The following is a 72089-nucleotide window of genomic DNA, read 5'->3' on the forward strand; positions in this document are numbered from 1 at the left end:
CCCCCTTGGTAGCTTGGCACGAGCAGACAGGCTGATCCCAGAGGCAGTGTGTAAAGCATTTGTGAACACATACAGGAATCAAATGACAACACTACAAATGGACACCACACAGGTTTTATATAAAAAATAAGTATTCTTTATATAGATTTATCACAAGACCATTAAATGACAAAAATCCACAATACTGTTACTTTAGATGGTAGAATTTAGCTTAGTTCTCTTAAGTTCTTAAATGCGACACTTTAAGTCAATGTACCTTTTGGATGCGACATGCAGGGCAACAAAAGTGTTGCAACGATGTTGATGCGATGAAGTTTTTGGTGCAAAGAAATAAAGACGTGAAGATCTTCCAGATGTAGTAAGCTTCTCCGATGTTGCGAGAAGACTCGAGTCGATGCTTCAGCTGCAGGGGCGACACCCTTTACGCAATACGATGACAGCTGCCTTGGCAGCGGCACTCTTCTCCGACGTTTGCGAGACGCTTCCACTCAATGCGATGTTGCAGCGGTGACACCCCTTTACGCGATGCGACGACAGCAGCTCCGACGGCGGCACGCTTCTCCGTGGATGCGAGGCGCTTTTTTTGATGCTGGGCAATGCGACAACTACGATGGCTGCGATGGCGATACGCTTCTTCCTCGATTCGAGACTCTTCTCTTGATGCAGTGCAATGCGTCAGCTATGATGGCTGCGATGGAGACACGCTTCTTCAGCGCTGCGAGACACTTCCTGGATGATGCGAGACGCTTCCGCTCGATGCGATGCTGCAGCGGCGACACACTTTACGAGATGCGATGACAACAGCTCCGACGGCGGCACGCTTCTCCTTCTTGAGTCGCGCTTCCAGCTCCTTGCGACACGCAGTCCCTCAGAAGGCCCAACAACAGCAGCAGGCACTTCCAAAGAACTCTGGGGAGCTGGGGGTGAAGTCTGTTGTTCCTGAGACTTCAGAAGAAGGCAAGCTCTTTTCCAAGCCCTTGGAGATCCTTCACAAGTTGAGCAAAAGTACACAAAAAGTTCCTTTCTCCTCTCTTTGGCAATAAGGCAACCACAGCAGGCCAATGCCCCAGGTTCAGGAATAGTTTCCTCCTCAGCTTCTTCTGGTTCCTCCCTCAGCAGAGGTTCTTCTCGTTTTCCCAGAGTGATCTAAATTCGTGGGATCAGGGTCCCAATACTTATACCCCAAAATCCTTTGTCCTCTGAGGGCAGAGGTTCCTTTGCCCAGTCCAAACCAGTTCCTGAGCACTCTGTTTACCAGACTTTTCCTTTCCTTTCACAGTGTAAGGCAGAAACATTAGACGCCCCACAGGAGGTGGAGCCAGCATTGTGGAAGGCAAGTACAGCCCTGGAGCACTTAGTTGACAGGATTCCTTCCCTTCACTCACTGTGCAGGGCAGAGACAGCAGCCGCTCCACCACTGGGCTGACTCATCCTGTCTCTTGGAATTCCCCAGCCCTGTCACTCAAACTCCAGACAAAGGAATACACAGCCTAGCAGAGGCAGGTTTGAATGGTTAGACAAGAAAATGCCTACTTTCTAAAAGTGGCATTTTCAAACACAGAATGTTAAAACCAACTTCACTAAAAGATGTATTTTACCATCCTGAGTTCAGGCATACTAAATTCGAATTTCTACCATGTTCTCTGAGTCAGTTAAGATTATAAGATGTAATAACCAAACTGCCCATTCTGGCCTATGGAGAACAGGTAGCCTTGCAATCGTGAAAAACAAAAATGGTTGTAATTCACTATTAGAACATGCTACACACACCAGGGCATGTCCTACCTTATCCTTACAATGCACCCTGCCCTTGGGCCTACCATATGGGTGTCTGATATGAAGAAAAGGGAAGGTTTAGGGACTGGCAAATGGGTGCACTTGCCCAGTCAGCATTGCAGTACCAGACTGCACGCAGGCTCTGCAATGGCAGACCTTAGACACATGTTTACAGGCTGCTTCTGTGGGTGGCACAACCAGTGCTGCAAGCTCACCAGCAGTATTTGGATTACAAGCCCTGGGCACTCCTGATGCACTGTACTAGGGTCTGACAGCTAAACCAAACCAACCAATCACGGAATCACAAATCATACATCAATTTACCATAGGGAGCACTTGCACTGTGGCACTGGACAGCAGTGGCACAGTGCCTTGAGCAACTAACACCAGCAGAAAATGCATGAGGCAACAGCTAAAAATGGAAGGGAGACCCACGCCAAGGTGCCAGGTCTAACACTTGTCCCCTCCAGCTGAAATGTGAGGAGAACTACCCTACGTCCTGGGAGTTCTCATCACTAAGGCGGAAAAATCTGGACAGACCATCAGCATTGGCGTGTTCTGTACCGGGTCGATGCTCCACCGTGAAATCCATCCCCTGTAGCGAAATGGACCACCTTAACAGCTTTGGATTCTCACCCCTCACCTGCATCAACCATCTGAGGGGGCCTGTGGTCTGTCTGAACCCGGAAGTGATTCCCAAACAGGTAGGGTCTCAGCTTCTTCAGTGCCCAGACCACAGCATAAGCCTCACGCTCAATAGCACTCCACCTCTGTTCCCGTGGAAGTAACCTGATGAAGGCTACAGGTTGATCTAGGCCCTTCTCCTTCATCTGTGATAGAACAGCCCCCACACCATGCTCTGAAACGTCTGTTTGCACTATGAACTCCTTGGACAAGTTGGGTGCCAAGAGTACGGGCGCTGTGCACATAGCAGTTTTTAAGGCCTCAAAAGCTTCCAGACAGGTGTCAGTCCAAATCACTTTCTTTGGCTGCTTCCTGGAAGTCAACACTGTCATGGGTGCAACAATGTTGCCATATCCCTTGACAAACTTCCTGTAGTAACCCGTGAGTCCTAAGAAGGCTCTCACCTCTGTCTGGGATTTGGGGGGCTCCCAAGCCAGGATGGTTTCAATCTTGGGCTGTAGGGGCACCACCTGGCCGCTCCCTACCTGGTGTCCCAAGTACACCACGGAACCCTGTCCGATCTGGCACTTACTCATCTTGATAGTGAGGCCTGCCCTCCACAGCGCCATCAACACTTCCCAGAGGTGGCGCAGATGTTCTTTCCAACTGGTGTGGAACACTGCGATATCATCAGGTAGGCAGCACTGAACGAGTCCAGTCCAGCCAACACCTGAAAACACAATGTGACAGGGTTAGATAGGGATAAAGGAAGATGGCGCTCAAGCGTGTGCACTATGAGTTTTCACTGGCAAAAAATTAAACACGGTGCTGCAGGTCAGGGGTACTAACCCAGAGAAAACCCAGAGAAAAGCCCCTGCGGACAAGCGGGTCAGACCCTCTCAACAAAAAAGAAAAAGAAGTCCTGCGCACACGTTTCTGGATAATAATTTCATTAGAAAATGATAGAGGAATGAAAAAGGCTCAAAGTCTGTAGGAAATCCTACAGACTTTCAGCCAACACCTGGTTGACCAACCTCTGAAAGGTGGCAGGGGCATTCTTCATCCCAAAGGGCATCAACCGGAACTGGTAGTGCCCATCTGGTGTGGAGAATGCTGACCTCTCCTTTGCCCCATTGGTCAAGGCGATCTGCCAGTTCCCATACGTTAAATCAAACGTGCTGAGGTGCCGTGCAGCCCCTAGCCGATCTATGAGCTCATCAGCTCTGGGGATGGGGTGTGCATCAGTCCTGGTGACTGCATTGAGCCCTCGGTAGTCCACACAGAACCGGAGTTCGGGTGTGGCACACGGCGCGGCAGCCTTTGGGACCAAGACCACTGGGCTGGCCCAAGGACTGCTAGAGGACTCAATTACACCTAGTGCAAGTATCTTGGAGACCTCCTCCTTGATGCCTCACAGGTGTACTGTCCCCAGTGTCCACCTCATGGACGCACCAATCAGTGACACCAGGAACCAGGGAGAACAGATCAGAAAACTGTCCCAGCAACTGGTGACAGTCATTCTGTTGCTCAGGGGTCAGGGTGGAAGAGAGGTTGACACCATCCACTGACCCATCTTACTCTCTGGCTGATAGGAGGTCAGGAAGAGGCTCGGCCTCCTCCTCCATCCTAGCATCTGTTGCCAAGAGCATACCCACTTGAGACCTCTCCAAGTGGGGCTTCAGGCGGTTGACATGCAGGACCCTCAAGGGGCTCCTGGGAGACCGCAAGTCCACCAAGTAGGTAACTGGACTCTTGCACTCCACAACCTCAAAGGGGCCGGTCCACTTATCCTGGAGCGCACAGGGCTCCACGGGGGCCATGACCCACACCTTCTGTCCAGGCTGAAGCTCTACCAGAGTGGCATTCTGGTCGTACCACCGCTTCATCTCCTCCTGGCTGGCTTACAGATTCACCTCAGCGAGTTGTCTGAAACGCCTAGTCTGGTTCCTAAAGGCCAGCATGTAGCTATATACCTCCTGGGGAGGTTTCCTGGGAGATTGCTCCCAGCCTTCTATGACCAGACTTAGAGGTCCTCTCACTGGGTGTCCATAGAGAAGCTCAAAGGGACTGAACCCTAGAGATTTCTGTGGCACCTCACGGTAAGCAAAGAGCAGGCATGGTAAGAGGACGTCCCACTTACACCTCTTAGGTTCCTCAAGACCCATTATCATGCCTTTAAGGGTTTGGTTGAATCTCTCAACCAACCCGTTTCCTTGGGGTTGATAAGGAGTGGTGAACTTATAGGTTACACCACACTCCTGCCACAGGGACTTCATATACTTGGAAATGAAGTTTGTTCCCCGGTCGGATACTACCTCGCGAGGGAATCCCACTCTGGAGAAAATTCCCATCAGTGCTCTTCCCACCATAGGGGCCGTCACTGTCCTCAGAGGTAATGCTTCAGGGTGCCGGGTGGCATGGTCCACCAGGACCAGGATGAACCTGTTGCCCATGGCTGTCTTGGGGTCCAGTGGCCCCACAATGTCAATACCAACCCGTTCAAAGGGGGTGCTGACTACATGGAATGGCTGGAGCGGAGCCTTGCGCTTCCTCCCACTCTTTCCACTTGCCTGGCAAGTCTGACATGTCCTGCAGTGAGTGTCTGGACTCCTGCGCATTTGGGGCCAATAAAAATGGGTGACAAGCCTTTCAAAGGTCTTGTCCTGCCCCAAATGTCCTGCCAATGGAACATCATGAGCCAGCTCCAGTAGGAATGCTCTGAAGCGCAGGGGTACCACCAGCACACGGGCTGACCCAGACTCAGCAACCTTAGGCTCTGTATACAGGAGATTATTCTCCCAGTAGATCCAATGTGATCCAGACTGATCACCTGCTGCCTGGTCTGCAGCCTGTTGCCGCAGACCCACAAGAGAAGGGCATTCTTTCTGCTCCTTGCAGAATTCCTCCCTGGAGGGCCCTCCTTCTTGCTGCCAATGGGTCAGCTCAGGCAGGTCCCCCAGTTTGAATACCTGTTCCCCTGTATACTCCAGGGCATCCCCCTCAGGGTCTGCTCCCTCCTGGACCGTGGGAACTTCGGGGGCCGGTTTCCCGCACCCCCTGCCTCTACTCTTGACGGCAGGTACCTGGGCCTCCCTTTCAGGCTCCAGGTCCTCTTGAGCACCTTTACTCGCTGCCATGGACCGGGTGGTCACACACGCCCAGTCAGGCATACCCAACATTTCTAAATGTGCATTCCGCTCCACCTTCGCTCAAGGTGAGCTATCCAAGTCGTTCCCTAACAAACAGTCAACAGGCATGGCGGGCCTCACAGCTACCTGAAGAGTACCAGAGACCCCCGCCACTCAAAGGGAACCTGAGCCACCTTGCAGTGACTCTCTGTGTTGTCAGCGGCAACAACTGGGTAGAATGCTACAGGGACAACCTGCTCTTGAGACACCAGGTGACACTTGACAGCTGTCACACTGGCCCCTGTGTCTCTCAGAGCCTCAACTCTATGGCCATTGATGGTCACCCACTGCCTGTATGTTTCAGTGTTATCAGGCAGCTGGGTCCTGGGGACCACCTCACAGTCTCCTAATGAGACAAGGGACATCTCTGCAGGACCCCACCCACCTTGGGCACCCATCTCCTCACCCAGGGCTACACTAGCCATCTGCCAGGGGGCTGCACCAGTGGGTGCTGGTTTTCCAAACAGGTGACACTTGGGTTCATTGGCAAAATGACCCAGTTCTCCACATTTGTAGCATCTCGGGAGCCCTCTTTGAACAGGTGGACCTGTCGGGGCCCCTGACGGTTTCTGGGGAGGAGGCTGAGAAACTTTCCCTTGGTTCCCCTGGGGATTACTTTGGGGCCTCTCATGGAACCCTCTCTGTTTAACCTTGTCCCCCCCACTCTTCTGCTGGGGACCCTGCCCACTCTTGGCTGAGTCTCACACATGACCCTTGTGGACCCTGGTACTGACCCAGTGGTCCGCCTCCTCAGCAAGCTTCCTAGGATTAGTCAGCCTACTATCAATCAGGTGCTGGCGTAGCTCAGGAAAACAGTTACTTGACAAGTGCTCCCATGCAATCAAATCAAGCAGTCGCTGAAAATCATTGACTTTGCTACCCTTCACCCAACCATCCAATGCTCTGCAGAAAAAAGTGACATATTCAACATAGGTACTGTTTGCTATCTTTGTGCAACCCCCGAACCTCTGTCTGTACATCTCAGGGGTCAAACCATATCTAGACATCAATGCATCTTTCATGTGGGGATAAGAATTATAGACATCAGAAGGCAAGTCTAGCAGTGCGTCCCGCCCCTCACTAAGGAACCACCCCCACAACCCCACTCCCCTATCCTTCTCAGGGACCCGGTGGGAAGACATGGCTACCTCATAGGCCTTGAACCACTGCCCAATATCATCATTTTTTTAAAATTCCTTCAACACATGTTTAGGGATATATACTCTAGATTCTACTGGTATTGATGGTGTGCTGCCACCAGAGGGAGTACTTCCTAAGCTCTGGGCTTTAACTCCAACTCCTGAAAAATCTGTTCATGTTCAAACTGTAGCTTCTTTTATTCTAGGGCTAACTTTCTATTTGGCATTTCTAATTCTAACTGCCCACTTAACTTGAGCTTGGTCAGCTCCAACTCGTGCATCCTACACTCTTTTCTATCTGCCAACTCCTCTGGAGATAGACTTTTACCAGAAACACTGCTACCGGCAGGGGAAGGGGTTCTCCTTCCTCTTGGACCCACTGGCCCATCCAGCTGCTCCTCTGCATTATCATCATCTGTGGCATTCCTTGCTTCTACCCAGGCCCTCAGCGCCTTGTAGAACTCTGCCTTATTTTTGCATCCAGTAGTGCATACATTAAGTTTTTTGCAAAAGAATTTCAGCTGTTGTACTTTGTAGCTTTCCAGTTTCTCTTCTTCCCATTCCCATTCATTATCAACAGAGACTATGGATGCTGCTTTTTACACCATGGTTAATCTTGGCAGTACTCAAAAATAGAAAGTCCCAAAAAGAAATCTGCCAACAAGTATTGATTGCGTTATGGTCTGCACTCACTAAGTAGTGTTCACCAATCACTGTACATGAGTCACAAATGCAAGTCCAGAATCCTCACTGCTGCCCACCAATGTTAGACCTGGGGGTCTCTAGTTGGCACAGGTATGCACTTGTGGCAAATAGGGACCATCGCCTCTAGTCAGGGTAAGGGGGTGCCTCCTAAAATAACCCCTGCTCACCCCCTTGGTAGCTTAGCACGAGCAGACAGTCTTATCTCAGAGGCAGCGTGTAAAGCATTAGTGAACACATACAGTAATCAAATGACAACACTACAAATGGACACCACACAGGTTTTATATAAAAAATAAGTATTCTTTATATAGATTTATCACAAGACCATTAAATGACAAAAATCCACAATACTGTTACTTTAGATGGTAAAATTTAGCTTAGTTCTCTTAAGTTCTTAAATGCGACACCTTAAGTCAATGTACCTCTTGGATGCGACACGCAGGGCAACGAAAGTGTTGCAACGATGTTGATGCGATGAAGTTTTTGGTGCAAAGAAATAAAGACGTGAAGATCTTCCAGATGCGGTAAGCTTTTCCGATGTTGCAAGAAGACTCGAGTTGATGCTTTAGCTGCAGCGGCGACACCCTTTATGCGATGCGACTGCAGCGGCCTTGGCAGCGGCACTCTTCTCCGACGTTTGCGAGACGCTTCCACTCGATGCGATGTTGCAGCGGTGACACCCCTTTACGCGATGCGACAACAGCAGCTCTGACGGTGGCGCGCATCTCCGTGGATGCCAGGCGCTTTTCTTGAAACGGTGCAATGTGACAACTACAATGGCTGTGATGGCGACACGCTTCTTCCTCGATGCGAGACTCTTCTCTTGATGCTGTACAATGCGTCAGCCACAATGGCTGCCATGGCGACACGCTTCTTCGGCGTTGCGAGACACTTCCTGGATGATGCGAGATGCTTCCGCTCGATGCGATGCTGCAGCGGGGACACACTTTATGAGATGCGACGACAACAGCTCCGACGGTGGCACGCTTCTCCTTCTTGAGTCGCGCTTCCAGCTCCTTGCGACACGCAGTCCCTCAGAAGGCCCAACAACAGCAGCAGGCACTTCCAAAGAACTCTGGGGAGCTGGAGGGTGAAGTCTGTTGTTCCTGAGACTTCAGCAGGAGGCAAGCTCTTTTCCAAGCCCTTGGAGATCCTTCACAAGTTGAGCAAAAGTACACACAAAGTTCCATTCTCCTCTATTTGGCAGTAAGGCAACCACTGCAGGCCAATCCCCCAGGTTCAGGGATAGTTTCCTCCTCAGCTTCTTCTGGTTCCTCCCTCAGCAGAGGTTCTTCTTGTTTTCCCAAAGTGATCTAAATTCTTGGGATCAGGGTCCCAATACTTATACCCCAAAATCCTTTGTCCTCTGAGGGCAGAGGGGCCTTTGCCCAGTCCAAACCTGTTCCTGAGCACTCTGTTTACCAGACTTCTCCTTTTCTTTCACAGTGTAGGGCATAAACATTAGCTGCTCCCCAGGAGGTGGAGCCAGCATTGTGGAAGGCAGGCACAGTCCTATTCAGGTCCCAGGTGCAACTCCTCCCACCCATCTAGATGCAGATCTACCATGTTCTCTGAGTCAGTTAAGATTATAAGATGTAATAACCAAACTGCCCATTCTGGCCTAGGTAGCCTTGCAATAGTGAAAAACAAAAATGGTTGTAATTCACTATTAGAACATGCCACACACACCAGGGATTTCCTACCTTATCCTTACAATGCACCCTGCCCTTGGGCCTACCATAGGGGTGTCTGATATGAAGAAAAGGGAAGGTTTAGGGACTGGCAATTGGGTGCACTTGCCCAGTCAGCATGACAGTACCAGACTGCACGCAGGCTCTGCAATGGCAGACCTTAGACACATGTTTACAGGCTGCTTCTGTGGGTGGCACAACCAGTGCTGCAAGCCCACCAGCAGTATTTGGATTACAAGCCCTGGGCACTCCTGGTGCACTGTACGAGGGTCTGACAGGTAAACAAAACCAACCAATCACGGAATCACAAAGCATACATCAATTTACCAAGGGAGCACTTGCACTGTGGCACTGGACAGCAGTGGCACAGTACCCTGAGCAACTAACACCAACAAAAAATACATGAGGCAACAACGAAAAATGGAAGGGAGACCCACGCCAAGGTGCCAGGTCTAACACCTATTCAATGGTAAATTTAGATTTTGAGTCACAGTTATGGTGACCAACTGGCATAGGTGCAAATTCAGGACAGTGAGTGTACAAATTCAGGGCAAAGGGTCACAATTCAGGACAGAAGTTCAAAGTCAGGACAAAAGTTTGGGACAAAAGGTACATTTAACAGACACAGCAGAGGAGGTCACACAATAGTACATAAGTAAGTAAATAGACATCAAAATAAGTTTATATTAGGTTGAGACAATCGTGCACTTCACTTTCTGTCGCCGCTTTTGGCTAGTTTAGCCCCCTCCCTACAGCTGCATCACAGAGATTATTCTGATGTGTTTATTTGTTATTCTGTTTTATGCTGACCTGAGAGCCACAGATCAAAGTCAGAAAGGGCCAAGAACCCCTTTTATCTGACCCCTTGACACCACCACTTAAGCATTGTGATTCTTTATGTGATAATTATCCACAGTCAGAATGACAATGGGCCTGTCCACAGACTGAGCGAATTCGGGGAGAGGCTGCTGCAGCCTCTGGAGTTCAAACAGAAGTGCGAGCTGGCTCCGATTGTCACAGGGGAACAGCACAGCATTCTGCCATCTCCTAAATTACGGACAAAAGGCATCCGTGAAAGAAGTGTCAGTGAAAGAAACGCTCACGGACAAGAGGCCCAAATAACGGTTTGTCTGTGAAATTTACGGACGGTTGGTCACCCTAGTCACAGTTGTGAAAATTTCAAAGTATGAATTTTCTTGTGCCAACCAGATATGCCTTCTCCCAGTGACCTGGGTCACATGAGTAAAAATGGCTCTGATGTTCAGACTTGTATATTGCTTCCAGACAGTGATACAAAAGGGGATTAGGTGTGGACAGGATGAGGCATCCTGCAGGATTGCTGTGGAGGGGCTGTACCCAGACCCATTTATACTTCAAAGGGCTTTGCCTACAGCACACACAAAGAAACAGGACTCCAGGCCGCTCTGCCATTTCCCACCCCACATAGTTTGGAGCTTTGACCAGGGAGGGGGAAAGAACTTTCCATAATCAGTGTTGGAGGTAGGACAGGAAGTCCCCCGACACAAATCCTGGACCAAGTGTAACTAGTGGGCCTCCAGAACCACTCATCAGCACATTCCTGGACCTGTTGAAGATTCAAAAGAAGGGCTGTCCTGCTCCCAGAGGACTGCCCTGCTGCTTGAACGACTGTCTTGCCGTCTGAAGAAGGAAGACTGGACCTGCTTGCCTTTCTCCCAGGCTACCCAGAGTGACTCAGAGGGGTCAGTTGGTTGTCCTACTGTGTGAGTTAAAGGGACACAAAAAGCTTTAAAGACCTACACTGCAACTGTAGTTGCTCCTAGCCTCTGCCAGAGTGGGCAGTGATCCCCAAGAGGTGCCGACAAGATCCTGGACCCTTGGCTGGTATCAGAGAGCACTCCTCCCTGCCTAACTGAAGGTTTAATCAGGTTCAACAACACAGGGCCCTGCAAAGCTGCACAGCTCTGAACCGATGGCTTCACTGGTGTGCAAAGCCTTGCAGTGCAATGCAGCATAGATACTATCTGAACACTGCACTGGTTCCAAAACAGAGCAATGTGAAGCCCCACACAGCCATGTCACTCAGCTGACAACTTCATCAGAACTGATGCGTGTGACGTGAAGCCCCACAAAATGTTGCCAGCCAGCTGACAGCTTTATTAGAACCATGGCTGAGCAACACAAAGCCAATTAAAGCCTCGCCACACAGCTGAAAGGTTCATCAGAGCCGACGCCAAGTGATGTGGAGCCCCACAAAGCATCGTCAACAGCTGAAAGGTTAATCAGAACTGACATCGAGCAATGGCAAGCTCCGCATAGCAACTCATGCAGAACTTGCCTTAAGAACATAAGGTATAACTGCCAAAGGACCAAACTTGGTTGGCCTGAACTTGTGACTTTGTCCAGGTCCAGCCCAACCAGATGCCCCCAGTTAGTGCTTTATGGATTTTTGACATACTAGCATACTTTTATTTATTAACATTTAGTCTATTTTTCTAAATTGGTTTGAGATTTTTCTTGTGTGGTGTTTTCACTTTATTTCTGTTTAAGTGCTGCATAAATACTTTACACATTGCCTCTAAGTTAAGCATGAATTCTTTGGTGCCAATCTACGAAAGAGTTAAGCACAGGTTAATTTAATGACTTTTGTGGTTCGCCGTGACAAGGACTGTGGTTGCTGCTAGAGTGAAGCTTCCAGGCTTCTCAAACAATACCCAAAAATCTTACCCGTTAGAGCCTGGTTACAAGTGTGCTGTTATATTCTGACCCATGCTTAAATCCCTGTTTACGCTTCGGTCGGAATTATGAGTTGGTAGGTATTTAGCGCAACCGATAACTATCAATTGCATTAAATACCTCCACCTTCTTTAAATTTCACCATGCCGAAATTTAATGGAGGAAAAGCATGCAGTATTTACAGAATCATGCAGATTTTGGTGAGTTAAACACCAAAATACGCATGTTATTCCCCGCCATCTCACAGTAGGTGCTATTTCTCGCACCTGATAAATAACGTACTCCTTGATATCATTATTTATCAATAAATAGCACCTCAACTCGTAATCAGGGCCACTGTGTTTGATCTCACTATCAAGGTCGTTGGTTTTCGAGCTCCATTACACAGGTTCTGGTGTTTGAAGTTCGTATTTAGAAGACTTTTGTTTTTTTCTGACAAAAGCATGGGTAGGTGGATAATAGAGGGTAAGTTCCACCTGCAGGCGTAGGAAAAGTCATGATGTTAAATGATTTGAGGGCTTCTGGGCCTTCGTGTTCTGTGGATCTCCCATCTCACCTAGAGGCACCCACTCTAATATTTAGGAAAACTGGAGTGTTTTGAGTCAGAGTTTAAGGTATTTTGCAACTGCTTTTAGACCCAGGCATTGTGGGACTTCATTTGCATTTTTTGTAGAGCACAATGTGGGAGAGCCTCTTGAACATCGTTAACTGACTGTGGTTGGCTACTTCACCAATCACTGAAGTCAATCACCGACTTGAAGAAGGCTTTCTCTGGAATGCAACAGCTCTGATTTCCCCTTTGTTCCTATCTCGGGGCAAGGAATCAAAAAGATGCATATGTTACAGTAGGAAGCTTGACTCTTTTGGCTACCCTTCTGGTCTAGATAAATATGTGGGCAGTGCTCTGGCCATTTGATAAGATTGTTTTTTCATCAGACAACTTTCCTATGGCAAACAGAAACTACAGGCAGCCTGTGGCTTATTGGGAATATTTCTGCATTAATCATTTTTGTACTCCGAACCCATGGCACTTGAGTTCCTCTCCTTGTGACCTTTGAATTCTCATGAGTGCAGCTTGCTGGGGACTGTGGGGCATATTATCAAGAAACGACGTTAGAATTATCGCCGATTTAGCGGCAGAAAACTGCCGCTAAAGCGGCGATAGTGGGCTTGATAATATGCCCTTGTGAATTCCCATAGAAGCCCATGTTCTGGTGTTGAAGTACTGGGTTTTTCAGAACCTACCCAGCGGTGCCAGGGGACACACCCGAAGACTTCGAGTTCTTCCTGTTTTGGACCACAGAAACACAGAGTCTTCTAGGTGAAGTCAAAGATCATATTTATTGGCTGCAGACCAATCACAGATATCCGAGAAGTACAACACGATGTATGTTCTCAGGAGACTGCCCCGAACCAAAAACCAGTCTTTTCTTATATATAGAATATTACGCTCTGGGCGACACCGCCCCTCTTTTACAAGTGGTCGTTCACATGGTTTCGCTTCAAAGAAAGAGCACAGTCATGATGATAATCCCACATTTCAGCTTGGTCAGCACGTAATTATTTACCCAGCGAGGCTCAGAACCCTCATCAGATATCAGCAGACCCCAATAAAATGGACACCTCTTCCTCATAAAACAAGCCATAAAGTAGGAAACAGAGTCGGGTGTGAAAGGGATTAGTCAGAAGTCGCGTGGGATACACGACTTTATGATGTGTCGGGCCCTGATGCTAATCCCATAAGGCCGCAGTAAAAGGAACCGGCCGGACAGGATTGACCTCGGCCAGCGGAGTCAGTTTGCATAGGTCACAAAGAAGTCAAAGAAAGATTGCGTGTCCTTTAGGCCTAGGCATGGCCTCAAAGCGTAGCCTATGTGAGGGCAACCACAAAATGGTTACCCTTTTAAAATGGAACCCGAGGGTTCGACATGTTGTATCGTATACACGGTGAATTCATCGGTGACATATGATGAAAACACTCATACATACCGCATTAGTCATTTGCGGTTCGCTGATACCAAAATCGGCAGGGTAGGACCATGCTACCAACATGATTTCCGAAATTTACAGTACCACAGACCCTCCTTTTGCCCTTACATAGGCAATAACTATACTCATACTAATCTGAGTCCAGGTCTATATTCATAAAGTCATGAAGATGTTGCTGTAGCATCATCCTATTGCTTAGTTCGTCCCTTGATACAGGTCTCCTTACACATGATGTAACACAGAGGCTACACATTACAGGAGCACACTGTACACATAGACAGAACAGGAAAAGAATGGCTAAGATCGTCCCAGTGACTATTAGAATCTTCCATCCCCAAGCTGATATCAGTCCCCAGAACCACCCCGTCATCGACCAATCTCCTTTATCCACATGGATGGATTCGGAAATCTTATGCAGTTTGGAGATGGCTTGATAGACTGTCGGAGCGGTATCTGGTATGAAAATACAACAGCTTGATTGGATAACCTTACATACCCCACCACGGTCTGCAAGTATGACATCTAGAACCATACGGTTCTGCAACATCATGAGGCGATCCGCTTGGAGCTCAGCTGTCAAGTTGCCAAGGGCACCAGCCGTTACATTAACAGTGGTTTCAACTACACGAGTCAGTTGTCTCAGGTTCCTACTATTGACCATTGGTCCCCAAAACGGCAGTAAACCCAGGAAAAAGTCTCCCGCTTCCTGACCGGTAGTATCCTCCTTACTAACAACGCCTCTGACAACTCTGGTCTTGTGATAATCAGAGGCGGCAGTAAATGTCGGCGGTAGCAAATTTGCAACATAACACGTGCCCAAGAAATCAGGGGGCAACCATGTATATGCTCGATCATTACAAACAAAGTATGTACCCTTGGCAGCCAAAAACGCAGGGGAAAACTGTGATGGGAAAATGTACGTTTCAGCACAGTCACTCTTCCCTAATTGAGCTCTTGGATTCTGACCATTACCTTGTAAACAGAACCGACCCATGTGGGGTACGACCCAAATCGGGGATGAACTTTTACGCTGTTTCTCGCCCAGACTAATGCTATACCCCGTCGCGTTCCAACCCACATAAGCTCGCAACTCATCCTTGGGAATAGATGAATATGCATCGATATCTCTACTCATATCAGCAACTCCTCTCATCAAGGCTTTATTGTTCGTGCTAGGTCCAGTGGAACGCGGTGGTCGTGGGGAATAGGTCTTAAGTGCAAAAAGAAACATAGTCTGGAATGCCCATGATGACCCATTGTAGCTAAACTGCAGCACTAGATACGGGATACCCTTATCAATGGTATGCGGCATCAAACCACACACCCAGCAATTTGTTGTGTTCATAACTAGTTGGTGTTGGTGCAGGAGTTGAATAAACGAATTGTTTACGAATTCAGAACGTCTAGCTTGTTCGTGTTCAGGCAGAGGGTGGAAAGAGTGTGAGGAAACAGTAGGAGGAGGTATGGGCTGTATAGTGGGTGCAAACGGCACTTGAAAAGACAATAATACATAACCTACAGAAAACATCATCATGCTAAATAGGACAAACAGACATAATATTACAAAACGTTTGCTATTCATTGCTTTACATATTCTGTTCTTAAAATTTATTTCCTCAGCGGGTCTCTTCATCTCGAAAAACTCCATCCTCTAACCGTGCTGTTTGCTGCGGATGAGTGTCTTCTGCTAAGGAGTACACCTGTCAGTCCAGGGAACGCCCTTAGACCAACCAGACCGTTGACCTAACGTCTCCGGCTTGTACCCCAAAGTCTTGGCACCGCGACCCTGCAGCTGAACCCGGATGGCGGTTCGAAAAAGCAAAAATAAGAACGTTTTTCAGGGATGTATGACGTTACAACGCATACTTTTACAACGCATGCACTTACAACGCATGCACTTACAACGCAACATCCACTACAACGCATTCCATTACATCGCATGACACTACAACGCATTTTTAAAAACTACCTTTACAACGCATTCCATTACATCGCATACTACCTTTACAGCGCATACAATTACAACGCATAATATTACATTGCATTTAAGGTAAGTTTTGGATAGTATAGGGGTAAAAATTACTATTCTAACTCCAGGGGGTGCAACAGTAGGGTAAGTGTTGGATAGTATAGGGGTAAAAATTACTATTCTAACTCCAGGGGGTGCAACAGTAGGGTAAGTGTTGGATAGTATAGGGGTAAAAATTACTATTCTAACTCCAGGGGGTGCAACAGTAGGGTAAGTGTTGGATAGTATAGGGGTAAAAATTACTATTCTAACTCCAGGGGGTGCAACAGTAGGGTAAGTGTTGGATAGAATAGGGGTAAAAATTACTATTCTTACTCCAGGGGGTGCAACAGTAGGGTAAGTGTTGGATAGTATAGGGGTAAAAATTACTATTCTAACTCCAGGGGGTGCAACAGTAGGGTAAGTGTTGGATAGTATAGGGGTAAAAATTACTATTCTAACTCCAGGGGGTGCAACAGTAGGGTAAGTGTTGGATAGTATAGGGGTAAAAATTACTATTCTAACTCCAGGGGGTGCAACAGTAGGGTAAGTGTTGGATAGTATAGGGGTAAAAATTACTATTCTAACTCCAGGGGGTGCAACAGTAGGGTAAGTGTTGGATAGTATAGGGGTAAAAATTACTATTCTAACTCCAGGGGGTGCAACAGTAGGGTAAGTGTTGGATAGTATAGGGGTAAAAATTACTATTCTAACTCCAGGGGGTGCAACAGTAGGGTAAGTGTTGGATAGTATAGGGGTAAACATTACTATTCTTACTCCAGGGGGTGCAACAGTAGGGTAAGTGTTGGATAGTGTAGTGTAATATTATGCGTTGTAATGGTATGCGTTGTTAAGGTAGTATGCGATGTAATGGAATGCGTTGTAAAGGTAGTTTTTAAAAATGCGTTGTAGTGTCATGCGATGTAATGGAATGCGTTGTAGTGGATGTTGCGTTGTAAAAATTGCGTTGTAAGTGTAGTGCGTTGTAAAAGTTGCATTGTAAAGGTTGTTCCCCGTTTTTCAGATGGAAGAGAAAGCTGCACTTCTCAAAAAAAAATATCAAAGAAAAAGAATTTTTATTTGTCCATAGTTCTCGGCCTCAGATTGTAGCGACTTCTTGTAGGTACTGTTTGGTCTTGAAACAAGAGTTCAGGCTCTGTAGTGTCCAATCGAATTGACGGTGGCACAGTTTCTTGCAAGATGTCATCGCTTTCCTTCTGAGAAAGTGTTCCTTTTACTCGTGCATCGCTAAACGGCAGACAACGAGGCACAGTCTCAGTCTCTGATTCAGCGATCCCTTTCTGGACTCACTGGTCGTAAGGCAAAGGCAAAGGGACCCTCTTAAAGTGAACGCCGTGTATCCAGTTCTTTTCCCTTTTACTCTAACAGCTGATCTCGTGGAAAGAAGGACGAGATGGGGGCCGGTCCAACGGGGCTCGTCATTCTTTGTCCTTTTGAAGTTTTTGACCAGCACCCATGATCCAGGATTGATAGGATGTCCTGGGGCTTCAGAGACCTGAGGCAGAGTATCATGCACCTGTTGGTGTAAAACACGCAATTTAGCCGTCAATTCATACAAATAATCAAGCAGTACGGGGTGTTCAATCTCACTGAATTTTGTAGGTCTTGGCACTCCCCATATATTGGCCGGGCGGCCAAACACGATTTCGTAGGGACTAAGTCCCACTCGTGAATGCACAGTCATTCTTGTTGATAGGAGTGCTAAGGGCAGAGCGTCAGGCCATTTAAGGCCAGAACTCGCTTGAATCTTGCCCAATTTTAATTTTAATGTGCCATTATAGCACTCTACTAATCCAGCTGATTGGGGGTGATTTGCAGCGTGAAACTTCTGCTTTATGCCTAGTCCCTCACATACATTCTTCATCACTCGTCCCACAAATTCGCTCCCATTATCACTCCATACCATTCTTGGCATTCCAAACCTAGGGAAGAATTCTTTGACAAGGGCTTTAGCTGTGGATAAGGCAGTGTTGTCTTTTAGGGGATATGCTTCTATCCACCTTGAAAAAGCGCAGACAACAGCAAGTACATATTTCAAATTGTTGTACCTTTCCATGTGGATGAAATCTAGCTGCAAAACCTCAAACGGATACGTTGGAGGCGCAAAATGACCAGCTGGAGTTGGGGTTCCCCTACCAAGATTGTATTTCAAACATACCATGCAATTTTTGACCACATTCTCTGCACACTTGGGAATTCCAGCATTCTGCCATACTGGAGCCAACAACTTACAAATCCCTTTCACACTGATATGCGCCATTCCATGTGCCATCGTGACCACTGGAAGCACATATGCCTCAGGTAACAACCATCGCCGGTGTTCTGACAAATCAATCCAACAACCATTTTCATCCAATTTACCCTTACTTTCTTTCCACATGCTCAATTCTTTCTCTGTGGCTTCTGCTTGAAGGGACTTCACACTCTCTATCGTGCCTTCACACATTCCAACATCACCAACCCATCTTGCAGGACCTGCAACATACATTCGATTCGTCACATCTCTTGCTGTTTCTTTCGCGATTTTGTCAGCAAACGCATTACCACGACCAACATCATCAATAACCTTCTTGTGTGCACTGCATTTCACAATCGCAACTTGTAATGGCAAGGTCAACGACTCAAGGAGTACATTCACCAACTGACCATTCTGAATCTTAGTTCCATGCGAAGTCAGGAACCCACGTTCTTTCCACAAGTGCCCAAAACTATGGGCCACGCCAAAGGCATACTGGCTGTCAGTATATATGTTCACTTTCATTCCTTTCGACAACACGCATGCTCTTGTAAGTGCAATTAATTCGGCTGCTTGAGCTGAATTATGTGGTATACGTGCAGTTTTAACAATCGTGTGCAAAGTCGTGACAGCATATGCTGCAGTCGTATCACCATTCGGAAGCTTGAAGCACGAACCATCCACCCATAAGGTACCATCACACTCAACCAGGGGAGTATCTTTAAGATCCACTCTCCCTTTTGTTTCTTCTTCTGTTCTGAACAGACAATCATGCTGTTCAATCTCATCTGTGCCTGTTGAAATCGGTAATAAAGTAGCTGGATTCAACGTATTGCACCTCTTTATGTGCACATGACTCGCTAGCAGTGTCAACTCGTACCCTGACAATCGAGCACTAGTTAAGTGCTGTGTCTTGGTCCTGTTTAATAACGTGTCCACTGCGTGTGGCACCATCACAATCAACGTGTTGTTCATTACTAACCCAGCAGACTGTCGAATAGAAACAGCTGCTGCTGCCGTGGCTCTCAAACAACTTGGCAATGCCTTGGCTACCGGATCCAAAGTCGGCGAAAAATACGCGCATGGACGCTGTCTGTCTCCAAAAGATTGTGTCAGCACTGACAACGCAAAACCTTCTTTCTCGTGAACATACAATGTAAAAGGTTTACTGTAGTCGGGGGTACCCAATACAGGAGCCGAACATAATGCCTTACGTAATTCCGAAAAACTTTTCTGACACTCTTCAGACCATGGGACGGGATTCGGTGTATCTTTGCATGTTAATGCTATCAAAGGTTTTGCCAGCAAAGAAAAACTCGGGATCCACTGCCTACAGTATGAAGTAATACCCAAGAAAGCACGTACTTCTCTCTGCGTTCTTGGCACGCTCAATTGTGCAATGGCCTGAATTCTTTCTGGGGTCAGTTTCCTTCCCTCCTTCGACAAGAGATGACCTAAGTAGGTCACTTCTTGTCGACAATATTGCAGTTTTGAGAGAGATACTTTGTGATGAAAGGCAGACAAATGACGCAACAATGACAATGTAGCTTCTTTACAAATCTCCTCAGTATCCGCGGCGATTAGTAAATCGTCAACATACTGAATAAGGGTAGCACCACTAGGTAAGACAATTGTATCAAGCTGCGCCTTTAAAGCCTGACTGTATATTGATGGACTTTCACAGTAGCCCTGCGGAGCGCGTTTAAAGCGGAAGCTGCGACCTCCTAAACTAAAACCACAAATATCCCTGCTTTCCTCTGCAATCGGAATGCTAAAGAAATCATTCTTTAAATCAATCACTGAGAACCAAGCAGCGGAAGCTGGGATCATAGTTAACAAGGCAGTTATATCAGGGACAACCGGAAACTGTGGCACAACTATCTTATTGACCTCTCTAAGATCGATCACAAATCTGTAAACAGGTGGCTGAGAAGGGTCAGTACGTTTTAAAACAGGCAGAACCGGACTATTGCAAACGTTGCCTCTTGTCTCTTCAATTACATCCTTTTCAATCAGATCATAGATGATCGCTAACAACGCTTTCTCACCTTCATTAGAGATCTTGTACTGGGGAATGCGTGGCAATTTAACATTGGCTTTCAAAGTGACCACATATGGCGATATTTCCAAGAGACCCACATCATTAGGACCAGTAGCCCAAAGGACATCCGGAAGAGACGACAATTCGGCTGGCAGTTTATTCTTCGACAAATATATTGGAGAAATCACTTCCCTACCCAGTGTAAGTTGTACTCCCGAGGGGGAACAATATAATGTTGCATGTAATCTCTTTAACAAATCTAATCCTAACAGGTTTTCACCACAACCTGTCGTTAGGATAAGGGGTGTTTTCAGCTCACAAGGTCCAACAGAAAGGGGCATAGGACTAGAGATCGGGTTCCTAACCAGGGCGCCAGAAAAACCTACTGAAACATTCATTTCGCCAGACAAAGGCGCGCCAGGGAGTTTTGAGTGCATAATTGAACTCTTTGCAGCACCAGTATCCAATAGAAAAGGCTCTGTCACACCCGCTGTAGTCACCTTAACATACGGTCCACTCTGATCCACTGGCACTGTAACAACTCCCTCTCTTTGTCTACGGCTGTCCTAGTAATCATTACCTTCCGCATTTCCATCTTCTGCATAATAGTCGTTATTATAGTACTGAGCTGTCCCACTAGTTACATTGGCCTGCTGATCAAAACTGTTCATCGTATTTTGAGGCGGAAGAGGACGCGCGTTCTGGGGAACATTCCCACGTCCTCTACCTCTAGGAGCTTGCTGACCACCTCTACCTCTCGCGCCATAAGCATTATTCGTGCGCTGCAACATTATAGGACAACTATACTTAAAATGACCCTCTTGTTTGCAATACGAACACTGATTGGGACCCACAGGAACACGCGGTTGGGAATACCCAAACCTTTGCGAGTTACTCTGAAACTGTTGGGGTTGTTGATAGTTACTCTGACCTTGCTTATAGTTATTCTGATCTCCACGTGGCGGGTAAGCCTGCTGTAAAAGAACCTTCGTCTTTAATTCTTTTGTTTTCTTGTCTGCTCATCTTTATCCCTGTGTAATACTGTACAGTAGCCAGTATTTGCGCCGATGAGGAAACAGCCCAAGAACTCTCTGAATCTTTTAATTTCTTACCCAACTCGGGAAGCAAGTTATGCACAAATTTATCAACAAATAACCGTTGACCACCTTCCGTACTCATGTCTTGACCACTGTGGTCAACAAATGTTTCTTCAAACCTGGTGAAGAAATCAGACACTGTTTCGTCTTTCTTTTGTTTGCATGCGGATAATTTATCCCAATTCACACGCATCGCTGGCAATAAGGTCTTCATGTAGGTAATAATTCTACCAGGGAGTTCTGCTACTAGGGGCTCAGGTTTCGCACCACCAACTTGTCTAGTGTCTGTAGCAGTGATATTAGCCCATGTGTCACCTAATTCTGCAGCATGATCTGCATTACTAATCAACCCCCACAGAGGCTGCGGAACGACATTCCCGAACAACATATCTATGTCAGCTAGGTTCATGACACACGATTCTGCAGTCTGTGATAACTCCTTATAATATCCTGCGGGGTTTTTGAGGGGGTCAGGCAATGTCTGCTTAAGGGCTAAAACTTCTGATCGCTTGCAAGGAACATGTACCCAAACACGCTGGAAATGAGCTGGCATAGCAGCAATACCGTTGACGGCGTCAGCCGCAACCGCGTCCTTCCATACCGGAGGGACTTCTCTCATAGGGTATTGTCTAACCCTCCTATCAGAGGAGTCACGTTTAAACAGTGACTGAGAAGGATCCTTGATCCTGAAAGACAATAATGTCGCCACTGCTTTCCCAACATCGGGACCCACAATCGTACCTTTTCCAAATGCAAACCGTACATGACACAATTCCTGCGGGCTCAAGTCCAAACCATGATCTTCCAATTCCTCACAGAGGAATTCACACATTTTCTCAAAAACGTATCTCTGTTTTGGTGCTTCCCACTGATGAAAAACATTTACAACAGACTCTACATCATATCTTGAAGGAAAAACAATCCATTTATATGCCATGCGGTCTAATACTTCTTTCTCTTCAGAACCTGGCAGCTGACTACGCAACTGCGTACGTTGTGAACCAGGGGTCGTACTAGATGACCCAAAGAGAGGCGATATAAAACTAGTGACCGCACTAGCTATTCGTTGTCGTGTAGAAGGAGAGGTTGAGGCAAGAACAGGGGGAAAGACAGAGGGAAGAAAAACGGGTGCAGATATAGGTACAGGGGTCGTATCAGAGAGAGCATCGAGGGAGGCAGCTGATGTACTAGGTAAAGTCGCAGGAAGCGCAGAAGAGATAGGCAGCGAAACCGGCGGCCCTTGAGAGGGCTGCGCCGTAGGCATAGGAGCCGGCTGAGGAGGAGCTGGCGGCTGCGGGAAAGCTTGCGGCAAGTTAACTATAGGCTGTACATTTAAAGGCTGCGGGGGCGCTGTAGCACTCTGCGCATACGGGGGTGGCGAACTCAGCAAATGTGACATTAGGGGATCTTTCTCCTTTTCTTCTGACGCACCTTGCTGAAGGGGGGGCAACACTGGGTAGCATTTATCAATCACTAATTTACTTTGCCTGTGCAGCTGCTCATTCATCTGTTCTTCTTCATTATCTTTGAACTGCAAGGCTGCTTGCATTATCGACATACCTTTCTCTCTTTTATTTTTCTTGGCTAATTTAATTTCTTTTTGCTTGGCTTCCTTTCGCCATAGGCGGAAAGAATCAAACATCGCCGGCCGGGTTTTCTTTTTAAATAATGTAACCTCTAAGTTATCTAGGATTTCTGTGTCTAAACTACCATTTTGGGGCCATTTTAAAACACCATCCTTCCTGGTGTATCGGATCCATACTTCATTATACGCAATGGGGCCCACGCCATGTTTCACATAAAGCTCATACGTTGGAGTTCCAATTGGAGGAACCGGACACGAATCCTCTAATCGGGAGTCCCTATTACAACCCAAACAAAGCAGATTTCCAAATATACTAGAACCAGGCATCGTCGCTCACTAGTCTAGTTTCAAACTTCAAAGGATTATCGAATATGATAGTCTCGTGAATACACGAGTCCTTCGGCTTTGGCACTTGCAAGTTCCAAATCAAAGCGATCCCGAAGGGATACCAAACCAAACTAAGGACTGGGAGACGCTCCACTTATACTTAACGGAGGTATCGCTGAGGTATCGATGACGTCACCAGAAGACTCGTTAAATCGTTTCGCTCTACCAAATCATCAAGGGTCCAAGACAGGGCGATAGTCAGGGCAGCAGTCCATTGTAGCCGTCGGGACACGGAGAACCTCGCAGCAAAGACTTTTGGACCACGTCGACATGCAGGGGTCGATGAAGTGGCGGCCTTCCTCCAGAATTTTCACACGAAGCTCCTCACGAACCTCTGGCTTGGACCGGTACCGCTGAAATCGCCCTACATTGGGCGCCAACTGAAGTACTGGGTTTTTCAGAACCTACCCAGCGGTGCCAGGGGACACACCAGAAGACTTCGAGTTCTTCCTGTTTTGGACCACAGAAACACAGAGTCTTCTAGGTGAAGTCAAAGATCGTATTTATTGGCTGCAGACCAATCACAGGTATCCAAGAAGTACAACATGATGTATGCTCTCAGGAGACTGCCCCGAACCAAAAAACAGTCTTTTCTTATATACAGAATATTACGCTCTGGGCGACACCGCCCCTCTTTTACAAGTGGTCGTTCACATGGTTTCGCTTCAAAGAAAGAGCACAGTCATGATGATAATCCCACATTTCAGCTCGGTCAGCACGTAATTATTTACCCAGCGAGGCTCAGAACCCTCATCAGATATCAGCAGACCCCAATACAACGGACACCTCTTCCTCATAAAACAAGCCATAAAGTAGGAAACAGAGTCGGTGTGAAAGGGATTAGTCAGAAGTCGCGTGGGATACACGACTTTATGATGTGTGGGGCCCTGATGCTAATCCCATAAGGCCACAGTAAAAGGAACCGGCCGGACAGGATTGACCTCGGGCAGCGGAGTCAGTTTGCATAGGTCACAAAGAAGTCAAAGAAAGATTGCGTGTCCTTTAGGCCTAGGCATGGCCTCAAAGCGTAGCCTATGTGAGGGCAACCATAAAATGGTTACCCTTTTAAAATGGAACCAGAGGGTTCGACATGTTGTATCGTATACACGGTGAATTCATCGGTGACATACGACGAAAACACTCATACATACTGCATTAGTCATTTGCGGTTCGCTGATACCAAAATCGGCAGGGTAGGACCATGCTACCAACATGATTTCCGAAATTTACAGTACCACAGTGTCAACATGGGCTTCTATTGGAATTCTCTGCGGCATATTATCAAGCCCATTATCGCCGCTTTAGCTGCAGTTTTCTGCTGCTAAAGCGGCGATAATTTTAACGCCGTGCTTGATAATATGCCCCTTTGTTCTTGGGGGCTGCATTTTTGGCAGCACTAGGCTCATTTTCTTCAGTCTGACTCCTGGACTACCTCATCAATTTCCTTGAAAGGCAAAGCATTGTCCTTTTAAGAGAAACTATTCCTCCATCCTAAAACCAACCCCCTTCTCTTGGTTCACCTTACCACTTATCTTCTTCTCCAACTCTTGTGTTTGATAAGAACTCTGCAGCGTGCCTGGGGGCATATTATCAAGAAACGGCGTTAAGTTTATCGCCCTGGAGAATTCCCATAGAAGCCCATGTTCTGGTGTGAACATGGGCTTCTATTGGAATTCTCTGCGGCATATTATCAAGCCCATTATCGCCGCTTTAGCGGCAGTTTTCTGCCGCTTAAGCTGCGATAATTTTAACGCCCTCCTTGATAATATGCCCCCAGGTGAGGCCAAAGAAATCCAAGAGGTGGTGACTGGGTTCAGGAGGACTGTGATGAGAAGCCGAAGAATCAGAGTAATGAAGAATAAGTGTAAGTAACCAGGCAATTTCCATCATATTTCAGTGTTGCATTACTCTAGCAGTGAAGAGTTAATTGACTCATGAACATATATAAACTGTCAACCCCGCATAGGTTCACAGACAGCCCTCCCACAAAAAGGAAACAGGAGAAAAAAAGGTGTCAAATATGTAAACTCTGCAGAGACATTTGTGCAAGAGGAGCTAGACATTACATTTATAAACGCACTGTTTATAACAGAGTTCTTTCCAAATTGTGTGCCATATGTGATGCATAACCAGGTCACAAGAAAAAGAACGAGTAACTCAGATGCGCTTTTGAGAACAGTTATTTCTAATGTACTGTATTTCACAGGTATTACATCTGAGCGGGTTAAAGTGAATTAGACGACAGCTCACAGCAATTTTTGACTGAGAGGAAAGTATAGGAGAAAATGGAATAAGCTTAGATTCCATATTCAGGCGCTGTACACAAGAGAATAGTCCTCAAAGGACACCATGTTCTGTGTTCAGTCTGATTTTTTTTTAACAATAAAATGTTCCCCCTTAAATATAACTTTGCAGCAGCATTAAAGTAAAGTGCCAGCTCACTTGAACATTTACAGATGATATTATATCCTGATAATTCCGAAAGTTTGCTTGAAGCGAACTTTTTCTTTGTGAGCTGGGAGGTATCACTGGACTCTAAACCACAATGTCACTGGACCCTTGATCCACACGAGAATTAGCAACATCCTATTCTGGAAGTAGGAATCAGCAGCTTCTGAGAGAGCAGCGTGTCTTTTTTTTCTTCAAAACTAAGGAAGGCTGTAAATGAATCAATAAATAATAAATTGTTTTCCGCAGCAAGACTTTTGTGTAATGTTCCTTCCGGAACAATGCAGGCCTCTTTTAGGGCTGGAGGAGAGAGCCTTTCCTCCTCTGACAGCATCAGAGTCTTCCCTAATCCATACTAATGTGCAAATGAACATTTTTTCTGACGCCTCCTTTATTTAAAAGGTTAAGAATAGGAACATCTGAAGTCCTTCTAACAAAAAGAAGAAACAGGGCCAACTCGCAGATTGTATCAAAGCTCCATGCATAAATCCCACTCAGTGCCATCTTACTTCAGGTAGCAATTCCCCTTAGAAAATGCCGAGCAGCAAGAATTTCTTTTTTATTATTACCTGGCATTATGCACTTTTGAATAAGCAGAAAATAAATGCATAAGTGACTCCAAGCTACGTCTTGCCCGGGCCCCAAAACATCCCTAAGGAAACCCTGAAACTTAAAGATTCACTTATTGCAAAAGCGCAAATAATACATCTACATTTATTTCACTGGAAATACAGGCACATATAGTTGGTGATTTTATGGTCTAAAACGAAGGCCCTGCCAGCACCGTCTTCAAAGCTTACATGTAAACTATTTTTAAAGTAAAAGCACTTTGTGGGAGGATTTTGGTTTTCAGTCTTGTATTTCTTCAGTTCATTCAGACAGTCATTTCATTCTAGAAATTTGCACACATATTTATAGGAATTTATAGAAAGTTTATCCTGAATGTATGCCAAATGTAGCATATGTAGAGTAGAGCAAGTGGTATCAGAGCTTCCAGCCCCCTCAGAGGCACGCACGACCACCGTAAGCTAGGCAACCAATCCGCTTCCACTTTGGTGAAGCACGCTTGGCTGCGGGAGCGTGGGGGCCTTGCTATTTCTCAGTAATGACATAATTGACAAACACATGCAATGCATCGCTGCCTCATGGAGTGATGGAGAGTGGGACTGACCTTGCGATGACAAAAATAAATATACCTGTCCAAATAAATGTTGGGGCAAAGGGAATTCACGAGCAGTATAGAAGGTAAAGGTTTTATCCGATTCGAATGCTCATCAACTTTAAGACAGTTAATCAAAGTAAAAATATGGCCCCGTAAGACTGCCAAGGTCAGTATGACCAGCCACGTTTGACCGGTAGAGCTCAGAACAATCATTACAGAATAAAAAATTGGGACGTACAAAGATTAGTTATTTTGCAGTAGAGGAAGAAAACAGGAATCCCAAATGGAGACATGCATCCCAAATGAATCAAAAGTTTTCAAGTGAGGTTCGTGTTTTTCCATCACTGTCACAGGCAAGGCTGCCATTTCATATCCAATAAAGTAAAAAAAAAAAGAGAATTGGTCAACCGTAGGTTGAGCGGCAAATGGTGATACTCCAATTTGCTTTATTTGGTAGATTTTGCGAAGATTGAGCGAAGCACAGCCAACTAATTATCAGCAATACTGATGCACAGTGAACTGGGGATGTTAAAACGAGTCAGAATTAAAACGATGGGGAATGCCATGCCCCAAAGTCAGTATGACGGGATATTACCTGCTCTTCGAAGTTTGAAGGCTCCTCGGACATTAAAAACCTGTTTGCACCACAGTACGTCTACAGAAAAGTAAAATATGACACATCGTATGTATATAGACGTGTTAGTGAAAGTACCAAATATGACAAAACGTGTGCAAACAGAGGTGGTAGGGGTAGTGCTCAGCTTCGAACTGCATCCAAAATATTTGAAGTCTCAGTGCTCAGGAAACAACTAAGGGCTAGATTTTCAATAAGAGGCAGCAACGCAGCACTGTCCCCAAAGAGGCTGCGCTGCGTTGCGTGACAGGGAGGGAGCAGGAGAGTGCCATATCTACAGAGACATGGGGGCATATTATCAAGCACTGTGTTAAAATTATCGCTGCCTTAGCGGCAGAAAACTGCCGCTAAAGCGGCGATAATGGGCTTGATAATATGCCGCAGAGAATTCCCATAGAAGCCCATGTTGACACCAGAATGGTAAGCGACTCGCTATTGGGAAGGGGCGTGCCAAGGGCGGCCCTTCTGAATAGCGAGTCCATAATCATGTATGATTGTTTTGCGACCGCGATTGCGGTAGCAGAACACTCGCAGTTTACCACCCTTTTTAGAAAGGTGGTAGGCCACTCGCAAACGTGAAGGGGTCCCCAGGGGACCACTTCTCCTTTGTGAATGAGTGCACAAATATTTTTCAAGCGCAGGCAGTGGTCTCAGGGACCACTGTCTACCCTTAAAAAATGAAACTGCAAAGTTTCATTTTTCTTTTTTAAATGCAGCCCGTTTTCCTTTAACAAAAACAGGCTGCATTAAAAAAAAAAACTGCTGTATTTAAAAATTAGTCACAGATGTGATGGTCTGCAGACCCCAGCAGGCCACCATCCGTCTGAGTGCGAGCCATTACCAATGGAGTTGCAAATTGCGACAGCCTCATTAATATTCATGAGGCATGCAATTTGCGACCCCATTGGGAATCGCAAGCCATGTCTGAGACACTGTTGTACATTGAAATTTGCGACTCACAAATTGCTAGCCGCAATTTGTCGCAATTTAAGACTTGCAAAATTCAATGGTCGTAGATCTGGCCCTAAGTGCTTATGCAGTCCTAGAGGTGGGGTTCAATTTCTTTGTTCCCTAAAAAAAGATTTTATCTTTCAAACCCATTTTTCCTGAATTGCTATCATGGGTGGGAAGGGAGGTGCCCTGGATTACACTAACACAAAGAATCTCACTAGCACATATAGGGGGAACAGAAGCAACACCCATGTTACCAGTTCTATGACACCACAAGTTCTAAGTCCATGAGGAATTCATCATGGTATGGGATTGGGTATTGCAACTGCACAACAAACACAGAGAACTGTGGTGAAATGTGTGAGAAATGCCTTGTGTCTACTTCCCCAGATTGTGCTGCATTAGTTAACTCATATCTGTAGCGGAGACAGTGGCAACCCATTTGCAACATGGCCTAGAGGTAACCATAGCACATTATCAGTTGGAAATAAACTGCAACATTGCTACAAAAGGGAGAGCAGGAACATACATACTTCTTGCAGAATATCAGGGAACACTGATGGCTCAGTGGGAAAGCTTGGTCAGGTTCCCCTATATAAACTACTCCTAGCTCCAGAGCTGCCAGTTGCCAACTGACCATTACAGGAGCAAACTGTCAGCTCCCAATTATCAACAGAACACCGACTCCTCAGCCTAACAGAGCTTTGCCCTCTCTGACCTCCTTTAGGAAGGAGCTAAAAAATTGGCTTTTTAGTAATTAAGGGTCTCTTTCCAGTCATGCTCGAGTGAGTTCAGCACCAGGACACCTTAGGGTATATGAGCGTTCAATAAATCTTTTGAACATAACATGACATAACTCCATAAGAGAAATGGCAGATTCCGATGGAAAAAAGGCGTGATACTATTCTGCCCATGTTATGAGTGACAGTATTCCACCCAGAACAATAACTACAATTACAAGTATCTCCAGGTCCAGAATTAATAGACTTGCAAACTCTAGACCTGAAAATTCTAGGCCTGGGGACACCGGACCGGTCGTAGCTGGTGTAGGGGAGCAACACAACCCAGACTCTGCCTGACACTGCAGCAGCATGAGGGGGCAGACAATGCTCCCTAGTGAAAGACAAAAGTCTACTCAAACCTCCAGCCCCTCACAAGCTCCCTAAATCTTTGACAGGCCTTCCTGCTAACACATCCCATCTGCAAACAACAGTCAGAAAATGTCAACTGTTTCTTCCGAAAATCAGAAAAGGATCCCATTTTAAAGGGAGAATATTCATGATCACCAGAATTTGGTGTGGCAATACCGACCAGAATCAGAGATGGTAGATCTATGGCATCATCTCATCAAACCTCAGCATACTCATAATGGGGGCTTTAGAGGGTGAGCTTTGAGTGAAATGCTTGAGAGCAAGCCTAAAGTATGAAACTTTGACAGCAAGGCTGAAAGTATAACTTGAGGCACCATCCAAGTGAAACTTCACGAGCAAGATCATAAGCTGTTGAGTCAAGACACAGTTCATCTGGGACACCAAGACTGAGGCACTGATCAACAGATATATTCCAGCCCATTTTCTTTGAATAAAGCACAGATATATATGATTCTGAAAGAAACAAGCAGGCAAAGCAGTCTGGTGCCTACATTTCTTATTACATTGTTGGCTAGTTTCTTGTAGTTGCACTGCAAATTTATGTAAGGAAAAACTCGTCAGTATATCAACAATGATGCACGGCTTTTATATATATTATGTGAAAAAACACAACCCCTGAGACTATATTATAGGCTGGGAAGATGAAAGAACCATGGGATCAATGCAGATCATTGTAGGGATCCTCTAGATGTTTCCAGATACTAGTGAGAAATTAAGGAGTGAAATTGATAACCTGTTGAAGCGAGACCAATTACAGGATACATAGTCATAGATGCCATTTAATCGGGGACTAACTCCAGCGAGTCACTGTTAAGCAGTCAACAGAGCTCATCATCATGTTCTTCCTTCCTCCCTGATGCAATGCGAGCATGCCAGTAGTGGCTTTACAAGAAGAAGAATCAGAGTCACTCTTGCTGTTGTGTCACCAGGCTTTGTATTTGCCCAGTCCCTTTTCCACTTGGATACTGTGTTTGGATCCCTGTTACATCAAAGGACTTTGAAGGTGTGAACATCTTCTGGCCCCATGGTGTCCCTGCAGTGGAATATGAGGTACAGAAGCTGACAAGTGGAGAAGTGTGGTTCAATGGTTAGAGCGGCAGACCCTGATTAAGAGGTCTGGCCCGGGACCAGGGTTCAATTCCCCGCCTCGGCGGGTCTTGGGCTCAAAATTCCACGGACCTGACAATTCTCGCCTCAATTCTTCTAATCATGGAGTCCCACTCTGCAACTCTGGGCAATAGCTTGCTTAATCTCCACAACGGCCCCCACAACACTAAGGATGCCTGGCCTCCACCTTGGGGGTGCCCAGGAGTGGACACCTCACAGGGAAAGCCAGGATGGGTTCCACAGCGGTATTCGTACAAGCGCCTTGAGACCCTTGCGGGTGAGTAGTGCGCTATACAAGTATCAATTTACAATTTACAATTTTTACAATCCCTGAAAAGATGCCTAAGCTGGAAGATAGATTCTTTTGCCCAACTTCCAGTTCTTCATTTTCAGAAAATTTAGAACTCTTGATTTTTTACCTTTGCTAAATGGATTAGGATGTTTGTGTTATTTCTCACTCTTTATCCCCTTTGCAGTTTCCTATTCACTATTTCTCAGCTCATCTTTGACACATCGATAGAGGGAGTTTCACCACTTTTGCAACTGCATAATCTGTAAAAAATTGCCAATTTTTCATTCAGCATGGCAATCTGGGCCAAAGATCAACTTTCTCCACTCTGCAACTCCACAAAAATGAAGAGCTTTCTCTGACATACGTCATCGCTGCCCAACGTGTGGCAAAAAATGGATACTTAAAAAGGCATGCTTTAACCCCACAAATCTTACACCAGTGGAGCTTGACTGGCCTTCAGTAAGGTAATTGTAGCTACTGCAGACCCAGTTCACAAAAGGCCTTTTTGATAAAAAATCCTCAATTTACACCAGCAATATATTCATAAAAGGAAAGGTGTGCAATTGTGCACCATGAAGCATACAGTTATGCATGACTAACTCCCACATAAGAGGTGAAAGCTGTGTCTTACAAGGTATGGTAGTCGTGTGAGTTTCTGAACAACCATAAGCACCCCTGTTTGTGAGCATTCATGACCGATCTCTGACTCTTCCTCATTCTGTAAATGATTGGAGCAGCCGCGGTCGGTAGTAGGAGTACCTGCAGGGCGGTGACGTGGGGAGGGGGAGGGGGAGGGGGAGGGGCAGGGTGGGGGGTAGGAAACTATGGATTACGGAAGTTTACAGGTAAGTTAACATATAAATTAATAAAACGAATTTCGTTGCGTGTTTGAGGGTCTGTCTACCTAGACATACCCAGTCCACATACCAAAGGCAGGCTTGTGGTTGTGCTCTGCAAATACAGATACAGTATCTCACATTATAATTAGACACTTTAAGACCTACAATAGTGGAATATGATAAAATGAACATTAAATATTAATTCTAAGCACAGTATTAGCATGTGGGGTAAATGGCGTAGCATAGGCTGAAGACTACTTTTCTGCCTGCATCTGAAGCTTAAGGGTTCAAGCTCTATCAGTCTCTGGGATGGACGACCTGGGAGCTGTAATGTCCTGCCAGCCCCTGTACTCGCCAGTAACCGCACCACACACGGAGAGTAGTTCTACATGTCGTTCTTACATCACAGGCCTATGGTGGGCACCAAAAGAGTTGCAGCGTTCATTTATTTACAGGGCATTACATCTCCTGCTCGGTTAAATTAAAAGTTACAACTTTTTCAAAATAGATAAATAAGTAAATCATTAAATAAATACACAAAATAAATACATGAATAAATACACAGATAATCAGATATAGAGGCAATTACAAGTCTTCAATTAAGTGCTTTGGTGAATGAATCACACTTCCTGATTGAGTCACTGGAAACGGGGAACTGGTAGTTGAAATGTCAGTGATCTGCACAGATCAAGTGGAATTATTAGCAGACATAAAGTCATCAGCAGGCTTTTGGGACCCAGTCTCTACATTGACATTAATGTTTGGTGAGTGAGGGCCACATGTTGAGAATCTCCCATAAGGGACTTCCCAGGATGCTGGGCAGTCACGATGTGTTCTTTGGTGTTAGTGATAGTAAAGGTTTCAGCCTCAAAAGGAGCATCTCACTTTCTTTTTCTTTATTGTCTGACAAGCACTCAATCTCCTCTTGTAAAGATGACATCATTTACATGACGTCGTCTGCCAGCATACATTTTCAACTTCTGTTTGAGACCAAAGTCCATAGCATGAATGTCTTTCTCATTCTTGGATCTGATGTAGGTCATTTGTGACAGCTTCGCCGTCATGGCACTTCCAAAACATTAGAGTTGTTGGGCTTCCCCCTGTCATTGTGTGAGGGTTCAAACAGTAAGCGCAAAGAGTTGTGTTCAACATTTTTTGAGTTTGAGCTTCTCCAATGCAGCACACTGAACAGCTTTCTTTAGAATACTCATGAACCATTCTACAGACCATTGGCTTGGGTCCAAAGAGGAGTGCTTTTTTGATGCTTTATATTAAGGTTATATAGAAAGACTTGAAATTCTTGACTATTAAAAGGTGGGTCATTGTCAGATTTTAAGATTGTTGGTATAACCGATGTCGCAAAGATGCCATTTAACTTTTGAATAACCTTTTCATGTGTAGTGGATGAAAGGTCTTCTACCAATGTAAACCGGGACTATTCAACAACAATAACTAGAAGATGATTTCCATTCTCAAGAGGACCAAAGAAATCAATAGCAATGTTTTCCCATGCACGATGTGGCACATCTAACATGTTCAAAGGGTTCTGAATAACCTGAGATGAAAGATAGTTGCAACTCTTCTTCGACGCTTTCATTGAGATAAGGAAACCAAACTCGATCACGGAGAGTTCTCTCAGTGGCAACTTTTCTTCGATGTCCCTCGTGGGCAACATTGATCCCTTTTTGTCAGTGACTCTCAGGAATAACAATTCATGCACCTCGCAGAATGAGGCCTTCTTGAGTCACTGAAAGTTCAACTCTTACATTTTTTTAACTTCAAATACTCACTGTCATTATTAAGAGGACTAGAGTGCTTGTTCTACCACTGATGAGCAATAATGTCTTTTAACTTTAACATTTCCCTATCTTGGCTCGTGGTGGTGACAATTTGTTCTAAAGACATGGCAGCTGGTGTGCTCAATTTCACAATAAAATTTCTGTAGCCTCCACTGTGTTAGATGGGGTACCAGGGCATTGTAAGGACACTCTTGACATATAATCAACAAGATTCTGATCTTTCCCTGGATGATGAAGAATTGTGTAGTTGTATTTTTGTAACCTCAAATCCCAACATTCATTTCTAGAAGGCATGTTGGCTTTGGGATTACTGAATATCATCAACAGTGCTTGATGATAAGTCACTGCTTTGAAAGGCTTTCCGTATAGAAACACGTGGAAATATTAGCAAGCCCAAACCACTGACAAACTTTCTTTTTCAGATTGTAAGTAAGCATGTTCAATTAGTGACAGGCTTTTACAGGCATATGTTGCAATATGTCTCTAGGCATTTGGCTGTCCGTTGTTCTGTGCTAGGATTGCACCGAACCCGACAGGGCTAGCATCAGCTACAACCTCTGTAAGAAGTTTGGGTTCAAAGTAGGCCATTTCAGTGCCACTCTCACCAGCTTGCTTGATCTTTTGGAAGCTCTTTTGACATTCTCATGACCACTGAAAAGGCATATTCTTTTTCGTTAGTTCTCAAAATGGTGTACAGACCATAGCAAAGTCTTGGATGTATGTAGAACGTAGAACAGTAATTAGCCATTCCAAGAAATTATCATAACATAGAAATGTATTGTGGATGATTTGCAGTAGACAATGCTTGTACTCTAACTGGATCAGATTTCATACCCTCCACAGAAATAACATGGCCAAATAATTTCAAGCTTTTCTTAAGGAATTCACATTTGTCAGCATTCAGAGTTAAGCCAGTATCGCTAAACACACAACATACTAAAATGAGAACTTTGTCATGTTCTTTCTGTGTAGCTCCAAAAACCAACATGTCATCACTATAGCTAAATGCATTTACTACAGGCTGCATGATACGTCAAATGACGTTTTGGAATAGTTCTGCAGCAAAGGATATACCAAAACTCAATCGCTTGTAGTGAAACAAACCGATATGTGTAGAAAAGGTTGTAATGTATCTGTATTTTTCTTCAAGTTCCAGTTGGTGATATCCTTTATTTAGGTCAAGCCGAGAGAAGAACGTTGCACCATTCAGTTGAGTTATCATATCAGCAATGTGCGTACCAGGATGTCTCTCTCGCTCAATTGCCTTGTTGGCCTGACGCATGTCAACACATATGCGTACAGCTCCTTCACTGTCTCTTTTAGGCACTTCTACAAAGGGAGAAACCCATTGTGTCGGGCCAATGGAGCTTTCAAAGATGTCATGTTTAACCAACAAATTAAGGTACTTTTCAACAGCTTCTTGCAAGTGAAATGCAACTTGTATGTGTCTTTGAGCAATAGGACGAACATCCTCATTTTTGTGTAACTTTAATTTCATTGCTTTGAGTTTTCCTAACTCATGAAATAATGCAGGAATTTGACTTAAACTTTCAATTATGAGGATTCAAACTGTAGTTCACTGATATCAGTCCCATATCAGCAGCAGTGTTGAACCTCAGCAGACAGGCACTGGAAGCTGCTCCTTAAAGCACATGAATAGGCACTTTTACCACAGTTTTCTTATGTTTCATCGTGGCTGCAGGCAAACCTTGACTCTTTAATGGCATTGCTTCAGCCCATATGTATACTTTAGTTTTTGACTTCATAAGTTATGGTAATGACGATAATTCTTGATAGTACTCATCAGGCATGATACTTATAGACACAAAGCTATCAATTATGATTTGTATTGTATACCCATTTATCTTTAGAGTGATCTTCAGACGATGTTTGAATGTTTGTGGTGCTCTTTTATGTCAATTTGTCTTCATTTTGGATTTTTTCTCACATTCAACTAGACCCACCTGTGCATGCTTTTTTTAAATAAACATCGATATTGCACATTTGTCATTGTCACTTTCACTGGAGACTGATACTGAGAAACATTTATGTCGATGATTTAGACGATTTAGGCGATGATCGACTTTAGTGTTGATTTGCCTCAGTTGGTGTGACCACTTAGCCTTGTGGGAGTGTGTCAAATATAGCTGAGGTAGCGTTCATTTGGTTATTTTGTCTTCACACTGTTATGTACTTGCTTTTCTCTACGCCTTGCAAGCCATCACAAAATGGTTCGCTTTACCACAGCTGATGCATATCTGTCCAAAATGCAGGACATTTACCATCGTGTGGAAACGATAGTCCACATCTGTAAAACGTCTTTCATTTTTCCTTGGAGACATTGCCTAGTGTCCCTCGACCTTGTACTTTAGCTTACTTTTCATGCTCATGACTGATGCACTTTGATTGACTATCAGCATGCTCTCGAACATGGGCAGCCTTGAGGGCTTGTTCTAAGGTCAGAGTTTCTTTCAGCATTCTTCGTCGAAAGGAATCTGTCGGACATCCATTGATTACTTTGTGGCGGGTAGCTTCCTCATCATTGAATTCATTGAATTTACTGTGCTTCACCAGAGCATCCAGTGTCTCAACAAACTTATCAATGGTTTCACCTGCCTCTGGCGTTGTTGATGGAGTATGTGTCTTTCATCATCCACATTTGGCACTGGATTAAATTTGACATTCAAGGCAGGTCTACAGCTGTGTTCATCGACATCGATGGGATCCTGCTGACCTGCTGATCAGTGGCGCCTATCCACGTAAACTGCCCGTACCGCTGATGTAACTTCCCTATCAGGTGTATCCAACCTGTCTCACCCATTGTACCTACAGCATAGTGCCCGCCCCGGGCCTCCAACCAGCAAGAACTTCATTGTCCATATTCTTTGGAATTTTTTGTACTTCATGGCTCTCCTTTTAGCAAGTCTGGAATCCCTATTTTGAGACTTTTGAATTGATTTGAGAACCCAGCAGTTCCCTATCCTCGGGTTCAAGTGTGGAGCTCTATCTTCCGTATTTTCTCGCTTAGTTTGATTCGGTGGTAATTTGTTTTCCACTTGTTTCCAGGCGCATCTCTTTTTGCGTCTTGCACATGACCCGTGCGCTCTGAAGAAGGTGTGACCCACAGCCGGGTTAGACACCAAAACGTGCGTCGGCGCTGGAGTTGAGTTTAGTTTCACTGTTCTCATCTATCTTTGTGAGTAGAAATTGGATGACAAACTGTATTTCCAACTGATCATGGGATCTTTTGATGCTGTTATGGATTCTATCTAAAAATACCTTTGAATTTCTGTTTCCCCGCATTCTGCGGGAGGGTTTTTTGTAATCATTTTATATATATACATAAAAATGATTTTTTATGGGTATGTGTCTGGTTCATGTTGATTGAGAGGTCGTTTGTATGTGTGACGTAGGATTCGCTTTGAAGATTGATATTTATCTCATCATGTTTTCTACCATTTTAGATAAAACAAAATAAATAAATGTGGCTTTTCAGCATATTATGTTGTCTATACCATAATTTGGAAGGCCAGGACTTTTGGGTTGTGTTTATTTATCAGTGACTGTGTAGCACCTTACGTATTAGCATACAGGTGGAGGGATTTCCTTTGTGATTATTTTGATTTGATTGTACATCACTTCACTTTCTTGTGGTATCTTTTTCATGGCTCCTTTCACTCCTTCACCAGCCATGTTCTTCAGATACTTTATCATCTTTTTATCATATTTTCATCTATTGCATCTATGAAATCTTCAAAGTCTGTATCTATGCAGTCCATCTGTGGCCAATATTGTGTTTCTTGGTTGTATCAAATGCAGGTGGCAGTTTTAAGAATGCAGCATCTGTATATACATTGGTAGACAGTAGTGGTCTCTAAGGTGCTTCATGTGGAACTTGATCTGGCAGATTTCCTCTAGCGCCTTGTGATGTGCTGGCTTCACGGTCAGCTTTAATAACTTTTGGAGCTTGGATCTCGCCCTGGCACTTCATCGGAGCTCTGTACTTGATGACGGTCTAGGAACTTGTTTTGAGCAGCTTGTGTGGCAGGCCTTTCATTCGGAGACACCTCCTCTAGCACAACATCTGATCCTCTTCTGAGCCTCTACCCAGCACGCCGTTGCACAATTAGTTGTTAGTGGTGTTGATAAGTACATAAACCTTGCATTCTACTAGTCTATGAAAGCATATGACTATTGGTATTTGGTCGACATTGTGCTTAAATGTTTCTTCACAAACACTTGGTCAATCTCTGTTTCATTACACATGAATTTCAGTTTGACTTGCACTAAACTATGGCTGTGAACTGTTTTCGTAACCTGGCTGCATCCGTCTTTAGCATTCTTACTCCCTACAGCATATGGCATTAATTTGTGTAATGGCAAAGTACTTTTATTCGTGCCCATTTCATTCAGTTACTTTCCATCGACATTGTAGGAGAGTAGGATCTGCTTCGCATGGGTACCCCCATTTTTTGCTGGCGTTTCACTGTTTTTCGACCTTAGTCAGGCTGTGGCCCTGCTAATTAGGACCCCAGCCTAGCTGCTTCCTCTCTAAAAGGCTGTCCATGTACATTAGGTACATCTCTAATTAGATTCTGGAGTGCCTTATAAGCCCCTACTATATGGTATACTATGTACCTAGGGCATAGGCACCTCAGAGGCCTACCAGGGGTTGAAGCATGTATTATGCCACCCCTGGAAAGCACTCCAAAATGACACCACAGCTCTGTTACTGCAGCCGGGGTAAAGTGGTGCGTGCACCCCTTACTGTGGTATAGGCTACCTATATCACTACCATTGCACACACATATAAAACCTATAAGTCACTCCTATGGCAGGCCTTAACAATCCTGAAGGCATAGTGCTTGGTTTTTATGTGAGAGGGTGCCCCTGCATGAGCAGAGACCCTCTGCAGCATTCGGAGTACCTCCTCTGATGCTGTTTGTGGTGCAGCCTGACCATATACTCTTAAGTGCATTATAACCTCGCGGTAAATGCTAACTTTGGACTGTCTGCACAGAAACATGTCTTGTTTGGTGTCAAACACTTTGGAATACTACCCCCGCCAGTTCTGGCAGCGGGGGTAGCATTCCACCATTCTAGAGGGAGGGACATGTTCACACTGGTCTACCTGGTAAAGACTTTCTAAAGCCCTGGCATCACAAAATGGATGCCACTGCCACAGACACGGGTCTGGCCTCCTGCTGCTGACCGAAACTCCGGCAGGGAAGACCTGGACAATAGGTTTCCTGTCCCAGGGAGATGTAACCACCTCCCCAAACAGGCAGATGTGTATTGGGGCTGGGCGGGAGCACTCCGTGGTGCTTTGAAGTCCTGCACTGGGGCACACTTTGTGTCCCTGTGCCTAGTCCAGTTCAAACCGGTTGCAGGGGCTACCTGCCCCTGCTCTGGGGTGAAACTGGACAAAGGAAATGGGTGTAACCACCCCTCTTTCCAAACCCTCCCATAGGTGGGTCCCTAGAGTATGTCCCACCCCCAAACTTAGTATAAGTATGGGAACCCAGTCCTTGAGACATTAGATTACCCTGGACGAAACTCTGCAACATATATCCTGGACCTTCGACTTTCTATTTTCGCTAGAAGACTGAAGAAATCTCCCTTGGGTTCAAGGAGTGACTCCCCTGCTTGGCAGGCACCAAAGAAGCAACTGTCCAGTCTGCAACTCTGAAGCTCCCGCCGGACGCTGAAGTCTTTGCATCACCAGAGGTAGATTTCCAGACTTCCCCGAGGCTACCCTGAGTCCACAGCAAAGCTGAGGCCCGTGGCTACTGTGGGTGATGTGGAACCATGACCCCTGGACATCGTGATCTTTTGCAAATCCGTCATCTTCCTGGTGTTTCTCGAAGTTGTGCATTGGGTTCCAAGCAGCCCCAGCCTTGAGCACCTCCTGTACTGAAGATCTCTAGCCTCGACTCCACGAGTGACCCATGGGCTGGTTTCAAGTGCGACCGCTTGAGGCTCCTTCGTGATTGCTAGCCCGTTGGCTAGAGGGTCCCCACGAAGGCAACTCCTTTTCTGCTTGGGCTTTCCTGGTCTCACCAGATGTGCCCTGACTTACCCTTGCTGGGTGAGTTCCCCAGACCTTGCTCGTCTGCACCAACGTCTTTCTTCTATTTCCACTTGCCTTGCCATTGCCAAGGCTTGTTTGGTCCATTCTGGTCGCCGACACGGCAGCACTCGACATACTTTGTGGGCCAGCTCAAATCCAGCTCCTGGTCATTGTCGACACCTCCTGGACCTCGTGGCTGAAGAGTCAAGACACCCATCAACTCACCTGAAGCACCCGACATCTGTGGGCATTGCACTATCGTATCCCTGGTCACTGGTAAGTGACCCAGACTCTGTCCCATCTGATTTCAGGTTCCTTCCATCCTTGATCCAGGCTTGGATCTCTTTGGACACTTCTCCTCTTCACGGCAGCAGCCCTTCTTTGCCAGCTTCCATTGAAAACGACGCCGCGACCCGACACCATTTGACACCTATGCACCCGGCTTCCCAGGGTGAGGTAACTCGAGTACTCCGTGGGTGTTGGCCCTAGACACCTCTAAGTCCAAAAGGGTTTGCTTGTAGTCATCCTCTAAGTGTCCTTAAACTCTTAATTTCCAACCGCGACTTTCCCCATAGAAGTTAACGGCGATTCGCGGCTGTGTTCTCACACTGCACGCGTCCCCCGTGGGTCCCCTGTGTCACTGCCTCGGGTGGTACCTTGTGGTCCAAGCACTTCTACAGGCTCTAGGCCTTGTGTCTAGTTCAGTCGTGGTTCTTATACCACTTTATTGGTATATGGTTTGGTACGCCCCTAGGGCCCAAACGTGTATTTGTGCTTTTACTGTTAAATACTGACTTGTAACTTAAGTACTTTGAACTCCAGCCTCATAAAGAGACTAGAGGGGTGTGTTTTATCTTAAATACATATATTTTAAATATATACCTGGTGTGGTTGTCCTTTCATTTGGTCATTCAAGAGATTATAGACTGGTAAAACAAGCTGCTTTACATTCCTTCAAGACTTAGCCTGCAGGCTGCTCTCCATAGCTACCACTAGCTTTCAATAAAGGTTGTCTTTAACCCATCACCATAACGGGTTGTTTGGACTGATACAGGGTGCCCACTATAACTAGTGGACAGCATATATCAGGCCAACTTCTCACAGACATGTTGACTTTCTATGTTGCTTTCTTTATCTTAAAGAGTTTCATATAGGCTGGAGTTGCGCTGAGACTCCACCAGTGCCAGCATCAATTCTGCACTTTGACTGCTGCATACGTGGCATGCATGAGCAGTTTGCTGGACCACGGAAAACTCTCTGGAAGAGAGCTTTCTGTGTAAGGGCTTTGTAGCCCCTATCTCATCACCAGTTGTGATTTCCTGACAGCCTATATACTCTCCAGTAACCATGTCACACACAGACCGTAGTTGTACAAGTGTTAATTTCACTGCGTGCAAGTCAGAAGTCAACATTCTAAGCCTGCCTTCAGCTCATCTCCAATGCTTATGGCACAGGCTTATGATGTGCAGTTGTGGAAAAGTAGCTCGTAACTGAACATTATCTGCGCCATCTTGTCTCTCCCCAGTGCGACACACAGGAAAGCGCACGGCAGCCCTTTTAGGCACCCTGGTCTCTCTCCCTGCTCATTGCCGATCGCCAGCGCGTCCCCCTGACGCTGCGAACCTCCCCCGCGCGCCGGCCACCCCCGCTCTCTCATACATGGGCCATAAACCCTCTCCTTCTGCGCGACCCTGCCATGGAACCACATCCCACGCCTGACCGACATCCCATACATGGTCATACATCTCTTTGATAACCCCCTTCCTCTGCGCCCGATTCTCCGGGCCGATCCCGGGCCATCACCTAGCCCTGCGGATGCAGTTTATTGCCCCTACTGTAAGGGAAACACCCCACATCAAAGGGATTACAGTAGATCAAGGTCCCCCCACCCCCTGAGACCCGACCAGTCGCACACACCCCCGGGAATTGGCGGAATGTCCAGCTGTGTGATAGCCATCTCCAACTGTGGGTGGGGTGGGGACTTCCACTGTAGATATGTGTGGGAACGAGCTTGAAGTGGGGATTCTGAGGATGTTCTTTCATGTATCAAAGCGATCTCAAGAATGTGCCATGTATGATAAACCTGCAATAAAGTCATAAACCTGTGTATAAGAGGCCAGGCCTCAGAGATGTGGTTAGAGCACCTCGTGACGATACCTTGCTGTCTGACCTGATGTGTTCTCCTCCGGAGAGAATAAAAACTTTGTTTCCTGCCTTCCAGTCTCCGGCGCCTGCCTCTCTGTTGATTTATCATCGAATGGTATAAGAGGCGATTACCGCCGGGCAATACTTGAAAGGTTATCGACTGCAACTGCCGCTACCATTTAACAATTGGCGTCCCAAACGTGGGGCCCATCAGCGACACGTGGATCCAGTGGGAGAGGTCCCGACGACAGAGTGAACAACTGCAACGATCGGGAGAGCTCCTGCCCGATAGACCCTCGTCTGGCAGCCGATCATCCGAACTTCACTGGTTCCGAACAGACCTCTCTCTCGAGTGATCTACGGTCCTGACTGGGAACCATCAGGAGTGCCGCGGCAATAACGGAGAGTAGAGGACGATCGGGCGCTGGAGGCGGAAGACGAGAAACTGTCCATGCGGTCCGGGTAAGGTCGTGAAACACGACAAATAGCGACACGATTGATTGATTGATTGAAAATACTAGTATTACTTATTGATTGTTCTCCTTGAGATATTCGCTGTCTACAAACGGGGAAGAGTAGAAATACTCTCTCTTCCTTTGCAGATAGTGATGGGTAGGTAACGCAGACTTTTGTCCCCATTGTAATCCGTCGTGCCTATTTTCATCTCCCCACTGATTGATTGTCCGAAAATTGATTGTTTTGAAGAATAGTGCTCTTTGAGATATTCTCTGTTTGCAAATAACGTAGAATAGGAATATTCTGTCTAGTCTTTGCAAATAGTGAAGGGTAGGTAACGCAGACTTTTGTCCCCATTGTAACCCGTTGTGCCTATCTCTTTCTCACCATTGATTGATTGATTGTCTGAACACTAGTTGTTCGATATTGGTTCTTTGGAGGTATTCTCTGCTTACAAATAACGTGGAACAGAGATATTCTGTCTAGTCTTTGCAAGCAGTGAAAAGATAGGTAGTGCAGACTTTTGTCCCCGTTGTAACCCGTCATGCCTGTCTTCTCCCCACTGATTGGTAGTTGGTTCTGCCCGGACCGCTTATTAGAGGGGAACCATCCGGCTCCACTGGAAGGCACCCCTAATAAGGACACGTTTACTAAATATGGACTAGTCGCTGTAGCTTATAGCAAACTATGACATAAATATACAAAGAAGGACTCCGAAAACCAGTAGACCACTGATGGGACCCTTTTTCTTTTAAGAAACGCTAGGAAATAGCCCTTTACGAGGAATATGAAACTAGGAGGAGGAGCCAAGCCCACGGTCGAGGTAGCCACGAGGTAGCTCGGCTCCGCCGCTCTCACTGCCTAAAAACATGTCTGCCTTACTGCCCACCCCGCCTAGTAAACGTGGCGAAATCCTGCACCAACGGAAGCCTGCTGGTACCCACCATCGACGTCACCGAACTGGGCTAGATCACGCACAATTGGGCTATGTTATTTTCCGGTTGCGCAGTAACATCCTCGTGCTCGTTGCCAGATTGCAAATATATACAACCCTCCAACAAAGTAGTATAATTATAACATTTTAATAACTTATAGGTATAACAACACGCCAACAGGATAAAACACATTAAAAAAAAAAAAAAAAAACGTTTTTGAACAACTATTTACATGACAGTCCTCGCCCCTCCTTCTTCGAAATAGCAACATTGGCCTGTTTTGGGCGGTCCTTTTAGTTGGCTTTTGGCTATAAAAGACCTGCAAAATCCATCGGCCTGTGAGGCGGCATCAGTGGCGGACGATTGTGCGAATAGGCCGGAGGCTACACGCAGCGCCGAGGCCCTGGCAGCGCCAAGGTGGAGTCCACCACGTTGTACTGGTCTTCCCATTCTCTGCTTCGACCGGCAGCGAAGGGTGCCCTGGTAGGGGGGAAGCGACGCGGACGGGCCTCCCTCGCCTCCCCAGGTGGAGGCTCGCCAGCAGAGAAGGCACCCCTGCCGTTTCACTCGCCGGCCAGCTGAGTTGCACCCTGCCGTTTCACTCGCCGGCCAGCTGAGTTGCACCCAGCCGTTTCACTCGCCGGCCAGCTGAGTTGCACCCAGCCGTTTCACTCGCCGTCCAGATGAGTAGGCGCCCCTGCACTCACCGGCCAGCTGCAGCAGGACAGCCATTCACGTCTTGCCTGCCGGGCAACCACTCAGGCACGGGTCCACTAAGATTGCCATTAGCGTTTGACTCGAGAAGTGGGCCCCCGCAGCCGAGTGATCGGGGGACCCACCCCGGTGGCTGTAACGAAGAGCTGCTGCTGCTGCTGCCTCTGGACTCTGGCGGTCGGTTCTTCAGATTCAGGCCTGGCCCACCGAAAGACGGCCCTGGACTCGGAAGCTTGTCTGCTCGGGCGTGGGCCCCACCCTTGAAAAAACATCCTCTCAACTTTGCAGATTCTGTGGGAGTCATTGACATTCGACTCCCGTGGACTTCCGATGGGGACAACCGCCGCTATTTGCTTGCTTATTCCACATTAACCTGTCTTTGCCCCGGGCGGCAGCCATCTTGCCTCCGTTTGGTGCCATAAAAGAAAGACTGATTCAAGGCGTCGGCGGAAGAACCCGCCTGCTGTCCCGCCCCAAGGACGGACCACGGCATTGCTACAAGACCGCGGTGACGCCATGCTGACGCAAGCTGACGCTAACGAAAGTTCTCGAACTACCGAAAGGGATTCTGGTCCGGCAGCTAGTTAGTGGGAAAACTTAGACTGTGCACTGGACCCACCCGACCTCGCCCCAAAATAGCGCCAATGTAGGAGGGACCTGCAACTCCTTATGGCGTCCCGGTTACTTGACATTTATGTATGCAATGTTTCCACACATGATGGTCGGAGGGACGGGGAGGGTACTGAATTTATGCTAAAGTAGTGTTGCTCATGATACTCGACGCCTCTCACACCGTGGCCGGCCTGTAGCGGTTGTAGGCTTGTATTTGTATACTGACATTGTTTTAAATAAAGGGCTTCTTAAAGGAATTACGGAATCAGCGTCATGACAAATCATCTAGGTTGGTAAAGGTTTTTGAATAAATGATTGTTACTCCCAAGCAATAGAAAGCAGATAATGCAGACCCTATTTGCCTGAATTTTTTTTGATTGACAGAATTTGTACCCGTCACACCTGTCTTTTTCCAAGAGTTGTCAGAAAATGGTCGACTGTAGCTTAAGGTATATGCCGAATGCAAGGTACGGTATCTTGCACCATAATATACGACCGATTGAGAAATAAATGTGCGACTAGGGAACCCGAATTTAGGAGATGAATGAAATAGAGCATCTTTGTATAATCGAAAGAAAGAATAATAGGTCTGTGGTATTACCCACTCCTGCGGCTAGCCTGGTACGTGGTAAGTAGAACTTTTTTGTGTCTACGCGTGCTAATGTACTTTGAATGCTGCGCACCCCCCCCCTTCTTCTCTTCCCTATAGGCCACATCGGAATTCCGACTGGAGAATGGAGTGAACATGGACCGCACCGTGCTCAATATAGGAAAAAACATAGACAAACGTTGTGGGATAGTGCGCGAAGTCCAGACCACCACTGGGAACGTGAAAAACTGTATGGTATGACTGTGCGCGTGTGCGACGATTATACGGTATGAATGTGTATGCATTTCATATGCTTGGGTCGCTGGAAGAGAACGTCATCGTATGACTGAAGTGCTTATCTATCGATCAAAGGGAGGGGAGTAAAAGGTCCGACACCCCCCCCCAAAATGAATTACGGAAAATACTGAAAATACGCAGCGTGCATAGAAAGAGGACAGGAAAGGAAAGGTCCCCATACTCAACGTAGCTCTGTGTCTTCGTCTTAAGTTTCTGCGCTTGATGTATGTACTGTCGCGCCCTATCCGGTATTTGTGTGTACGTGACCACCGAATTTATGTCTTTCCACTGCTTGTGTTTTCTTACATAGAACTGACCCGTGCTACTCCATGTTGTGTGTGCACCAAGTAGCCTATTATCGTACACATGTCTCTCTCTCTCTCTCTCTCTCTCTCTCTCTCTCTCTCTCTCACTCTCTCTCCCTCCCTCGCTGAAGGCTCTCTTGCCCTCTTTCTTTTTGAATAAATGAACGACACTATACCTCCTCAGTATGTGTATAATTGGCCTCAAACACGACAGTGTTCGAACAAATTGACAGAAACAAAAACGACCGTACTTTACCACGTTACTACCTCTCCTTTCTGTAAAATGTTGAACTTCACTGGTTGAGAAAGAATGGACAGGTACAACGACTGATGTCACATCAGATTGGTCGCACACTGCTACACCTACCAGTCGTGTTCCCCCAATGAAAATGGTCCCTGAAGGTCAGCGTCGGCGGATACACCTATGCTCAAGAGTGCGTACAAGTATGCGTGGCGTGTGCCATCCCTGGACACGTGTTTCGAGGTAGTTGCCTCTCGTCAGCAGGGAGTAGGAAAATGAGAGTGGGGTTGCTGTGTAAGCTGCTAAAAACATAATCAGGTCTAGTACCTCTCTTAGCGCGCAGGTGCGTAACCATGAGTCCGTCGACTCCACCGGCTCAAGGGAGCCTGAATATAAAGTTACATCAGATTGGTCGCACACTGCTACACCTACCAGTCGTGTTCCCCCAATGAAAATGGTCCCTGAAGGTCAGCGTTGGCGGATACACCTATGCTCCAGAGTGCGTGCAAGTATGCGTGGCGTGTGCCATCCCTGGACACGTGTTTCGAGGTAGTTGCCTCTCGTCAGCAGGGAGTAGGAAAATGAGAGTGGGGTTGCTGTGTAAGCTGCTAAAAACATAATCAGGTCTAGTACCTCTCTTAGCGCACAGGTGCGTAACCATGAGTCCGTCGACTCCACCGGCTCAAGGGAGCCTGAATATAAAGTTACATCAGATTGGTCGCACACTGCTACACCTACCAGTCGTGTTCCCCCAATGAAAATGGTCCCTGAAGGTCAGCGTCGGCGGATACACCTATGCTCAAGAGTGCGTACAAGTATGCGTGGCGTGTGCCATCCCTGGACACGTGTTTCGAGGTAGTTGCCTCTCGTCAGCAGGGAGTAGGAAAATGAGAGTGGGGTTGCTGTGTAAGCTGCTAAAAACATAATCAGGTCTAGTACCTCTCTTAGCGCGCAGGTGCGTAACCATGAGTCCGTCGACTCCACCGGCTCAAGGGAGCCTGAATATAAAGTTACATCAGATTGGTCGCACACTGCTACACCTACCAGTCGTGTTCCCCCAATGAAAATGGTCCCTGAAGGTCAGCGTTGGCGGATACACCTATGCTCCAGAGTGCGTGCAAGTATGCGTGGCGTGTGCCATCCCTGGACACGTGTTTCGAGGTAGTTGCCTCTCGTCAGCAGGGAGTAGGAAAATGAGAGTGGGGTTGCTGTGTAAGCTGCTAAAAACATAATCAGGTCTAGTACCTCTCTTAGCGCACAGGTGCGTAACCATGAGTCCGTCGACTCCACCGGCTCAAGGGAGCCTGAATATAAAGTTACATCAGATTGGTCGCACACTGCTACACCTACCAGTCGTGTTCCCCCAATGAAAATGGTCCCTGAAGGTCAGCGTCGGCGGATACACCTATGCTCAAGAGTGCGTGCAAGTATGCGTGGCGTGTGCCATCCCTGGACACATGTTTCGAGGTAGTTGCCTCTCGTCAGCAGGGAGTAGGAAAATGAGAGTGGGGTTGCTGTGTAAGCTGCTAAAAACATAATCAGGTCTAGTACCTCTCTTAGCGCACAGGTGCGTAACCATGAGTCCGTCGACTCCACCGGCTCAAGGGAGCCTGAATATAAAGTTACATCAGATTGGTCGCACACTGCTACACCTACCAGTCGTGTTCCCCCAATGAAAATGGTCCCTGAAGGTCAGCGTCGGCGGATACACCTATGCTCAAGAGTGCGTGCAAGTATGCGTGGCGTGTGCCATCCCTGGACACGTGTTTCGAGGTAGTTGCCTCTCGTCAGCAGGGAGTAGGAAAATGAGAGTGGGGTTGCTGTGTAAGCTGCTAAAAACATAATCAGGTCTAGTACCTCTCTTAGCGCGCAGGTGCGTAACCATGAGTCCGTCGACTCCACCGGCTCAAGGGAGCCTGAATATAAAGTTACATCAGATTGGTCGCACACTGCTACACCTACCAGTCGTGTTCCCCCAATGAAAATGGTCCCTGAAGGTCAGCGTCGGCGGATACACCTATGCTCAAGAGTGCGTGCAAGTATGCGTGGCGTGTGCCATCCCTGGACACGTGTTTCGAGGTAGTTGCCTCTCGTCAGCAGGGAGTAGGAAAATGAGAGTGGGGTTGCTGTGTAAGCTGCTAAAAACATAATCAGGTCTAGTACCTCTCTTAGCGCGCAGGTGCGTAACCATGAGTCCGTCGACTCCACCGGCTCAAGGGAGCCTGAATATAAAGTTACATCAGATTGGTCGCACACTGCTACACCTACCAGTCGTGTTCCCCCAATGAAAATGGTCCCTGAAGGTCAGCGTCGGCGGATACACCTATGCTCAAGAGTGCGTGCAAGTATGCGTGGCGTGTGCCATCCCTGGACACGTGTTTCGAGGTAGTTGCCTCTCGTCAGCAGGGAGTAGGAAAATGAGTGTGGGGTTGCTGTGTAAGCTGCTAAAAACATAATCAGGTCTAGTACCTCTCTTAGCGCGCAGGTGCGTAACCATGAGTCCGTCGACTCCACCGGCTCAAGGGAGCCTGAATATAAAGTTACATCAGATTGGTCGCACACTGCTACACCTACCAGTCGTATTCCCCCAATGAAAATGGTCCCTGAAGGTCAGCGTCGGCACGCACTCTTGAGCATAGGTGTATCCGCCGACGCTGACCTTCAGGGACCATTTTCATTGGGGGAACACGACTGGTAGGTGTAGCAGTCTGCGACCAATCTGATGTAACTTTATATTCAGGCTCCCTTGAGCCGGTGGAGTCGACGGACTCATGGTTACGCACCTGCGCGCTAAGAGAGGTACTAGACCTGATTATGTTTTTAGCAGCTTACACAGCAACCCCACTCTCATTTTCCTACTCCCTGCTGATGAGAGGCAACTACCTCGAAACACGTGTCCAGGGATGGCACACGCCACGCATGTGAGAAGTTGGCCTGATGTATGATGTCACTAGTTCTAGTGTACACCTTATATCAGTCCAAATGACCTTATGGTGATTGGTTGTAAAGTCAACCTTATAGACCAGCTATCCTAGTGGTAGCATGGACAAGAGCAGTCTTAGGCTAAACTCTGAATGGCATGTGAAGCCAGCTGTGATACCATATATAATCCCTTGAATACCAAATGAAAGGACACCACAACAGATATATATATAAAATAAAGTGTATTTATTCTAGTCAAACCCTCAGCACTCTTTATGAGATTAGAGGGAAGTACAACACAGTCTTATTTAAGCATACATTAAGTCACACAGGTAAGTAATACAGTTAGGCCCTAGGGGCCACGCAAACCATATACTAAGTAAGTGGTATAAGGACCACTGTCACGGAAATAGAATAGGCCTAGGCCTAGGGAATCGCTGGGGCTACACTACACTAGCGTTAGTTAGGAAGTGGGAGGCCCACGGGATTCGTGTGCAGAGTGGAAACACTCACGCGTAATGCGTAAAAGTCAATAGCAATAGTACAGTTTAGAAAACGGTAGATTTAGGACACTTCCGGAGTAGCTAGGAAGTTGAGACTTGAAAACTAGACACTAGGATAGTCACTATCCTGATGAGCACCGGAGTACCCAAGTTACCTAGCCCACAGGCTGCGGGTGCATAGGGGTGAAGATGCGTCGTTTTCGTCGTCGACTCCTATGGATGCCTGAAGAAAGATGCTGACAGGCAGTCAGTGAAGAGTGTCCGGTGGATCCCAAGGCTGGGATCAAGAAGAGAGGAAACCTGCAAGCAGAAGGGACAGAGTCAAGGTCACTAGCCAGTGACCACGTGGAACCAGGAAGGAACCAGGCGATGTCGTGAAGATTGCAGGTGAAGGTGAAGCTTGTCGCTGCAGCTAGGAGGACCAGGAAGCGTCGAGGACGACCAGGACCAGGAGGCGAGCTGTCCCACGAAGGCTCTTGCTGTCGGCGGCGTCGAAGTTGGACTAGGACTCACCAAGCCCTGGCAAGCAGAACCCACGAAGAACGGAGGACTTGCTTCTGGTGCAGACCAGGAAGGTCTGGGGTGCTTCTTCTTTGCAGAGAAGCGGGAGCCAGTCTGGAGGAGCCAAACCAGCGCAGAAGATTTCAGGGAGCGTCGTCACAAAGGCCACCAGCCAGCGGGCAAGCAACCGGACAGACGCGCCAAGCAGGAAAATGCAGAAGGGCCCCACGCAGGACTCGTGGAGTGTGGGGGGCTGATCTTCGGTGCAGATGGTGCTTGGGGTTGGGGCTTCTCAATCCCCGGTGCACAACTTCGAGGGTGCCTCAGAAGCTGCGCTTTAAGTTACTAGCCACTTTTTCCAGGTAGCCGGTCCCACGTCGCTCGTCGCCTCCACGGATCTCAGCTTTGTTGTGGATGTGGATCAGGGTCGGAGAAGTCTGGAAGTCAAGGCTCTGGTCGGGCTCTGCAGTCGGTTCCTCGTAGAACGTGGGCAAAGCAAAGGGTAGTCTCTTGATGGTGCCTGTTTGCATAGGGTAGCCACTCCTTGGCTACAAGGGAGATTCTTCAGTTTTCTTCTTTCGTCGAATGTCGAAGGTCCAGAGTTTCTGTTCAAGTTTGCAGGTTCAGGATAATCTAAAGTCTTGAGGCCCAACTCCCACTCTTATACTAATCTGGGGGGCTGGGATACCTGCTAGGTCACGCCTTATGGGTGGGACCTGGGAGGGGGTGGTTACACCCACTTCCCTTTGTCCAGTTTCGCGCCAGAGCTGGGGCTGGAGTGCCCCAGCGCCGGTTTGAACTGGACTATGCAAGGAACACCTTGTGTGCCCCAGGCATGTCTCATTCCTTTCAGCCCACCCTGCCCCAATACACTAAAGGCTGTCTGGGGAGGTGCTAGCACCTCCCCAAGCAAGAAACCTATTGTCCAGGCCTCCCTGGCTGGGATCACTCCCAGCAGCAGGAGGTCAGACTTGTGTCTGTGGCAGCAGCATCCATTTTGTGATGCTGAGGCTTTGGTTAGAGTTAAACAGCAAAGTAGGATTTTAACATGTCTCTCCCTCTAGAAGGGGGGAATAATATCCTCATCACCAGAAATGGTATGGGGGTATTATTCCAAAGTGTTAGACACCTTACACGACATGTTTTGATAAAGCCAAACCATAGTTACCATAACCGTTTAAGATTATAAGGCACTTTAAGAGTATATGGTCGGCTATATCATAGAACAGCTATAAGGACATGGTTCCGAAAGCTGCAGACAGGCTCAGCTCATGCTAGAGCACCATCTCACATGTTACCAAGCACTCTGCCTCCAGGATTGTTAAGGCCTGCCATAGGAGTGACTGATAGGTACACATGTGTCTATATATAAGGGTAGATATAGGCATACTATATCTAAGCAAGGGGTGATTACACGACCTTGCCCCAGCTGAGTGATCAGCCAGTTGTGTCTGATTGTAAGGCCAGACCAGGGGTGGCATAATACATGCTGCAGCCCCTGGGAGGCCTAGGGTACACCTATGCCCTGGGTACCTAGGGTACACTGTACAGGGTCCCATAAGGTGATCCTTACCAATTGGTTATGTACCTAGGGTACATGGAGTCCATTTTAAAGAGAGAACAGACAGCCTGAGACCCTGAATGGCAGGATCTCAGGCCAACTAAGTCGAAAAACCAGCTAGACACTAGGCTAGAAGTTGGGGGTAACCATAGTCAGATATCCACCTTCCTACACAACCCCCCCCCAAACGAAAGGAGATAAGGCTGGCCTTGACAAGGTAAGCCTCTATTGCCTAAGTGGCCATATAAGGAAGAACCAGCACTGGCATGGTTACCCCCTGTCTCATGGTCCACTAAGCAATCCCTCATCCTAAAGGTATCGTAGGGTCTCCACCATAGGGAATCTCTACCTTGGGTGTGTCTTTGCAAAGTAAAAGGCTGGTGTTGAGATGGAGTACTGAAGTGAGTGTCCTCAAAGTGAGGCCTCAGCTTCCTCCAATCATCCTCCACCATGGATGCCTTTCTTTCTTTTACTGAGTTGCACTGTGCTCTCAGGGTCAGCCTCTGGCTACCTAAAGCTGGAGGCTGGGTCCCTTTTGTGGGCTTACTGGAGGGACAGGTCAGGTTTGGGGCCCTAAGGTCCCAGGTTTGCCTGTGCCCAACAGAATCCCTCTGGGGGAGGTCCCTAACTACCTGTAAAGGGGATCCCTCAGGAATGTTTTTACCCATCACCTGGCTAGGGCTACTAGCCAGGCAATCCTCATTCTTTTGATTGGGGGGTTCTTGTGGACAGGGGCCCTCTTGGGGTCCACTGGCCTCCCTGACCTCTGCAGCCCTGGGCTGACTGAGGCAGGGTAGAGAGAGGCAGGCTACCTGCACCAGACTGGGTCCCACCTTGGAAGGGGCCACTGACATCAGAGGCTCTGCCAGGCCAGGCCTGGCTACCTCTGGGGCAGTTCCTTCACAAGGGGTGAGGTCAGATCCCTGAGGAGGCTGACCTTTTCCTAATGTCTGGGGAGAGGGAGACTTTTCTTCCTCCCCACTACTCTCTGTTTGTGTGGAGTGATCCATAGTTTCAGGCTTCACTACACCTATGTCAGTCTGAGTATGGGCTGAGACCATTACAGCCTTGCCAACCTTTTCAGGGAGGCACTCAGTTTGGGTTTGAGCTGTGACTGTCACAGCTCTGCCAGTCTCTACAGGGAAGTCTGTCTTTGCCTGGGCTGTGGCTACCACTGCCCTTCCGACCTTTTCAGGGAGGAAATCTACTTGGACAGGGGTTGTGGCTGGCACAACCCCACTACCCTTTTGTGAAAGGCCTACCATTTTAGAATGGGTGTCTTGTTCAACTTCAGCCCAAGCTGAGAGTTCTAAGTCATTCCCCAGTAAGCAGTCCACAGGCAAGGTTGGAGACACTGCCACCCTTTTAGGGCCAGTGACCCCTCCCCAGCTGAGACATACCTCTGCCATGGGATGACTGTTCTGTTTGCCATCAATGTTAGTTACCTGGTATGAGAAACCAGGCAAAAGCTGCTCAGAGGGAACTAGCCTATGGGCCACCATAGTGATGCTAGCTCCAGTGTCTCTGTAGGCCTCAGCTTTTCTTTTTGTGTAGAGAAAGAGGACCCCCTGAAAATTCCTAGGACAGGGTACAATATATTTGTAGAGTAACAACCTAGGCAATTCTTGTGGACAATAATAGTCAATATTTTACTTTTTATAAACAGACCAGTTTAAACAGTGAGACGAAACAAAAAATAAGATTGTGATTCTTTTTTAATTAGAAGTTCTATATACGTTCACAATTAAAAACAATTTTATTCTATACATAATAAAAAGATCAAAACAGATGTTAAAATAAATAACGAATTACATAAAAATAAAAGATAAACAAGTGTAGTGGCACAGATTTTTATAGTTCGACGCGCGTTTCGGCGTAGTTTACGCCTTCGTCAGGAAAACTAAGGCCACAATTCCTGTGTTTCAAGGTTCAGGAGGAGGCTTTTTTCCAGGTAGGTAGGCAATTAATTTTTCTTGTTGATGAATACCTTATTAGGTTGAAGTTTTGTGTTTCATTGACATTTCTTTTGATATTTCCGTATGAACGATTCTTAAGTATTTTAAAACCTGGTATTTAATGAATTCTTGTGCATGCCGGTCTTGATAAAAAGTTGTAGATAAATAAAACACTGTTGAGGAGGCGTCACAGGTATGATATAACCTTTCTTTCCGACGCGTTTACGATGTCGACCGGGCTCCTTGGATAGTGATTGAAAAAACCATTGATGTAGGGTTCCTGTCTGTACCTACCCAAAGTGTTGGGACAGGCAGTGAAGTTGGCAAACCCCATGCCACCATCACAGACAAGAGTAGCTGCTGTAGGGGAATTGGCTAAGCCAGGATCCCCCTGTGTTCCCCAAGACAACCCAACCAAATTTTTGGGGGCACTCCCACCACCTGGGGGATTACTGCTGACAGTAATAGGTGGTGTGACAGGAGTAGTTGGAGGAACAGTTTTGTTTTTAGCCCTTGGGCAACTGCTGTCAGTTTTCCAATGCCCAGGAGTTTTACACTCATGGCAGTAAGGCTTTTTAACTGTGGTAGAGGAGGGAGCTTGGGACCCACCACCCTGTGTGGAGTTTTGGGGCCCTGAGGAAGATTTTTCTTTTGCTTTATCCCCACCCTTCTCTTGAGGCTTGGTGGTATCTTTCTTTTGGTCACCATCCTGATTTTTAGGCCTAATCCTGGTCCTGACCCATTTATCTGCCCTCTTTCCCAATTCTTGGGGAGAGGTCAAATCTGAGTCTACCAGGTGTTGATGGAGAAGCTGGTTCTGACAATTACTAAGGATCTGCTCCCTCATAATCAAGTTGTACAATCCTGTATAGTCCTGCACCTTGCTGCCATTTAACCATCCTTCCAAAGCCTTAGTGGCACAATCCACAAAATCAGACCAGTCCTGTGTCTGTGTCTTCTGGGTGTCTCTGAACAACAACCTATATTGCTCAGTGGTTAAGCCAAACCCATCTATCAGAGCACTCTTCAGGACTTTGTAATTGTTTGCATCCTCATCACTGACTGTGAGGAGCTTGTCTCTACCTTTGTCAGAAAAGGAGAGCCACAAGATAGCTGCCCACTGACTCTGGGGAACCTGCTGTACTTTGCAGGCCCTCTCCAAAGCAGTCATCCACTTGTGGATGTCATCCCCATTCTGATATGGGGGGACTATCTTGCTTAGGTTTCTATGGTCATAAGACCTGTCCCTATCTCTAGGAATGTTGCTGCCACCAGTGGGTTCTAACCCACTTAACTTTTGTTCTCTAGCCAGAGCAAGCTTCTCCTTGGCAAGGGCAAGTTCTTCCATCTGAATCCTCAGATTAGCTTCCCTCATTCTGGCTTCATGCTCCTTTCTCTCAGGGGAAGTCATTCCCCTGTGAGAGGAAGCATTAGAGATGTTAGAGACATGGGAGTGGATGGATTCCCTTGAAGGGGATCTGTCCCTCCTGCTTCTCTGTGTAAGCCTACTTGGGGGTCTGTATGGGGGGACCCCATGCAAACTCCCATGTGAGCTTAGGTTAGCCTGGCTAAGTCTTCCTACTTGGCCCTGGCTGTCTACCTCTTCATCTGAAGTCCCATCTGACTCCTCTGTGGTGGGTAGACCCTCCTCTGTACCTAGGGTACCTGCCTGAGATGCCCTAAGAGTATCATACTCCTCTAGGAGTTGTCTTAACTGAAGGAGGGTAGGGTTTGCACCCTGTTTTATTCCTCTGGAGGTACACAAGTGTCTCATCTCCTGGAATGTTAAGGTATCATATCTAGAGGGGGTCTTTTGCAGACCTGACCCTCCTGAGAGAGCATCTACTTGATCTCCTCTCAGAGACATGATCTAGTGAGGGTGTGGTGTGTGCACCTACCTACACTAGTTGTTTCTACTAAACCTCTCTAGTAGTTGTAGTCAGGGTGTGTTACTCCCTTCAACCTACAACTACTAAGCCCAGTAGGACTTAAGTATTATAATCTTATGTTATATGTACCTAGCCAATATCTGTGTGATCTTTCAATTTAGTATCTCAAGATTACAATGGTATTGCAACAGCAAGCTCAGATCCCAACCGCTGCTCACCAATGTGAGAAGTTGGCCTGATGTATGATGTCACTAGTTATAGTGTACACCTTATATCAGTCCAAATACCCTTATGGTGATTGGTTGTAAAGTCAACCTTATAGACCAGCTATCCTAGTGGTAGCATGGACAAGAGCAGTCTTAGGCTAAACTCTGAATGGCATGTGAAGCCAGCTGTGATACCATATATAATCCCTTGAATACCAAATGAAAGGACACCACAACAGATATATATATAAAATAAAGTGTATTTATTCTAGTCAAACCCTCAGCACTCTTTATGAGATTAGAGGTAAGTACAACACAGTCTTATTTAAGCATACATTAAGTCACACAGGTAAGTAATACAGTTAGGCCCTAGGGGCCACGCAAACCATATACTAAGTAAGTGGTATAAGGACCACTGTCACGGAAATAGAATAGGCCTAGGCCTAGGGAATCGCTGGGGCTACACTACACTAGCGTTAGTTAGGAAGTGGGAGGCCCACGGGATTCGTGTGCAGAGTGGAAACACTCACGCGTAATGCGTAAAAGTCAATAGCAATAGTACAGTTTAGAAAACGGTAGATTTAGGACACTTCCGGAGTAGCTAGGAAGTTGAGACTTGAAAACTAGACACTAGGATAGTCACTATCCTGATGAGCACCGGAGTACCCAAGTTACCTAGCCCACAGGCTGCGGGTGCATAGGGGTGAAGATGCGTCGTTTTCGTCGTCGACTCCTATGGATGCCTGAAGAAAGATGCTGACAGGCAGTCAGTGAAGAGTGTCCGGTGGATCCCAAGGCTGGGATCAAGAAGAGAGGAAACCTGCAAGCAGAAGGGACAGAGTCAAGGTCACTAGCCAGTGACCACGTGGAACCAGGAAGGAACCAGGCGATGTCGTGAAGATTGCAGGTGAAGGTGAAGCTTGTCGCTGCAGCCAGGAGGACCAGGAAGCGTCGAGGACGACCAGGACCAGGAGGCGAGCTGTCCCACGAAGGCTCTTGCTGTCGGCGTCGTCGAAGTTAAACTAGGACTCACCAAGCCTTGGCAAGCGGAACCCACGAAGAACGGAGGACTTGCTTCTGGTGCAGACCAGGAAGGTCTGGGGTGCTTCTTCTTTGCAGAGAAGCGGGAGCCAGTCTGGAGGAGCCAAACCAGCGCAGAAGATTTCAGGGAGCGTCGTCACAAAGGCCACCAGCCAGCGGGCAAGCAACCGGACAGACGCGGCAAGCAGGAAAATGCAGAAGGGCCCCACGCAGGACTCGTGGAGTGTGGGGGGCTGATCTTCGGTGCAGATGGTGCTTGGGGTTGGGGCTTCTCAATCCCCGGTGCACAACTTCGAGGGTGCCTCAGAAGCTGCGCTTTAAGTTACTAGCCACTTTTTCCAGGTAGCCGGTCCCACGTCGCTCGTCGCCTCCACGGATCTCAGCTTTGCTGTGGATGTGGATCAGGGTCGGAGAAGTCTGGAAGTCAAGGCTCTGGTTGGGCTCTGCAGTCGGTTCCTCGTAGAACGTGGGCAAAGCAAAGGGTAGTCTCTTGATGGTGCCTGTTTGCACAGGGTAGCCACTCCTTGGCTACAAGGGAGATTCTTCAGTCTTCTTCTTTTGTCGAATGTCGAAGGTCCAGAGTTTCTGTTCAAGTTTGCAGGTTCAGGATAATCTAAAGTCTTGAGGCCCAACTCCCACTCTTATACTAATCTGGGGGGCTGGGATACCTGCTAGGTCACGCCTTATGGGTGGGACCTGGGAGGGGGTGGTTACACCCACTTCCCTTTGTCCAGTTTCGCGCCAGAGCTGGGGCTGGAGTGCCCCAGCGCCGGTTTGAACTGGACTATGCAAGGAACACCTTGTGTGCCCCAGGCATGTCTCATTCCTTTCAGCCCACCCTGCCCCAATACACTAAAGGCTGTCTGGGGAGGTGCTAGCACCTCCCCAAGCAGGAAACCTATTGTCCAGGCCTCCCTGGCTGGGATCACTCCCAGCAGCAGGAGGTCAGACTTGTGTCTATGGCAGCAGCATCCATTTTGTGATGCTGAGGCTTTGGTTAGAGTTAAACAGCAAAGTAGGATTTTAACATGTCTCTCCCTCTAGAAGGGGGGAATAATATCCTCATCACCAGAAATGGTATGGGGGTATTATTCCAAAGTGTTAGACACCTTACACAACATGTTTTGATAAAGCCAAACCATAGTTACCATAACCGTTTAAGATTATAAGGCACTTTAAGAGTATATGGTCGGCTATATCATAGAACAGCTATAAGGACATGGTTCCGAAAGCTGCAGACAGGCTCAGCTCATGCTAGAGCACCATCTCACATGTTACCAAGCACTCTGCCTCCAGGATTGTTAAGGCCTGCCATAGGAGTGACTGATAGGTACACATGTGTCTATATATAAGGGTAGATATAGGCATACTATATCTAAGCAAGGGGTGATTACACGACCTTGCCCCAGCTGAGTGATCAGCCAGTTGTGTCTGATTGGAAGGCCAGACCAGGGGTGGCATAATACATGCTGCAGCCCCTGGGAGGCCTAGGGTACACCTATGCCCTGGGTACCTAGGGTACACTGTACAGGGTCCAATAAGGTGATCCTTACCAATTGGTTATGTACCTAGGGTACATGGAGTCCATTTTAAAGAGAGAGCAGACAGCCTGAGACCCTGAATGGCAGGATCTCAGGCCAACTAAGTCGAAAAACCAGCTAGACACTAGGCAAGAAGTTGGGGGTAACCATAGTCAGATATCCACCTTCCTACAACGCATACTTGCACGCACTCTTGAGCATAGGTGTATCCGCCGACGCTGACCTTCAGGGACCATTTTCATTGGGGGAACACGACTGGTAGGTGTAGCAGTGTGCGACCAATCTGATGTAACTTTATATTCAGGCTCCCTTGAGCCGGTGGAGTCGACGGACTCATGGTTACGCACCTGCGCGCTAAGAGAGGTACTAGACCTGATTATGTTTTTAGCGGCTTACACAGCAACCCCACTCTCATTTTCCTACTCCCTGCTGACGAGAGGCAACTACCTCGAAACACGTGTCCAGGGATGGCACACGCCACGCATACTTGCACGCACTCTTGAGCATAGGTGTATCCGCCGACGCTGACCTTCAGGGACCATTTTCATTGGGGGAACACGACTGGTAGGTGTAGCAGTGTGTGACCAATCTGATGTAACTTTATATTCAGGCTCCCTTGAGCCGGTGGAGTCGACGGACTCATGGTTACGCACCTGCGCGCTAAGAGAGGTACTAGACCTGATTATGTTTTTAGCAGCTTACACAGCAACCCCACTCTCATTTTCCTACTCCCTGCTGACGAGAGGCAACTACCTCGAAACACGTGTCCAGGGATGGCACACGCCACGCATACTTGCACGCACTCTTGAGCATAGGTGTATCTGCCGACGCTGACCTTCAGGGACCATTTTCATTGGGGGAACACGACTGGTAGGTGTAGCAGTGTGCGACCAATCTGATGTAACTTTATATTCAGGCTCCCTTGAGCCGGTGGAGTCGACGGACTCATGGTTACGCACCTGCGCGCTAAGAGAGGTACTAGACCTGATTATGTTTTTAGAAGCTTACACAGCAACCCCACTCTCATTTTCCTACTCCCTACTGACGAGAGGCAACTACCTCGAAACACGTGTCCAGGGATGGCACACGCCACGCATACTTGCACGCACTCTTGAGCATAGGTGTATCCGCCGACGCTGACCTTCAGGGACCATTTTCATTGGGGGAACACGACTGGTAGGTGTAGCAGTGTGCGACCAATCTGATGTAACTTTATATTCAGGCTCCCTTGAGCCGGTGGAGTCGACGGACTCATGGTTACGCACCTGCGCGCTAAGAGAGGTACTAGACCTGATTATGTTTTTAGCAGCTTACACAGCAACCCCACTCTAATTTTCCTACTCCCTGCTGACGAGAGGCAACTACCTCGAGACACGTGTCCAGGGATGGCACACGCCACGCATACTTGCACGCACTCTTGAGCATAGGTGTATCCGCCGACGCTGACCTTCAGGGACCATTTTCATTGGGGGAACACGACTGGTAGGTGTAGCAGTGTGCGACCAACCTGATGTAACTTTATATTCAGGCTCCCTTGAGCCGGTGGAGTCGACGGACTCATGGTTATGCACCTGCGCGCTAAGAGAGGTACTAGACCTGATTATGTTTTTAGCAGCTTACACAGCAACCCCACTCTCATTTTCCTACTCCCTGCTGACGAGAGGCAACTACCTCGAAACACGTGTCCAGGGATGGCACACGCCACGCATACTTGCACGCACTCTTGAGCATAGGTGTATCCGCCGACGCTGACCTTCAGGGACCATTTTCATTGGGGGAACATGACTGGTAGGTGTAGCAGTGTGCGACCAATCTGATGTAACTTTATATTCAGGCTCCCTTGAGCCGGTGGAGTCGACGGACTCATGGTTACGCACCTGCGCGCTAAGAGAGGTACTAGACCTGATTATGTCTTTAGCAGCTTACACAGCAACCCCACTCTCATTTTCCTACTCCCTGCTGACGAGAGGCAACTACCTCGAAACACGTGTCCAGGGATGGCACACGCCACGCATACTTGCACGCACTCTTGAGCATAGGTGTATCCGCCGACGCTGACCTTCAGGGACCATTTTCATTGGGGGAACACGACTGGTAGGTGTAGCAGTGTGCGACCAATCTGATGTAACTTTATATTCAGGCTCCCTTGAGCCGGTGGAGTCGACGGACTCATGGTTACGCACCTGCGCGCTAAGAGAGGTACTAGACCTGATTATGTTTTTAGCAGCTTACACAGCAACCCCACTCTCATTTTCCTACTCCCTGCTGACGAGAGGCAACTACCTCGAAACACGTGTCCAGGGATGGCACACGCCACGCATACTTGCACGCACTCTTGAGCATAGGTGTATCCGCCGACGCTGACCTTCAGGGACCATTTTCATTGGGGGAACACGACTGGTAGGTGTAGCAGTGTGCGACCAATCTGATGTAACTTTATATTCAGGCTCCCTTGAGCCGGTGGAGTCGACGGACTCATGGTTACGCACCTGCGCGCTAAGAGAGGTACTAGACCTGATTATGTTTTTAGCAGCTTACACAGCAACCCCACTCTCATTTTCCTACTCCCTGCTGACGAGAGGCAACTACCTCGAAACACGTGTCCAGGGATGGCACACGCCACGCATACATGCACGCACTCTTGAGCATAGGTGTATCCGCCGACGCTGACCTTCAGGGACCATTTTCATTGGGGGAACACGACTGGTAGGTGTAGCAGTGTGCGACCAATCTGATGTAACTTTATATTCAGGCTCCCTTGAGCCGGTGGAGTCGACGGACTCATGGTCACGCACCTGCGCGCTAAGAGAGGTACTAGACCTGATTATGTTTTTAGCAGCTTACACAGCAACCCCACTCTCATTTTCCTACTCCCTGCTGACGAGAGGCAACTACCTCGAAACACGTGTCCAGGGATGGCACACGCCACGCATACTTGCACGCACTCTTGAGCATAGGTGTATCCGCCGACGCTGACCTTCAGGGACCATTTTCATTGGGGGAACACGACTGGTAGGTGTAGCAGTGTGCGACCAATCTGATGTAACTTTATATTCAGGCTCCCTTGAGCCGGTGGAGTCGACGGACTCATGGTTACGCACCTGCGCGCTAAGAGAGGTACTAGACCTGATTATGTTTTTAGCAGCTTACACAGCAACCCCACTCTCATTTTCCTACTCCCTGCTGACGAGAGGCAACTACCTCGAAACACGTGTCCAGGGATGGCACACGCCACGCATACTTGCACGCACTCTTGAGCATAGGTGTATCCGCCGACGCTGACCTTCAGGGACCATTTTCATTGGGGGAACACGACTGGTAGGTGTAGCAGTGTGCGACCAATCTGATGTAACTTTATATTCAGGCTCCCTTGAGCCGGTGGAGTCGACGGACTCATGGTTACGCACCTGCGCGCTAAGAGAGGTACTAGACCTGATTATGTTTTTAGCAGCTTACACAGCAACCCCACTCTCATTTTCCTACTCCCTGCTGACGAGAGGCAACTACCTCGAAACACGTGTCCAGGGATGGCACACGCCACGCATACTTGCACGCACTCTTGAGCATAGGTGTATCCGCCGACGCTGACCTTCAGGGACCATTTTCATTGGGGGAACACGACTGGTAGGTGTAGCAGTGTGCGACCAATCTGATGTAACTTTATATTCAGGCTCCCTTGAGCCGGTGGAGTCGACGGACTCATGGTTACGCACCTGCGCGCTAAGAGAGGTACTAGACCTGATTATGTTTTTAGCAGCTTACACAGCAACCCCACTCTCATTTTCCTACTCCCTGCTGACGAGAGGCAACTACCTCGAAACACGTGTCCAGGGATGGCACACGCCACGCATACTTGCACGCACTCTTGAGCATAGGTGTATCCGCCGACGCTGACCTTCAGGGACCATTTTCATTGGGGGAACACGACTGGTAGGTGTAGCAGTGTGCGACCAATCTGATGTAACTTTATATTCAGGCTCCCTTGAGCCGGTGGAGTCGACGGACTCATGGTTACGCACCTGTGATAGAGATCAGGGTGTATATAATATCCCTACTTCCACAGATAGAGTAATCTCACAGTTACACGCACATACATTCTTCATACACTAGGGCCCATTTCACTAACATACGCTCAAATACTCTACCAGCAATAACCTGTGAAAGGAAAACTCCTAAACACCCTGCATCTATATCGGGGTCGATAAGATCTGGTTATTGAGACTGCCCTTAAACATAATCTAAACAATTTATACAATAATGATCAAAATAGGATACTCAATAATTGACAAGAAATAATAACCAACACCATATTCAAAATTATATTGCTTTATCTAAAATTAGTCAAAGGAAATCAATCAGAATAAATCATTTTTCTCATAGTTACCTATTCTAGCTAAATGTCAGAACGGGTCAGGACAAGTCTCTCGGTAAAGTCTCTCAAGACGAAGTCCTCTCAGCAACGATCCTCACCAACGCAGATTCGGAACGCGGCAAAAGGCAAATGGCAAATGGCAAAGCCCTCTCTAGGCTAACAATTCTTATAGCAAGTCGAACAAAGGAAAATATAATTTGTATTAACTTCTTCCGTCAAACCTCTGAGCAAAGCGAGAAGGAAAGGATGTAGCATCGCTACATTTGAAAATCTCCGCTCAGGAAAAATCACAAAATAAACATAACGGAACAGGAACCAAAAAATACATTTGTATCTTGTAACTTCCACGTCTCCTCGGCAATGAGATCACAGTTCAGAGTCTTTCTTTCAAGCTCCTTTGTTTCCCAAAGCTGCCAAGGACGCTTCATTCATTTGGAGATCGCCCAAAACTGCTGCTGTCCTCACGGAAAATTTCAACCAGGCAAAGCAAGGACTGTGGTCAGCTGACTTCAGGACCATATTCAGCAAGGCTCTCTCTCGTCACAAATTCTACTCGAGGCCAGGCTTTACGTATCGGCCATCTTTGTTTAGGCCACAATAGGCCACAATAGACCATCTTAATTAAAAGAGACAAAAACAACGTTACCACAGCATAGTGATTGAACAGTGTTGACCCCACTAATACCCTTATGTGTATGCAATTATCTAGCTCTTGCAACATAGAAAAGCATTAATTCAAAAAGCGTTTTGTGCTTAAAAAATAAACAGCACTCAGCAACGTTTAAACATGAAAACATGCACATTATTGTTAAATAGCACACTTATGCATTCCCACGTGTAATTCTCTCTTGTTAAAACAAACAAGTTGATTAGTATAAACACTTACACAACACAAATAATTAATAATTAATAATTAATAAATTAATATAACAAATAAACATGCCAGAGCTTCAAAACCCAGTTATTTTCAAACTGAAAACTCTGCTCTAGCAATCCCCCCTTTGGTGATTTTATCACCAAATAAACCCAAAAAAAAAATTAGTGAAAATTTAGTCCCATTTTAGGAGAAATCGGAAATGTCTTTTTTCTCCTTACACAACACTACACACCAGTCACTCTTTCATCATCCCTCTTTGTTTCTAAATAAACACTCTCCCTCAATTCTTCTAATTCAATTTCTTGTGGTTCTCTTTTCAACCTTTTGTTTTTCTTCTCTTTATTTAGTTTCTTCTTCCCTCCCCTGTTTTTACAACACACACACACTAATCTCAGTATCAGTAAAGCAATAATTATGCAAGTTAAAGGAAACAATATTCTACCTATAATAGTACTACCTATTTTTGCAATAAAATCTTTAACAGCTATCACCTTATTAGCTATTTTAGTCCATAAACTCTCAGCTTCAAGTGGTACTAATTCTTCATGCAAATCAGTAATATTTTTGATATAGACCTTCAGGTCTTTGCTTTCGTCTGGAATGTAAGTGCAACAATGTTGAACTTTCAGCATTCCACAAACTCCACCCTCCTTGGCCAATAAAATATCAACGGCAAGTCGATTTTGCATTGACATGGCACGTACGGCACTTAATTCCGTATTCACTAAAAGAAACCCTCCAGCGGTATTTGTCGATAAGCGATCCACCACTGTTGACAGTTTCCGAATTCCATAAGCATTTAAAGAAATTCCCACTGCTGGAATTAAAACCCCAAAAATATCACCCACAATTTCAGACCAGGTTTCTCTCTTGAAACGCATTAGTAAATTAATATGTTCTACATCACTTATTTTATCTATATGAAAAATCTTTGGAAAGACCAGACCCACATAACACGTGCCATACCAATGGTCAGGCAACTTGTAATAAGCCTTGTTCCCACAAACATAATACACTCCTGGGAAAACTGTATCTTCTCCACCTCTGAAACCCCAACCTGTTGCAATGAAGTATGTATCATGGCACTCACTAGTCTCAATTCTTTCCCCATCTCAATGTCCCAAATTGTCTCACTCACTTCATATTTCCCTGCTTTCTCATGCATGTTCAATCTCCTTTCCTCTACCATATCTAGGAAAGCTTTCTCCTCTTCTTTCAAACTGCAAGTTAAATTATTCTTAAAAATGTAATCTAATGTTAATCCTTTCTCTTCAATAAAAATTTCACCAAAAGTGTTAGCTTCTTTAGCTGGATTCAGCTCTTTGTTCATTGGCAAATGCCCAAAAATACTATCTCTGTTAGACATTTTATAATCTACTTTCCCTAACAAATAAAAAACACTACTTAATATACTACATGAAATACCATATGTAGCTGGCAAATGATGATAAGTAACACCCTCTGAAACGGATGCAGGTAATTGCATACAAACGTAGCAATCCCTTACTTCCATTGTTTTCACATATTCGTACAACAACTTCGAAAAAACATTACTAGAAAAATTATTAATTGACCTATCTTTATGTATGTAAGAATTACTAATTCTATTCAAAACTACTTTTTGCGAATTCTTCTCTATATCTGTCATATTTTCTGTATGCATCTCAAATGTAACTTTAAAAGTAACTAATAAAACTAAAACTCCCCACAGTAGCATTAATAATCCAGTACAGCAGCAGCACATTCTACACCATCTTTTAAAGAAAACACATCTACTTTGATTATCCTCTATGTTAGCCATTTTATTACTTTGACCTTGTCTTTTGACTTAGCCTCTACTACTCCACTACTATTATGCTTTGGATTACTTCAAACAACTGAATTTCAGACTTTCTCTTTTCACTTTTCCTCCAAGTGATTTTTCAGTTCACTCAATTTGGATATTCATCAGTTTTCACTCCTTCTTCTTCAGTAACATCAAATTGTATCAGATCATCAACAACATCTTGTGCATCTGACTCTTCTCCGATGTCAGTCAGAATAACTTTTAAAATTCCTTCTTTTTCCTCAACCACTTTTCTCAAGATCCCCTCCGAATTATCTCGAGTCACTGTTTCTTCTTCTCCTTCTTCAGACAGTGCCACATAAGACCATTCCGGTGATCTGTACTTTTGGTTGGGTCTTCTTATTCTTTTTATTTCCTCAGGTTCTCCTGATTCTTCTTGCTCCTTTCTTTTTACTTCATTTTGACTCGATACTTCATTCACTTGTTCAGCATTTGATGTATTTGTTCTTATTACTCTGTATCTCAATCTCTTTACTCTGTTGTTAGGCCAACGATCTCCTTTTATCACCTTCTTCGGCCTAATTTCTTTATTGTTTCTTTCTCCAATCCAAGTTCTCTTTCTCAGAACTCGACCCTCTGTTTGTTCATTCTCACTCTCATCCAATTCTGTTTCAAGTGCCTTCTGTTTTCGTTTTCTAGCAGTTTTCTTTTCCTCCACAGTTTCTTTCACCACTATTTGAGACTTCCCTACTCCTGTCCCTCCTCGGGTCTCCGACACGCAATCTTCTTGCTGTCTACTTGTCCCTTCACCTAGCTTATTAGAAGAGTTCCCTACACCTCCTCGGGAGTCTTCTGCAATCTGTCCCTCTCTATCTTCTTCTGACCCTACTTCTTCAAGTATAATCTCAAGTGGTTCTTCAGTCTCCTCCTCTTCTAATTCAGGTGTAATCTCTGTGGAATTGCTCTTTTCTCTTCTTTTTTCTTCACTGCTTTTTGAAATTTCAGGCTCTCTTACAGAATCTGATCTCCTTTCTGAGACTCCCAATGGTTCTCTTGGAGTTTTTTCTGCTTCTTTTCTCACTGGTTCTGGGTCCTCATCATCACTGGAATCTGATTCTTCAAAGTACTCTTTACCAGTTCCCTCTTTTGGGTTTGGAACTCTCAGAGTATGACTCGCATGCACCCAGTTTTTCACACCAGCACACTTCACTGCAGTTGTCGTTGTTAGAATGACTTGTCTCGGCCTTCCCCACCTTGGAACTAAGCAATTTCTTCTTCTGTGCACCTTAATCCTCACCCAGTCTCCTGGACTCAGATCATGAGCTTGCTTCTTCTCAAGTGTGGTAGCTTCTTCTCCAACCTGGTGAAACACAGAATGAACTGCGTCAGCCAGGCCTTTACAGTAATCCAAAATCATGTCATCAGTTATTGTCATCAACTTATTGACAGGTACAAATGCATGGCGCATTGCACGTCCCATGATTATCTCGTGCGGACTTAAACCAGTAGTTCTATCTGGAGTAGATCTAATAGTCATTAGCACTAGAGGCAAGACGTCCGGCCATTTCATGCCAGTGGCTAAGCACATTTTACCAATCCTATTCTTGATTGTGCCGTTTATCTGCTCAACCACACCAGAAGCCTCTGGTCTGTATGCACAATGTAGCTTCTGCTGTATGCTTAATGCTTCACAAATCAAACCCATGAGTTCATTATAGAAGTGTCCACCTCTATCAGACTCAATCGTCACTGGAAACCCGTACCTAGGAATCAACTCCCTTAACAGTAATTTTGCCACTGTCACTCCATCATTTCTCCTAGTCGGATAAGCTTCAACCCATCTTGAAAACAAACAGACTACCACTAGAACATACCTCAGTCTATTCACTTGGGGCATTTCAATGAAATCAATCTGCATTCTTGTAAAAGGACCTCCTTCTCTGCCTATTGTTCCCAGACTCACCACTGTCTTTTTCCCAGTGTTAAATTGCTGACAAATCAAACACCTTTGACAGATGCTCTCTGCAATTGTCCTGAACTTTGCATTGTACCAGGTCTGCTTGAACGACCTTATCATCGCATCCCTCCCCAAATGTCCCTGGCCATGATACATCCTTGCCATTGACGACAAAATGGAGTTGGGCATTACTGGTCTGCCATCCCTATAGACCCAAACATGGTCTTTTTCTCTTGGGGCACATCCTGCCTTAATCCAATCTTTTTTCTCTTCCTCTCCTGCCTCATCCTGCAACTGCTTCACTTCATCCCATGTCTCTAAGGCATTAGTAAACATCACAGAGCAAAAAGACATTTCCCCCTCTCGTTCCCTATTAATTGACTGATTCGATTTTGCACAGTATTGAGCAATGTCATTTGCATACCGGTTTCCAACCGTGATAAAATCCTCCCCTTGTCCATGGGCAGCACACTTTACAACTGCTAACTCCTTAGGCAGCTGTATCGCCTCAAGTAATTTCCCAATTGCTTCAGCATTCTTTATTGGAGTTCCACTCGATGTCAAGAAACCTCTTTGTAGCCAAAGCTGGCCAAAATCATGCACCACTCCAAATCCATACTGACTATCAGTCATCACAGTCGTCCTCAAATCTTTCCCAATTTCACAAGCTCTTGTCAATGCCACCAATTCAGCAACCTGTGCAGATTTCACTCCTTTCAATGGTGATGCTTCCATAACCTCTGAAACTTTGCACACCGCATATGCTGCACATAGCACACCATCATCATTTCTCAGGCATGAACCATCCACAAACAACACATGATCACTCTCATGTAAGGGAAGATCCCTTATGTCTGGTCTCGGTTTTGTACAGTACTCAAGCACATCCAAACAATCATGATCATCTTCCATTTTCACACCCACATTTTCAATATCCGGCAAAAGTGTCGCTGGATTCACATTTACACATCTCTCAAGAGTCACATTTGATGCTCCTAGAATCACTTTCTCATATTTAGTCAACCGACTATGTGACATGTACTGAGTTCTGCTTCTTGTCAAAAGAATTGCCACATTGTGAGGTACGAATACCCTTACAGGATATCCCATTATGATTCCCTCACTCTGTTCCAGACTCCTGCATGTTGCAGCCACAGATTTTAGACAACCTGGTAAACCCACAGCTACAGGGTCAAGTGTCGATGAGAAGTACGCAATAGGCTTTCTCAGTAATCCATGCTTCTGAATTAACACTGAAAGTGCACATCCATTTCTCTCACTGCAGTACAATTCAAACTCCTTTTCGTAGTCAGGCATACCCAAAGCTGGAGCCTCACACATTTTATTTTTAAGCTCTTCAAATGCTGCCATTTGTTCCCCATCTAGTTCCAATGGGTCTGTCATCTCACTTTTTGTCAGTTTAATCAGTGGCTTCGCTATCAGCGAAAAATTAATTATCCACTGACGACAATAACCCACCATCCCCAGAAACATCCTCACTTCTCTCTGGGTCTTTGGAGCTTTCATTTCCCTGATGATTATGATTCTGTCATCAGTTACTTTTCTCAGACCTTTTTCAATATTATGTCCAAGATAATGCACCTCTTTCTTGCAAAATTGCAATTTGGCTGGAGATACCTTTAACCCTCCATCTGCCAGATGATTCAGTAAAGCTATGGTATCTACTTCACAAGCTTCTCGTGTCTTTGATGCCACAAGTAGGTCATCAATATATTGTACTAGTACTGAACTTTCAGGCATGATCAAACTCTCCAACGATTTTTTCAACAACTGATTAAATATCGAAGGACTCTCTGTATACCCCTGTGGGATTCGACACCATGCTAAAATACGCTGGCCAAATCTAAATGCAAAAATCGGCTGGCTGTCATGATGTAATGGAATTGAAAAGAACGCATGACACAAATCAATCACTGTATACCACTCAGCATCATGTGGAATCTGATACAGGATCACTGATGGATTTGGCACAATAGGACAACATGCCACCACAATTTGATTAACTTTTCTCAGATCCTGTACGATCCTAAATTTCCCATTAGGCTTCTTTAGCCCCATTATCGGTGAATTACACGGACTACTCAGTAGTTCTCTCAGGACTCCCTGCTGAATCATTTTCTCAATTATAGGAGTTATTCCCTCAATTATTTCTGGTGTCATTTTGTACTGAGGAATGTTAGGATATGTAATTCCCTCTTTCACTGCAATTTTCACTGGATCTACATTATTCATCAATCCCACATCCTCTCCAGTAAAATCCCAAACTGTCCTTTTCACTGTGTCCCTCAGCTCTCGAGGCAAATCCTCTGGATCAAACACAGCAAATGCACCAATTAACTCACTTTCTCTATTTTCTAGAGTCACTCGGTACAAAACATCCTCATCTGGTGTTTCAAAAGCTATTCCATCCGGTGTACAGAAAATTGTGCAGTTCATCTTGCATAACAGATCCCTACCTAGCAGGTTCACTGGACTCGTGTCACAGACAGTAAATCTGTGCATGTCTGAAAATTTCCCTATCTGTACTCTTACTGGTTCCGTAAGACGTGTTCTGATTTGTGTATTGGCTACACCAACTACTTGGATTGCTTCATCCGAGAGAGGAAGATTTCTAACATCTGTTGACCTGACAGTTGATCTTGTCGCACCTGTGTCTACTAAAAAAGTAACACTCTCTTCATTTATTTTCCCATCCACAAATGGTCCTGCCTGGTCTATTTCTAGAGTTGCACCAAGTATGCACTCTTCCTCCTCTCTTCGGCACCGTCAATAATCACCCTCAGATTCACTCCCTTCATTCTTTAACAAGTACTGTTGTACCTGATTAGAACGCCTTGGTTTGTTTACCTGCTCATCATTGTAGAATCCCGAATCCTGATTATACTTTTGTGCTCCTCTATTCTGCGGCAAGGGCAGTTTTGGCTCTTGACTCTGCTGTCTCACAACTTTCTGCTGTTGCTGCTGTTGATTATTCCCCTCGTTCTGCACCTGTTGATTTAAGGTTTTACCCTCATTATTCACTAATGGTGGATTCGTACAATCATCCCTCCAATGACCCAATTGGCCACAGTTGTGACAAGGAAACTTTTTTTTCGCTTCCTCAAGATTCCCCTTTCCTTTCCCTGCATATCTAGGTCTATTCCCTACATTATTTCCTGGATTATTCACCTGTTCCATCAACTGTGCTTCCTGTCTTTCTGCAACTTTCACTTGTGCCCACATTGCTTTCTCTTTCAGCTTTCTTTGTTTTGCTTCAATTTCATCACTGAAGTATTTAGCATGTCTCAGAATCTCATCTATTTTCTTACTCTGCCAATCCACTGTATGCTCACGAATTCTCTCACCAATTTCAGGTCTCAGGCCATATACAAATCTGTATACAAAATGACTCAAATCTTTGTCACCTAGGTGTTCATCTCCACTGAATTGTTTAAACGCCAGTATCAGCCTCTCGTAAAAAGCATGAACTGATTCTTTTGCTTCCTGTTGTGTTCTATCTATTTTTACCCAATCTGTCTCTTTTGCAGGTACTTTACTCTTCAGGTATACCATCACCTGATCATACTTTCTCATTACCTCTGGATCTGGTGCTCCTGTTCTTGGATCTCTTGGATATTCCTCAGTAGGCCAACTCACAACTATTTTACACTCAGTCCACAAGTCTGCTGGAACAATTATATCAAACAGACTATTCAGGTCAATCCACAGCACTTTTGACAATTTCACAAACCTATCTACCTGCCTATACCACTCGATGGGCTTTTCTCTCAATCGAGGGAAATCATTCGTAAATGATAAAATATCCTGTCTGGTCCATGGAACATGTACATATCCTCCTCCAGGTATTTCTCTCATAGGATAATTATCCATTGGTTTCTCTTTTTCTCTCACTGGAAAAGCTGAATAAGTTGTTCTACCTTCAGATTCCTCTCTTTTCTTATACCACCTATCCTTCCATTTTTCTACATCTCCCCATCTTCGCAATAATGCAACCATTTCTTTAATCTGTCCTGTTCTACCAGTTGCATTCAAATTTTCAATGTCCTTTTCTGAAAAATCCATCCTGTAGGTTTTTTGCAAAGCTTTAACCTTATCAATGTCAACTCCCTGCTCATTCGCTATTGCTCTTAACCTGTCATGTGTATTTCTCGCTCTCCAGGTAATGTTTTTACACATAAACATTAGTTCACCATCATGATGACTTTTAAGAATTTCTGTTGGAACTGTCCCTGTAACAAGCTCTTCTAATTCTACCCGTAACCTAGCCACATCAATTGCTTGCGAATCTTTATCCTTTTTCTGAAGAACTTTCATCCAATCATTCAAATCTTCAGCTGTTATTGCAGTAGTTTTCCTCACTGGAACCACTCTCTTTTGCGGTTCTAAAATTGGCATCCCTGAACAACTAGCTTCACTAGCATCTAATATTTCACTACATGTGTCATGTCTGGATTGTCTCAGGTCACTACTTCCTGCCCTTTTTCCTGAATCTCCTGAAGGACCAACTGAACTTATCAAATTATTCCCAACATATGGAATCACCAAACCATTTTCACCTATTCTCTGCTTGTCAAACACAGGCATAACCGGACCTATTGTTACAGGCACCGTAACAGCTTCTAGATTTTTGGTTAACTCCCTAATCTTTTCAGTCAGCTCTGTTGTAGTTCTAGCTAACTCTCTTGCATTTTCGTCACCACTTCGATTTACTTTCTCCCTGAAAGAATTACCATTTCTTGATTCAGATGTCACATTTTCTGTCTCAATGATACAAACTGTATCTCTTATTGGAGAAACAACTGGTGTACTCTCTTCTGGTTCTGGTCTATATGGAGGTGGTCTTTTGTAAATCATGTCATTCAAGACTTCATCCTCATATTCATTAACTCCATATCTTCTCATTTCTGACTCAGGAACCCTCTCTGCTCCTTCTTCTACTGTTCTCATTGGATATAATCCCTCTGACATACTAGCATCTCGCCACCTTTTCATTCGATCATGATGAGTC

Source organism: Triturus cristatus, chromosome 2_2 (assembly GCF_964204655.1).
Source record: "Triturus cristatus chromosome 2_2, aTriCri1.1, whole genome shotgun sequence".
Taxonomy (NCBI): Eukaryota; Metazoa; Chordata; class Amphibia; order Caudata; family Salamandridae; genus Triturus; species Triturus cristatus.